The sequence below is a fragment of the Boleophthalmus pectinirostris genome, unplaced genomic scaffold (genome assembly GCF_026225935.1).
Source record: "Boleophthalmus pectinirostris isolate CB_2022bp ecotype Guang Dong unplaced genomic scaffold, ASM2622593v1 HiC_scaffold_19, whole genome shotgun sequence".
Taxonomy (NCBI): domain Eukaryota; kingdom Metazoa; phylum Chordata; class Actinopteri; order Gobiiformes; family Gobiidae; genus Boleophthalmus; species Boleophthalmus pectinirostris.
In genome coordinates, this window is record NW_026571140.1 from 39,111,968 (window position 1) to 39,172,915 (window position 60,948).

At 37.4% G+C, this 60,948-nt stretch overlaps 2 protein-coding genes across 7 annotated transcripts in view; one reads left to right on the forward strand and one right to left on the reverse strand.

Annotated features, from left to right (window-relative positions):
* The window catches only part of LOC110158173 (uncharacterized), a 20,263-nt gene extending 1,113 nt beyond the window's left edge, over positions 1-19,150 (reverse strand). Inside the window, exons 1-13 of the mRNA XM_020922610.2 lie at positions 18,995-19,150; positions 16,125-16,327; positions 11,006-11,143; positions 9,159-9,270; positions 8,445-8,631; positions 7,698-7,839; positions 7,135-7,290; positions 6,327-6,382; positions 5,867-6,042; positions 4,046-4,446; positions 3,844-3,940; positions 1,998-2,295; positions 1-1,055 (exon numbers count right to left, since the gene is read on the reverse strand). The exon at positions 1-1,055 is cut by the window's left edge and continues 1,113 nt beyond it. Of these exons, the coding sequence (XP_020778269.1) occupies positions 796-1,055; positions 1,998-2,295; positions 3,844-3,940; positions 4,046-4,446; positions 5,867-6,042; positions 6,327-6,382; positions 7,135-7,290; positions 7,698-7,839; positions 8,445-8,631; positions 9,159-9,270; positions 11,006-11,143; positions 16,125-16,327; positions 18,995-19,123 (2,355 nt within the window). The 5' untranslated portion in view covers positions 19,124-19,150 and the 3' untranslated portion in view covers positions 1-795. The remainder of the gene's footprint in view (positions 1,056-1,997; positions 2,296-3,843; positions 3,941-4,045; positions 4,447-5,866; positions 6,043-6,326; positions 6,383-7,134; positions 7,291-7,697; positions 7,840-8,444; positions 8,632-9,158; positions 9,271-11,005; positions 11,144-16,124; positions 16,328-18,994) is intronic.
* A 5,098-nt stretch (positions 19,151-24,248) lies between these two features.
* On the forward strand, positions 24,249-59,179 carry arfgap2 (ADP-ribosylation factor GTPase activating protein 2). 6 transcript variants are annotated; one of them, XR_008632302.1, is made up of 18 exons: positions 24,249-24,389; positions 30,874-30,992; positions 31,133-31,205; positions 33,406-33,537; positions 35,324-35,404; positions 36,772-36,877; positions 37,659-37,715; positions 43,240-43,284; positions 46,089-46,141; positions 47,579-47,715; positions 48,032-48,163; positions 48,289-48,417; positions 48,971-49,123; positions 49,837-49,963; positions 50,246-50,327; positions 50,865-50,992; positions 52,591-58,164; positions 58,378-59,179. XR_008632302.1 is itself a non-coding variant. In XM_055154735.1 (17 exons), the coding sequence occupies exons 1-17, from the start codon at positions 24,318-24,320 to the stop codon at positions 52,609-52,611; spliced, it is 1,647 nt and encodes a 548-aa protein (XP_055010710.1). In that variant the 5' UTR covers positions 24,249-24,317; the 3' UTR covers positions 52,612-59,179. The 6 variants fall into 6 exon arrangements, 2 of the variants coding, with proteins under 2 accessions (XP_055010710.1, XP_055010711.1); XR_008632299.1 differs by having other exon boundaries at positions 52,591-57,322; positions 57,620-59,179; XR_008632300.1 differs by having other exon boundaries at positions 52,591-57,253; positions 57,288-59,179.
* Positions 59,180-60,948: the final 1,769 nt, after the last annotated feature.

Genomic DNA, 60,948 nt, shown 5'->3' on the forward strand with positions numbered 1-60,948 from the left:
GAAAAATGCCTTCCTTGGGTGTAGAATGTTCCTGCATTTTGGATGGAATTGATGACAGTTTTTTGTCTACTTTTCTTCACAAACTGCCACTTTACTGATGTAAAATTATGATGAAATATAGTGAATATTTACCAAAGGTACTATCCCACTAACCATAACTAGTCATAATTAGAAAAATATATTTCAAATGCACTCCACCTTTGCACAGACACACTAGCTTAAAGAAAGGTTTCATCATCTAAGATTTCAGTATCTTATCAACAACTTTCTTAAGCTTGCATTATTTCATCTGACAGCACGAATTTTCAATTTAAGACCTTCCCTTATTCAAATTTACTTCAAAGCAGGATTTTACCAAATTGGACATTATCAGTTTACAACACCACACCTGCTCAGGAGTTCATGAAAAAACAACTGTTTATGCAGAAAAAAAGTATTAGGAAGCAATGTTAAAGACTCACTCACACTGCTGTTGTCCTATAAATCATTTGAATTAAAAAAGTGATTAGTTGGCTAAGGCACCATCGACAAAATGCCCCCAGCCCTACTAATTTACTATATGGTGACATGCGTAGTAACTATAGGAGGTGAAAAAATATAAAAAATATCTGTTGTAACTTAGTTTCAATTTAGTATTTTTGAACAGAAAATATCAAAAGAACAACATTTTGCTCAAAATTACAGCAGTTTGGTGGCTCCAGAAAAAAATGGCAAGATAGAATGAAAAATTATGTAATACATGTAAAGCAATAACATATAGTTTTGAGTAAATATATTGTATATATGGATTTTATTTTAATCTGAATCGAGTAGCATCTTCATATCTTCCCCTCTTCTCTTCTTGGTGAAGTACCACACGAGGACCACCATGATGATGATGGAGATGAAGAAGCCCGAGGCGAAGATCACAGTGACGACGGCTGAGCTGAGGAGGGTTCGGATCTTGTGGAACTCGTCTTCATCATCATCATCATGATCATCATAGTCATCATCATCCTGCTCCTCCTTTTCTGAGCCTCTGTTGCGGACAGACCAGCTGGGACGAGGCCTGGGCACTGAAATATCCACAAAACATTTATCTCACATCGAATTTCATGAAGTAGGGTCAAAATAACTCACTGTGTACAATGAATTTGCTCAGGTTTGTGAAGTTGTAGTGTATTGTCAGCGATGGGAAGAATACTTTGAACATGCATTTAGTTACAGAATACTGAATATGTCTAAAAATGCATTCCATAACTCATTTTGATACACGGTCCAATCAGAGTACTGTGTTCAGAATACTTTCGCACAAATATACGATTAAAAATGTCATAATGTTTGTTTCTCCGTTTGTTTCGCATGTCCTATCAGTAACTGGAGAAGGAAAACTCACACATAAGAAGAGCTGCGTTTTTTTATATTTCTCACTGATTTTGTGCAGTTGGAAGCCTAAATTGTGATAAATTACTGGAGTGTATTCTTTTTATTCTTACAAAATGCAACTGTATTCTGAAGTGGCTTAAACCTGAGCGACCAACAACTGAGAACGAGATTGACATTGTGCAAGAGATCTACAGGACGGAAAAGGTTTCATTTTTATTGAAAGTGCAGCTGGACTTATTTTAGAAGGTGTGGTCTAAATGGACAGAGTATGTAAAGCCGGTGGGATCAGACTTCATATAAAACTACTTCATATTTGCAATGTTCTGTTGGTTTCTGAAAGAGGTTCCCTGGCTCCTCAACCTGTTCCGAGTTTGTATATGTTTTAAAATGTAAAAGCAGGAACACGTGATTTTCATTTTACACATTGCAAGGTGTAATCTGCTTTTTCATTAAAAAGTAAATTTGAAAAAAATAAATAAAAAAATGCAACTGTATTCTAAATATCATCAAATGAAATTGGAATACAGTTAAAATTAGCATTCTGAATTCAGTTACTTCCAAACACTGTGTAATGTTTTGTATCATGTTTTTGTGTTTTGAAGGAAAACTGCCATGTGCTGGACAATATTCACCTGGTGCCTGGGTCTTGGGCCTCTTTCTCTCCGGGTCATCGTTCAGCATCGGTGTAGTGGTATTGGGATTTTGTTCAGCCATGAATCCTAAGCCTTCTCCTGAATCATCTTCAATATCGGTGAAAGACTCTCCCACGAAGAGCAAAGGCCCCTGGGTGATCCGGTGGTCCACGGTCTCCTTGGAAACCGCCCGTCTCCTCCTCCGTCTGGCTTGGTTAGCGTTCGACACGCAGCCTTGGGAACACCTGGAGAACGAGTTGCCCTTCTCGCACAGGATGACCGAGCACGTGATGTAGACCTGAAAGAGAGGAGCAGGTCAGTGCTTTGCAGCTGAGGCCGTCAACTTTCTCTGCGGGGGTGAAGCTAACTCGAGGCACTGCTCTGTCTGACGTTCTGTCTCATGTTGGACTTTAATTTGAGCTTTGTTTTACCACAGCACCACCACAATCTGACCGTAAAGAATTGATTTAGAATTACAACAAATGAAAATCAAACACCTAAAACAGGACCATGAACACTTGTATTGATCATAGCCCGAAAATGTGTTCTTCTTTTGTATTTTTTTCTTGTGTTTTCAGTTTCCTAATGTGTGTGTTGCATCTCCATCGTAACTGCTGAACATTCTGCCATAGACATACATGCAGAACAACCATCGTGATGTCACTGCAAAGTATCAATAGCGGTTAAATAGCGACAAGCAGGTGGCGCATCCATCCTCTAGCTGAAACGTTATGCCGAACACCTATAATACATTAAAGGTGCACTTTGTAACTTTTCAGGTGGAGCGTCTGCCGCCTGTTTGTCTCCATGGAGATGTAGTTGCTTAACCTGTAAATTTCCAGAGTATGGCATTAAACTTCATCTATCTCCATTGCAAATAGGGTAATTCGGATCTAGTGTCAGGTTGGGATGGGGCAAAAATTCATCTGTTCACTGTACATTTTATATAATTGTGATAATCCATTTTATCACCAAAATGTACAGAAAGAATCACTTATCCACAAAGTTCTCATCTACATCATTGTTGTTTTCACTCATAACAAAGTACAATACTGTAACGATTGTTTAAATATGGATCTTATTCATAAAAATCCGTGTATCATTCGTTCATTGCGTTTTTCAAAATAAAACCAAAAATAAGAAAATGAAAAAAAAACAAAACTATTTTCTTCATTATTTGCCTCCAAAACCAAAATGAAAAAACGGATAATGATTTGTTTAGTCCTGGTTCAGTTCTGGTTTAGACCTGGTTTAGTCCTGTTTTAGTCCAGGTTCAGTCCTGATTCAGTCCTTATGTGGCACAAAAGGCCAACATGACAGAAATTGTTTTTTTTTTTTTTTTTCCATTATTCATTTAAATACAAAAACTGAAAAAATAAAAAAAAAAAATAGTTTTTTCATTTTAGTTTTGGAGACAAATAATGAAGCAAATAATTGTTTTTTTTGTTTTTTAAAAACAAATGAACGAATGACACATGGATTCATTACATTAAATTCTTCTTATTATTAGTATCCATAACATTTTTAAACCATTTTAAATTTTAATAATTATTGTGAAATAATTGTTAATCACATTTATTTTAGCCCTGATAACTGTATTGTCTCATGCAATTTGAGGAACCTAGCAGAATGCATGTTTTTCCATTTAAATTATTATTTTTTTTATTAATAGTAATGTATAACTTTAAAAACATATTGTGGAACATTCTAAACAAAGCAATAACGTCTGCGTGGAGACATGCAGACGGAGGACCCTCAACCAGAAAAGTTACATTGCGTACCTTTAAGAAATATCGGTGGTGTGACGATGTTAAAAGTGAAGTCAGTAGTTGTAAGTGTTGCTCACCTGGTCATTGCTTCCTGTGAACTTGAACGCCTGCACTTCAAAGTTGAATGTAGTATCTGTAGACTTTTTAATCGATAAAGTCTCATCTTTCTGGCAGCTGTAGAACACATGATCACACAAACACAGTTAACATTTTTACCTCTATATCCACAGTAATTTTTTATCATTATTTATTTAGATTTTATTTTCTCCTCAGACTCACCCGTCCGTGATGATGTCGTAGAACAGGCTGTTGTCCGGGTTGTCATCCGGAGTGGCCTTGCACGACTCCACAAACATCGTCACTTTCTGCAGGTCGGACTTGGCCTGGATGCTCAGGTAAATCATATCAAACAGCTTCACCTGCACTGGGTACTCATTAGCCTCAACTTTCTTGGTGAAGTCTTCGTCTTTGTAGATCTCAAACGTGTATCCGAAGCTGCCGAAGGTGGACTCTGTGAAGATGTAGTCATCTTGGTGCACACTGAAGTAGTTGGAGATACTGAGGAATTTGGGGAACTGGCAGGAGAAGCCGATCTTAACTTTCTTTCTTCTAGTGATGATGGCGTTGGGCAGCTCGAAAGAGTCGATCTCATTGGAGAACACAATAAAGTCACCCTTATCCTGAAATGTAATTCATAAAAATCTTTTAAAAATACAAATTTTTTCAGTAGAAAGTAGGGATGTAACGATATCCAAAACTCTGTGTACGATATTTTTACTATATTTATTGCGATATTTAGTGGAGGTTGACAAAGCTGTCCATACGCTACTTTTTCCTCTAAAAATGCCTTCACAAGACATAGAGAACTAAAGAACTAAGAATTAAAGGTGCTTAAGAACAGTTATTTCTCCGTGTAGTCTGCACTGAAATGGAGCAAAGGATCATGGTCTATGTAGTTCCCTCTGTTTTTTTTAGCTATTGCTGCACCATAACAATGAATGTAAGCAGAGAAACTTGTAATTTGATATATTGTGATGATCCACGATATTATTGTGAGACTTTTGACGATACCGTATCACAGTATTTCGATTATTGTTGCACCCCAAGTAGAAAGTGAAAGTAAAAATTTGAGCAGCGCTGCTTTAAAGAGCCTGTATTACAAAAAAATTTGTAATTAGAATGTTTTGATTTCCTCAAAAACAGACCTGGAGTTGTGTTTTGTTTTAATGATTCATGTTTGAGTAACTCTTGAATGAATGAATGAATGAATGAATGTTTATTTGGACAGTAATGCATAGAACATGCACTGAAAACATAAATACATAGATAAAATACAAAAAGTAAATATTTCTTTTCTATAATAATAAACAAAAATAAATGTTACGCAGACTTTATTTGTGTCTGAAAAAGGAGTGGGAGGAAGTAAATACTTATTTAACCCACACACATATACACTAAGCACTAATTTCTTAAGCACAGTATTTTGAAATAATCCCCTTTTTTGGACAATGTTTTAGTTCTATTTTCATGTTGTTCCATAATTTTACACCACAAACAGAGATACAAATCTCTTCCTTGTCATTCGAGCATGAGGCTCTTAAGCTATTTTATTCAGTTTCTTTCCCTTTCACAGAAAAATATTTTTTGGTAAGAGCTTATTTTTAGCTTTATACATTATTTCCGCAGTTTGGTACATAATCAGATCATTCAGTTTAAGTAATTATTATTATCTGTTTGCATCCCCAAAGCTCAAAATGCTCTGTTCCACCTTCATGTCATAAGGCGGTAGTTTTCAAGTTCACGTCTACCTTTTACTCTTCAGTAAAAGTAGAGTTGAGATTTGCAGTTCCAGGTCTGAAATTATTTAAATGATTTTACTGAAGGTGCATGAAGTTTAAAACACAATGGAGCATTTCCTGTATTACCAAATTACATCACAACGTGGAACAGATTTTTCAGTTTGAGAGAAGAACTCTGCCTTTTGTTGGCCCTTTAAAGTCAGTGCAGAAACCTAAATGTATTTCTAACTTCTCTTTTAATTGTAAATCACTTCAAATTCTGTAGTGTATGAATTATTCTCTATGATAAAGATTGTGTTACCTCGATTTTGGTGCCGCAGGTGCTGAAGCTGATCTTGCCCATGATGTGGGTGTCGTTGGAGGTGAGGGAGCAGGTCTTGTCCAGGAGCATCAGGTAATTCACGTCGATCCCTGGCATCGACGCCTTGTCCAAGAACACCTCCATTTTGTTAGATTCGCACATCACGTTCGCCTTTCCTTTTTATTATATCACAAGATGAAGTGCTTTGTCAGTATATTAATATCAATCAATATTGCTGAAATTTATAGGCCAATATTTGTTGAGTTTTGTTGCACTATATCATGGTCTTGGGTCTAGTCAGTAATACAAATTATTAGGTTCCATATTTTGGGATTTACCTTTCTGATATTTCATGACCAAGTACAGTGTTACCAATAGGAAAAACTTGCTCTTGTCCCCAATCTGGATATATGAACATTCTAGAGTCTGAAAACCACCAATACAAAAACGACGGACTAACCTTGAGCGATAGTGGATTTGGTTACCACTATGACAACACATCTCATCTCTGATTGGCTGGAAGGGGAAAAAAAGGAAGAGTTTAAAGTACACATAACAGTTTAGAGTACTAATTTCTCTAAAACATAGTTAACATCATTGGAAGTTTTTACAACAAATTTGCCTGTTTTCTGGTTTTGTAATTTTACAGACAGATATGACACACCTAGAGGTATGTTGTCTGGCAAGGACTAAAACTTGTCTAAATTACACAAAAGTTATGCTTTGACAAATAAAAACTAGAAAAGCACTCAGAGAGCGCAGACCTCCGCCAAGGACTACCCCCATTTTTTATATAAATTGCGATAAAATCAGTCTTCTGGATCAGATCCGGATCAGCCTTTGGAATATGAAAGAGGATCCCATTGTCCATCCCTGAGTCAAATTTCATGGGGTTTGGTCAATAATTAACCGAGATATTGAGAAAGAAAATTTTTGGCCCCATTTACCACAATGTTAACTAAAATTTCAAAGTGATCCAGAATCCAGGATTTCTTCCGGATCACCCCCAAAATGAAATCAGTTCTTCCTTTTCACATTTCCAACAAATCCTGAAAATTTCATCAAAATCGGTCCATAATTTTTTGAGTTATGTTGCTAACAGACAAACAAACAAACAAACAAACAGACAAACGCCGGCAAAAACATAACCTCCTTGGCGGAGGTAATAAATCATAACATTGACAGTTTGTTAAATGGTGATTAAATGCCTTCCTTGTGCATAAATTGTACTAGCTCCAGATCCCTCTTCCACAGTGTGCTGTACTCACGTTTCGTCCGTTTCCGCAGTGAAGCAGACAGGCACGTGGCTGTACGCGTCCTCTTCCTGTGGAGTCCAGCTCAAAGTCACCTCTGCATGTCCGAGAGTCTTGTCTTTGAATACTTTGGTCATGTTATAAGGGCCGCTAATCTGGAAGTCATGAATACTGTAAAAAAAAAAAAAAAAAAAGGAAAAAGTAAGAGTAAGTAAGAGTAACATGGCTTCAAAATAATAATACTGAAGTACAAGTACAGTATATTAGTGGTCTAAGAAATTACTGAAGTAAGAATAAAAAATAATCTGGGCATCTGGTTTTATGTGATGTCACCAACTGCTTGAAATTGCCATGTCCTCCAAAGTCAGCACGCAGTTTTTCACTGTTTTTGACTAAAAAGCTGCACATTTAACCAGTACACTCAAATGGTAAATAATGCTATTAAAACACCGTAGTATGTGTTTTTAGTGTTTAGTTCCACCTAAATTTGGTAAAAGTTGAAGGAATGAGCAATGCTCACACACAGCCAACATCATCCCAGCTCTGTTATTTTGGTTTAGTGTGAGTAGAGCTTTCACCTGTTGTGGTGAGCCTTGGCCATTGCGTAGATGCTGAAGGGCTGTCCCACTGAGGCGTAGAGCAGAGCCCCCTGTGAAGGCGTCTTAGACAGAAGCATGGGCTGGACATGTCCCACCTTACAGCTGGGCAGAGGAGCCAGCACTGCACAACACCGGACACAGGAAGATTAGGAATAATACACACAAATCGACTCCATCGGGTTGCACACATGGGAGATTTTGCCAGTAATGTAATAATGTATGTTTGTTATTGAATGGAGCTCAAGAGTTCCAAACACATCGGAGTTGACTCTGGTTCCGGAAGTAGATTTTCCATAATTTTTTCCCATAAATGTTTCAAAAAAATTCAAATATTAAGAGTTCAACGGCATCAGGGAGACTAACCAGCTACATGGTAACTGTATCTGTAACACAGTTTTAAGTCCAAAAGCCCAAAAGCATATTTAAAACACACGTTTCCACAAAATGTTTTAATGACTTAGCAATTTGTAAAGTTTCAGAAACAGATTTTTTTGTGTCATAAGTTACCACACAGCTATTTACCCCCAAGTGAGCTTTCAAAACTTTAATATTGTTTTTGAACGGAAAGAGCCCTCCTCCCCCACCTGCTGCAAGTGTGTCCAGATCACATCAGATCTCAGAAGCTAAGCAAGGCCAGACCATTATCATTATTATTATTATTATTATTATTATTAGTAGTAGTAGTAGTAGTAGTAGTAGTAGTAGTAGTAGTAGTAGTAGTATTACCTTCCAGTGAGAAGAGCATTTTGACGCTGCACATTGGCTCCAGGTTTGGGTCGGACACGTTGAGGTACACCTTGGGTCCTTGTGAATATGTCATTTGTATGTCTTTGACCGGGAAGTCCTGCATCATCACTTCAAACACATGCAGCCCCACACTCAGGTTCCCACTGGCAGTCAGCGAGCACTTGTTCTGCACAGACAAGCAAGGAAAAGCATTAGTAACAGCTACAGTAGTTACAATTACCGCCCCTGACTATTGATTCTTTGCAGTAACGTCACACTGGGGGTGTTCTACATGTATCTCTAATGGTGGAATGTTTAGGAATTACCATGGTGACACTATGCACACATAAGAAAACACTGTCAAAAATGTAAATAATACATTTTCAGGAGCCTGTAATCAATATGAGCATGCTTAATTGGCCTGTGACTGTAATTTCAACACAAATCCTCTCACCTGTTGTAGTTCCAGCTAAGTCTGTTCTTTACGTCATATTGTGTTAAAATAAACCACAGATTAAAGTCTAATAAAGCCTCAGACAGAGCAGGGCTTACAGTTAGCATCACAACCCCCGGGGAATGTTGATGACATTGGCTGCAAAGTATCAATTGGAAATATTTTGAGCAAATGATAAAAAAGTCAAGTTTGACCAAAAAAAATAAAATAACAGGAGGTCATTCTTAAATATAGAATGAAAACAAATTAATCTTGCGTACCTCGTCAAACACAACATTTGCTGTAGAGTTGTATATAAGGTGACATTTGACTTCATCTCCGTCTGGATCATGAGCCAAGAGATTCAGTTTGGTGAAGCAGTTCTGAGGCACTCTGCAAAAACACACAAAAACAGTCAGTACATGTTGGCTCACATATATATGCAATAACCAATGAATAAAAACAACACAATAAATAAATATAACCTATAAATATAAATATAACACACGTCTTTCTCTCTTTATCATCTTTCCTTTCATCCATAAATGTTCTCTTTAAAGTGGAACTAAACACTAAATTAACTTTTTTTTGCTACTAAACTGTGTATATGGTGTTTGAATAGTAACTAATAGTAATAGTAATAGTAATAGTTTTCTACTGTTTGTATTTCTTTTTTTTTTTTTTTTTGGCTATTTTAGTGCAGGCTGGGTCAATTTGCTAGCCTGATTCATCAGCAGGTTTCACTTCGTAGAAACCTCGCAGTGTTAGAATTCGTTCACTCGACAGTAGGCGGGCACTTTTTATCATTTAATCAATCGCTGCTCTTTGGTAGTCATGTATGCAATGTGCTGCTAATGGGGCTAACTGGTATATTAAAGGTTGTATGGAGAATTTTTTTTTTTGTTGTTTCAAATTTTCAATGAAAGTTAAAATACCATTACAGAGACGCAGCAGCCTTGTAATTATGATGACTAAAAAAAAAAGAAAATCTATCAACTGTGGACATAGTGAGGCCAGATAAACATCAGCCAATAGATAACAAGGCTACCTCATTTTCTATTGGCTGTTAGGTTGTCAGTCAAACTCCCTACGTTTCTAGTTTAACTGACTCGCCGGCGCGCAGGGATTATGTGGTTTATGCGGTGGTTTTTAGAGGCTTTTTTTAAACTGTAGTTTCCTTGCAGTTCGCACAAAGTTTGGTGGACAAGAATCCACGACCAGTTCACCGCAAAAGAAAGTCCGTTTTTGAGGTCGCTAGAAGAAGAAGAGAAGGGGAAAAGGAGCAAAGCCAAACATGTGATTCTTGGAGATCTCTTCCAGCAATTGCGCGAATGAAGCAGACAAACGGTCTAAAAACTGACGCTAAATTATTTCTAGACAGATCACTTCAGCAGTAATTCTGAACGCACACTGGCTGTAAACAAACGTGATTTCTAGAGTCAGGAGGCGGGAGGAGATGTTTCTACTGAGGGAGCTGTGGAGGAGGAAGGTGGTGTCAGGCATGCACAAAATTTGAAAAAGGACTGTCGCTGTATTTCTTTTCCCTTTAAAAAAATCCTCTATACAACCTTTAAGCTTTTCCTAAATCTTGTAGGAAGAAGGGCGATAAGGTCTTTCCCCTTGATAAAATTCACTAAACATTCTCTTTATTCTGGCTTTAAATCCTCGATCTCGGGAATTGTTGACACACTGAATATATGACTCTTCGCTGATTGGCTGGTGCCCGTACTCGCACTTCCGGGGTTTTTGCGAACCGTCTATTGTATTTTGATTCCTGACCTAGTCGCTGGAGAGAAATGAAATTGAGCGGTCTGGTCAAAAATGCCTAAATCTAAGTTTATACTGCCTTCAGTGGCCTCTACAGTTTCTGATTACAAACAACCTGGCTGCAGGAATTTGAAGTGTGGAGACATCACAAGTTGACCAGAGCATTATGAGCTTAAGACTTGTAGACAGAGTAATAAAATAATAAATGGGTTACTCAAACATGTGTGGATGAAACATAAGTTATGTTTTTGGCTTAAATCTCACAAGTAAATTTCTGCACAATATAGGACCTCTAATAAAGATCAAATAAACATAACAACAGTGTAACAGTAGACCAATGAAAATGTGCTTTCACTCTGACTTTATTTTGGAGACGGTGGCTGTGACGGGGCAGTGGTTGATGGCGAAAGTGTCAGAGCGTTGTCCCAAATCCAGATGAGCTGTGGCTGTCCAGTTCTTTGCATTATCGACATTCGACGCCCAGCAGCAGCCAGAGGCACTGAAGGGCACAACAACACAAACACACACAAGGGTTAGGACTGTAGGCTGACAGTAAAGCTGTTAAATAATTATGTTTTTATTATGTTATTAGACAACAAAAAAACAAAACAAAAACATGTATTTATCTTTAGCTTGTTGTATCTAATGTATAGTTTAGTTTTAAAAGGACTTTCCATTTGAATGCTTGTTAAATAGAAAAAAATATATATTTCAGTATTATAATATTATAAATCATAGCTCTTGGAGGACCATATTTTTCGCACTACAAGTCACACTTTTTTTCATGGTTTGGGTGGTGCTGTGACTTATACTCCGGTGCGACTTATATATTAAAATTTTCAGACTGACAGAGGCTCTAGGTTTTAGGTTTGTGTGTCAGTATCTGCTGCTACTATTACTCCTGTACCACTGTCACTTTGCTCTCTACTACGCATGCCTCCTGTATAAAAAGCCGCTGTCTTGCTGCAAATAGTGAAATATTCAGCTGAAAACGGGAATCGAGCAGCAGAAAGTAAGTTTGGAGTGAGCGAGTAACTTGTGGGTGACTGGCAGAAAACGGGGATGGAGAACACAGCTTCACGGCAGGTGCACCATGGAACTTTCCTGGAAGTCACTGGATGAATCGACAAAGCCTGAACTTCAGTGACACCGAAACCATCCTGTCGGGATTCAGAAAGGCCCAAATAATTCTAACTGGAACTATACTGAGCTGTCAACAGCTACACGGAAGAGGAAGCGGCGCTCTGTTTACCTCATGGATCTATGGTTTATCTCTGGAGGTCACGCAGAAGTGACATCAAGGATGAAGAATTCAATGGATTGAGTGATTTGGAGTGAGATCGTGAGTTTGGTAAATTATGTTGTTTATGCTATAATTATCTGAATAACTGTTCATATATTACGTTAACATATTCAGCCTGCCTATTCAGCCTGTTCTCTGTTCTGCTGTTTTTTCTATAACTTCCCTTTCAAGATGAAATGTCAGTTCTTGGTCTCTGATTTTATAAACATATTTCCCCAAAAAGTGCGACTTATAGTCCAGTGCGACTTATAGTCTGAAAAATACAGTAATATGTACTGAATAATATGTATATGTATGGACAAACAGTTAAGTTTATTTGTACTAAACAATGAAAAACTTGTGCAAGAAGCTTAAAATGCACCATGAAACTATTTAAAACCTAAAAAACATCCACATAAACAAAAATTGGAAAAAATAAATAAATAAATAAATAAATAATAATCAACGGGGCAAGTTTTGTTGTGAGTATCCATCAAGGAGATATACAGAATGCCATTAAACTCAGATCTTCCAGACCTTCCACCAGAAAAGTAACTCACCTTTAATGAAGGTGTTGCACTGTGGCCAAAGGGATCAGATTTAGATCAGAGAGAGGCATTTTAGGTTTAAACTAAGGCCCCTTCTGCTTTCTGATTGGATAATTATCTTGAGAACCAAAACTCACAACATAAAACCAAATTATTATTACTTTTCCATCATGTCCCACGTATTTGTAATTAAAAATACATCAGCGTTAAAATCGTTTTCAGTAAAATATATGTTTGGTTTGAGCATGTTTACCTCATAAACATGTCAGCCTCATCAAAATCTCACATACAGTTTCTTTAAAGGCCCAAATAATACCAAAGTCCAGACCACTGTGGCAGGAGGACAAACACTATTTTTCTTTCTCTCCATCCGTTTTTTTATGAAATGTCAAATAGTCAAATAAAGACAGGATAGTTGTCCCTGGGTTAACTTTAACATAAGAGGTACAGCGTGTACTCGTCGTGACAAAGAGCCGTCTGTATGGACCATGTGGGATCAGTGAAGCGAAGACTTGTTTTGTTTCTTTGACACTACAGTAATAACTTAGGCATTTTTACTTTGAAACTGCATAAAACTATTTTGTGAATCTTCTCACGTCAAATCATCAATGCCATTATTTGTCTTGACAGGTTCATTCAGCGACAAGACAACTGAAACAATCCCCACACCCAAACGTAGTCATTAAACAGTAGTATTTATACAGTTAACTTCTACCATTGTGTTATGGTAGTTGTACTTTACTTCTACTTAAACTGCATGCCAGATTATTATGTTTCTAATTCTGACCTGTGGTAAATATTGTCATAACTTTACATCAGCTAAGTGCAAGTTTGTGAAGAAAAGTAAAAAGCAAAAAGTAGTAAAATACAGAAAGTAGCTGTGAGTTTGAAAACATAACCCTCTATCTATTTCATCGTCAATCGTTATCATTTCCATCCAAAATACAGAGATAATTTATGCCCAAAGAAGGCATTTTTTTGACATTTTAAACATTTATTTAACAAAATAAAGGTGGTGTGATTTATTTTTAATTGTCAAATAATAACTATTGTGTAATTTTGTTTAGTTTTGGCCCTTGTTATTGTGGTTGCAAGTTAACATATCTCTACGAATGTCATGTCTGCTGCCCGTGTCACGTAAAATTATAAACTTCACCAAAATTACACAACTAAAATAGGCAAGATTCTAAGTAAAATCTTAAATATAATTATGTTAACTATGTTTTAGTAATAAAAAAAAAGTAATATTTTGAAGTAAGAATACTCCACATACAGTGTTTGAGTTTTTACAGTTTACTCTTTGAAAATTATGTAAACAACAATCGCTTGTCAAAATCATTACAGAACATGTTCAAAATCTGAAATAGCCAAAATGAGCTCAGAAGTACGGCCATGTTTATCAAAAAGAAAATCAGAACAAATATTATGAAATTTTGTAAATCTGTAAAAGTGGTGGGACTCTAGAACAACTGTACAGAAAACCTAAAATTGTGCACCAGTCTCCTCCAGTTCATAAAGAAATTTAACTCTGAGCAGATACATGAATGATGAGACTTAGTTTGTGCTGTAGTACTTTGTTGTTCTGTTACTGATTAGTTTGTTTCCTCTTGCTATATTTATGAAGATGAACTGGGGTCAAGATGACGCTCTGATAACGGAATAAAGGGTAAAGGCAGAATAAGTTCAAGCTTCAGCCGACACTTTTTCAGTCTGTGTATGTTAAATATGATGTCAGAATATACCTGTGAGTACACTCTTTGTCACTGCCGCTTCATTTTACCCATTCATTAATGTGTGTGGAGCAACCTGTCTGGAGCAGCAGACCCACCTCTAGATCTCAGCCAGGAATTACTTTAGCCAGAATATTTCCAGAGGCATCACTGAGGCTCACCAGCTCTGCATTAACTATCATCGCAAGGTCTTAAAAGTCTCAAAAAGGTCTTAAATTTCATGTTCCTAAATTAAGGCCTTAAAAAGTCTTAAATTATGTTGTCTAAGTCTTTTTTTTTTTCACAAAGGTCTTAAATTTCATTGGCCTATTTATTTGTTTACTCAATCGGGCTGCAGTGCGATGTTAAATGGAGGGAGGGGAAAAAAAACAACAACAACGTGAAATAACGTAACATGAATGAACGTCTAATTTGGAGTACGCGCAAACAATACGTTGTTTTTTGGCTTCGGCGGCAATGAGTGCGTATACATGCACATCAGTAACCCGGTTATGATCGGGTTTTTTGAGTATCCCGGTTTCTCAGTGCGCATGTATACGCAGTAACCCGAATACTGACATAACCGGGATATGGCTAATAACCGGGTTACTGATGTGCATGTATACACACTCAATGAGTAAACAATCAGTTTCGTCTACACTGTCCAAGACGCAAAACTCTGGTCAGATCTGCTCACATCACATACACGTTTACGTCACATACATCATCACAGAGTGTCACCACCTACCTAGATTTCCTCAACCCAAAACGCTCGTCTAAATACGGAATAAAAAGTGAAGACGCTGTGCCACTTTTGTGTCTTCTGTTAGGACCGTCACCATGTAAAAGTAGCCTTAGATTCTAGATATAGAAGCGTGGGTGCGACGTTGGTCTTAATTTTCATTTAAGTGGTCTTAAAACACCTTAAAAAAGTCTTAAATTTGGGGTGGGCAAACCTGGGGATACCCTGATAAAGCTTTTGTTTAAAGACCAAAAAGCAAATTTTTCTGTGAAATGCTTTAATCACTTTGCAGATAATAAAGTTTCAGAAACACATAAAATCACATAAAATTGTAGGTCTTGTCATTAAAGAGAGAGAGAGATACTTTATTGGTCGAGAGGGAAACTCAATTTTGATGCAGCAAACTGTTGCAGTTTTCCAGCAACATTTCCACTGCACTTCTCAGTCCCTTTGTGTCTCATTTAAAGGTCTGGACTGGTCAGGTAGGGTCAGCAGTAGAGGTGTGCAAAAATATTGAAATATCGATATATCGTATCATTTAATGTAATAATACAGTATTGATATCTTGGGCTGCTGTATCGATATATTGCCAAGAGTATTTTTTGGTATATTTTACTAAATTTTTGTTACAGCGCTATGGTTTTGTTGCTTGTTCAGAGGAAGGAAACTTGTTTATTTGACATTTGACACTGTTTTGATGATTAAAATGTTTGTGTTTTATATTCACTTTGCACAAGAAGTGGTTTAACAAACACTTTTAGTATCACAGCCATGATTTAGCCATTGTTTTTTACTGAACTGTATCGAATCAATTTGAGATATATCGTATCGAATCGAAAGTTCACTGTATCAAGATATCGAGATAGCTATCGTATCGTGGCCTATGTATCGAGGTATGTATCGTATCGTGGCCTATGTATCGAGGTATGTATCCGTATCGGCAACTTTTTAATGACACCCAGCTCTAGTCAGCAGAAAGTTACTACATATTTGATTAGCTCTGAGCAAGTCTGTAAACTTTATTCATTCATTTTTTTCGGAAAGTCTATACAATAAAGTAAATGAATAACAAATTAATTCTGGAACCAGGGAGTGGGTGGTCATTGGGTCATTGTTGAGGAGGTATTTCAGAACATAGGGGCACCATAGTCTCCTCCGATTCACTAATATCGCCACAGTTCCCGGTGCAGAGTTCATACCTGAGAGCCACGTTTTTGGCGTGAGCCGATAGCTTGGTGGTGGATTTCTGCTCCGTTTGGCACCAGCGCTTCTCTCCGGTTATGTCATTGGTTGTTTCCTCGGCGGTGCCTGTGGTAAAGTTCCCACACGCGTTACCGTCGCACGAGTACGACACCTGAGCAGAGCAGGATGAGTGGCCATTTTCTCTGCTCACCAAAGTCAGCTGAAACATAAAAATAAAGTCAAGTGAAGGGACGTTCTGCTATGATTGGTCATTCAAAGGGCTGAAGTCTTTGAACAGAATTATGTTTTTTGTTGTTGTTTTTTATGTTTAATGTCATACCATGGAACATTCAAAGCAGATAGCGGACCCTTCACCAGAAAAGTTACACAGTGCATCTTTAAAGTTAGGAAACAGGTTGTAGTTAAATTGGGGTTAGGAAAATGTTTAAAGTTAAGGATTGGTTAAGTTTAGAAACAGGATTATGTTAAGGCGAGGAAAGGTTAAGGTTAGGGAAATGTTTTGGGTAAGTTGGCACAGGTAAGTCAAAAAAAACAAAAAAAACATGACTAGACTGGGGACAGAACTAAACTAAACTGGACTAAGATGAAGAGAAAGAGGTAGAGAGCTTCACTGGGTCATAAAAAAGATAAAAATAGCAGTACAGGTGATCTACAGGGGTTAAAACGGTAGTCTTTAAATATATCTTTACATATATTGTCAAACTCGAGGCACTCTGACTGAATATATTAAATCCTTTATTGCATGAAGGGACGCCAACGTGTTTCGACCAGCAAGATGGTCTTCGTCAGGTCTTTGATTCAGTCGGAGTGCCTTGGGTTTGTACCTTGCCCACTTTTACATTTTCCAGTAAGGGTAACTTTCTGTTTAAAGACTAAATTGGACTAAGCCAGGACTAAACTGGTACTAGACCAGGATTCCACTAAAACAGGTCTAGACCAGGACTGGACCGGACTAAAACCAGGACTAAACTGGGACTAAACCTTGTGTCATTGTCTGAAAAAACAGCATTCCTATTTAAAATGTAAAAATAACAACAACAACAAATGAGTAGATATAAGCAGCGAGCAATTGTCTACTCAAAACATTTAAGTTGCTTTGGTTATGTCATTTAAATGTATATTTTTTTTGTCTTACTTATCCAAACCAAATATTGTTATGACTCTGTTTAATTTATAGCCCTTTTCTGCTAAATTCTGCATTATTTCTTTAACCCTTGGCCTTAAATATATCGCTCTGCAGTGGAGCAATGCCAGGACGCCTTCAGTAAATCCTGTTCATCTGGATTTCTAAGACACTTTTCTCAGAACAAACTACCAGCTTCATCATAACTACCGACCAACGTGCAACTGTTCTGTGCTACGTTAACCTAAATATGAAACTTGAACTGAATTAGTGAAAATAAAAGTTCATTGTTAGATATATACACAGTAAATATTTACGTAGAGTCGTTTCTGGCTTTGTTGGGGCCCTTAGAATTTGTCAAAATTGTGGCAGCTATTCATGGGTTTCAAGATATGGAACCATCCATATATTCTATTTATTTTATTATTTATTATATTCCACGGACGTCAGATTAGGGAAAAACCTGTAATGTGCATTTTTCATTAGACAACATGTATGGGCCCACCAAAATAATTTGTACCCAGGACTCAGAATTTGGCGCTACACTCCTGATGGTTCCTCAAAAAGTCCTACAAATCATGAAGAAATTATTTGTCTGAAGATTCAAGATTTAACATTGTAGAAAACAAGAAAATTACGTTTACAGCATCAAAAACTGCAGGAATAAGGACCAGAGTCTATAATCCCAAACCCTATTCATAACATCGCACTTTGCCATAAAATATCCAAATTACATATTCACAAATGTTGAACCTGATCATTTTTATTATTCTCTAGACCCAAGAACTTTTTTTAACAGCATTAACTTTCGCTGTTTTCCGTCTGTATTAAATATTATTGTCCTATTGAATCTGGTAATGCCGTCTTAAACCCAGTAATTACAGCAGTATTGTTTTGTAATTGTCTGTGAAAGTTATTTGGACACCTCTATTGTTGTTAATGGACTGTATATTTTAGGGCAACAAAATACTGTTCACATTACTTTATCTTATTTATTACTTTAACATACTAAATAAATAAATAAAGTATTGTTTATTTGTTACAGACAAAAGAAAGAAAAACATGTCACACGTTTATCCTTTTGTTTCCTTTCGTTTCCATTCTATTTCTGTCGCCCTGTAGTGACCATTGGGGGTCTGTTTTTTTGTGATAAATACATCCTGGTTTGGTCCTGGTTTAGTCCTGCTTTAGTCCTGATTTAGTCCTAGTTTGGTCCAGGTTTAGTCCTGGTTTGGTCCTGGTTTAGGCCTGCTTTAGTCCTGGTTTAGTTCTAGTTTGGTCCAGGTTTACTCCTGGTTTAGTCCTGCATTAGTCCTGGTTTACTCTTGGTTTAGTCCTGGTTTAGTCCTGGTTTGGTCCTGGTTTAGTCCTGCTTTAGTTCTGGTTTAGTCCTAGTTTAGTCCAGGTTTAGTCCTGCTTTATTCCTGTTTTAGTCCTGCTTTAGTCCTGATTTAGTCCTGGTTTAGTCCTGATTTAGTCCTGGTTTAGTCCTGGTTTAGTCCTGGTTTAGTCCTGATTTAGTTCTGCTTTAGTCCTGCTTTAGTCCTGCTTTAGTCCTGGTTTAGTCCTGGTTTAGTTCTGATGTAGGCTTAGTTTAGTCCTCATGTAGTCCTGGTTTAGTCCTAAATTAATCCAACTTTAGTCCCAATGTGCAAGTGTGGATGCCCCATTGTGAACGAGCTCAAAGCCCAGACCAAAACCCAAATTCCAATTTAAACATCAGTAAATAAAGATTCTGCGTACCGGTATCGTCCCGTCTGATTTCTTCTGCAGCTGCAAAAACCTTACGCTGTGTCCGTAGAAGTCCGCCGCGTGACTTGTTTGTATGAAAACGCTCGAAATTATCAAAAATATGAACACACCAGACTCCATTTTTACCTCCTGAAATCTGTCCAAACTCTGAAACGTATCTTGTGAGTCTGAGATTTTTAGATGCGGGAGGCGTTTCGCATTGTTCCAACAGGTTTGTCCGGCTTTACCTACACTGTCGCAGCTTTGTTTTCAGAAATGACAACTATGACAGCCGCGTAATCTTTATTTAGCAGCGAGGACTGATGTATGTGACAGAGAGATAATGCTTTTAATATTTCTTATCATGGAATGTACGAGCGCTGCGAGATTCATCACAATCGTAATTTGAACAGACGTAATTAGCAAAATCGAGAAGATGCAGTTTTTGAAGTACCACAATTTCCTTATTCTGCTTAAAAAGTGCCAACCCTTCAATTAACAAAACCACGATTATAAAATTTAGGACAGTGGCCATAGCAGTTTACAATTTAGAACAAAGTATTTAATTTTTTGAGGATTATCTGTAGATCTCTGAGATGACTGAATGAACATTGGGTACTTTGCAGTGACATCATGCTGGGGGTGCTCTACATGTACACTACGGGTCAAAAGTTTTAGAACATCCTAATTTTTTCAGTTGTTTATTGTAGTTAAAGTCGTGTAAGTCCATTGAAGAGTTTGAAATGGTACAAAGGTAAAAACTGAACAGACAGAGGATAAAAAATAAATAAAAGATACAAAACACAAGTCCAAGCTCTGCCAAAACTAAGATTAAACCAGATCTAAACTAAGACTAAACCAGGACTACATCAGATCTAAACTAGGACTAAACCAGGACTAAAACTGGACTAAATTAACTAAACCAGGACTAATGCTGGACTAAACTAAGACTAAACCAGGACTAAACTAAGACTAAACCAGGACTAAAACTAAACTAAGACTAAACCAGGACTACATCAGGTCTAAACCAGGACTAAAACGACTAAATTAACTAAACCAGGACCAATGCTGGACTAAACTAAGACTAAACCAGGACTACATCAGGTCTAAAACAGGACTAAACTAAGACTCAACCAGGACTACATCAGATCTAAACTAGGACTAAACCAGGACTAAAACTGGACTAAATTAACTAAACCAGGACTAATGCTGGACTAAACTAAGACTAAACCAGGACTAAACTAAGACTAAACCAGGACTAAAACTAAACTAAGACTAAACCAGGACTAAACTAAGACTAAACCAGGACTAAACTAAGACTAAACCAGGACTAAAACTAAACTAAGACTAAACCAGGACTACATCAGGTCTAAACCAGGACTAAAACGACTAAATTAACTAAACCAGGACCAATGCTGGACTAAACTAAGACTAATACCAGGATTACATTAGGCCTAAACCAGGACTAAACTAAGACTAAACTAGGACAACATCAAGTCTAAACCAGGACTAAAACTAAACTAAGACTAAACCAGGATTACATCAGGCCTAAACCAGGACTACATCAAGTCTAAAACTGGACTAAACCAGGACTAAACTAAAACTAAACCAGGACAACATCAAGTCTAAAACAGGCCTAAACCAGGACTAAACTAAGACTAAACCAGGACTACATCAGGTCTAAACCAGGACTGAAACTGGACAAAATTAACTAAACCAGGACTAATGCTGGACTAAACTAAGACTAAATCAATACTACATTAGGCCTAAACCAGGATTAAACTAAGACTAAACCAGGACTACATCAGGTCTAAACCAGGACTACATCAAGTCTAAACCAGGACTAAACTAGGACTACATCAAGGCTAAATCAGGACTAAACTAAGACTAAACCAGGACTATATCAGGTCTAAATCAGGACTACATCAAATCTAAACCAGGACTAAACTAAGACTCAACCAGGACTACATCAGACCTAAACCAGGACTAAAACTGGACTAAACTAAGACTAAACCAGGACTACATTAGGCCTAAACCAGGACTAAACTAAGACTGTGCAAACACAGCAACAACAAACAGCCAAAAAAAACTTAGTAACATGGTGTGAAAACTCAAGAAAAATGCAAAATAGATTCATGGTCTTGTTTAAGTGTTTATATGATTTTCAGCAAAAAAAAGGATCGATTGTGACTGTAATTTTATGTGTGAGAGATTTGTTTAAGAGCGCAAATCTTACCTACTGTAGTTCCAACTAAGTCAACTCTTTCTGGTCAAACTGTGTCAAAATAAAGCTCAAATTCTAACTTCCAAAATCTTTCTTGAGTCTAACTTGAGTAATAGAGAGAGAAGAGCCTTCGGTTAGCTTCACACCCCGAGGGAATGTTGATGGCTTCAGCTGCAAGTATCAATCATTTTCCTATTTCAATTATGCACTATTCTTGGATTTCAGAATGATGAAAGATTATTATTACTTTTGAATGAGGAAAGAGTTCTCAGAATTTTGCATATAGTTAAGAGAAAGCTGAAACCCACGAAAAGGTGTTGTACAGAATGTTGCGAGGTCATTTGAAACCAGCAATTTCCCTGTTCAAATTTGTGAATCGTGCTATAATTGTTTTACAGGATTTGCGCTCTGGGGTTTTTACATGAGTTCTGCGAATGTGGAAAAGGACTAAACCATACACAATGAGAAGAGGGGGGTGGAGTAGCCAAAAATGGAACTCAAGTAAGAGTAACGTTACTTTATATATTACTAAAAGGGCCCATGTTATACTTTTTTTTGTTCTTCATCAAAAAACATACCTGGAGTTTTGTTTAGTTTCATTCACACGCAAATCCTTCACTACATTGGCAGTCTAATACTCAAACCCTTTCGTGTACTATAGGATCTTTAAGTACAAAATAATGATCTCAACTCAGAAAAGGCCCAACCGTACAAGAGGGATCAAACCTGTTACTGTGGTGTTGTCTGTCAGTGGTAATTATCATCTATGTTTGCTTTAAAATGTACACAATGTTTGCAACTTTTCTCGACCTGGTTTCAACTGTGAGGTGGCCTATTTGTTTTTGTTTTGAAATATTTCGGTGTTGTTTTCAGTAGTTATCTTGAACAATAGAAGGGTTCTTGAACGTGCTATTTTGAATTCTCAAAACATGTTTTGTTAAGTCATTCTGACAAACATTTAAAGGTTACAAAAGGTTCCTATGTTAAAGGACCTTTGTTAAGCTATTTTCTGATCTGTTATAATGATGTTTCTTCATTAAAAACATTAAAAGCCGTTTTGCCCACTTCACTCACAGTGATGGAAATCTACCAAAATCACCATGCAACTGGTTCACTGACAATTAAAGTTGTATTTTGTTTCATCCACACATTTAACACACAAACCCTGCATATTTAGGCTGAGTTTTTCTCTCAAACAGAAAACTCTCTGTCTCTGTTCCACCTTTTGTGATGTCATGTGGTAGAACAACAAGTGTTCCACTGTGTTTTTAAACTCTGCACCTTCGCTAGAATAATTTGGATAATTTTATCCCTGGGTAGCTCTTAACTTGAAAACTGCTTTATGTTATCTCAAGGTAAAACAGAGGAGCATTTTGAGCTTTGGAGATGTAAACAGACTAATAATAAAGAATTACTCAAATGTGTGAATGAAACAAAAATTTCTGTAATTACTGGGCTTATCCAGGTGTCACAAAAACTGTTAAAATGTTCAACATCTTCTGTCAGCACAAACTAACACACAATTATTTGCTTTATTTATTCATTCCCACAGGCAAGATTATTCTACTGTCTAAATAAAGATTGTTTTTATTATCATCGTGGTATCGAAAATGGTATTTACTCTTCTCAAAATAACACTTTATATCGAGGCTATTCCTTAGTATCGAAATAGAGTACAATGTAATATGCAATTGTAACAAGTCAAAATAATAACATGCAGAATTATATATATATATATAAAATGTGTTTCTCACCTTCCACGGTGGTAGGTCTCTCACCCTCATTCAGCTCGGGTCCTCTACCAGAGGCCTGGGAGCTTGAGAGTTCTGCGCAGTATCTTTGCTGTTCCCAGTACTGCACTTTTCTGGACTGAGATGTCCGTTGTTTTTCCCGGTATCTGTTGTAGCCACTCTTCCAGTTTGGGGGTTACAGCCCCGAGTGTCCGATCACCACAGGCACCACTGATGCCTTTACTTTCCAGGCTCTCTCCAGCTCTTCCTTGAGCCCCTGGTATTTCTCTAGCTTCTCGTGTTCCTTTTTCCTGATATTACCATCGCTTGGTATTGCGATGTCAACCACCACGGCTCTGCTCTGTTTCTTATCCACCACCACTATGTCTGGTTGGTTCGCCATCACCATTCTGTCCGTCTGTATCTGGAAGTCCCACAGGATCTTGGCTCGGTCATTCTCCACAACCTTTGGAGGTGTTTCCCACCTTGATCCTGGGGTCTCCAGCCCGTACTCTGCACAGATGTTTCTGTACACTATGCCCGCAACTTGGTTATGTCGCTCCATGTATGCTTTCCCTGCCAGCATCTTACACCCCGCAGTTATGTGCTGGACTGTCTCAGGAGCCTCTTTGCACAGTCTACACCGTGGGTCTTGTCTGGTGTGGTAGATCTGGGCCTCTATTGCTCGAGTGCCCAGGGCCTGCTCCTGAGCAGCCAGGATCAGTGCCTCTGTGCTGTCCTTCAGACCAGCCCTCTCAAGCCATTGGTAGGATTTCTTGATATCAGCCACTTCAGTTATGTTCCGGTGGTACGCCCCATGTAGGGGTTTGTCCTGCCATGATGGTCCCTCCAATTATGTCTTATCTTGTCTCTTATCTCTTTTGGTACTTATTTAGAATTTATTAGTACCATTTATATTTTTCTCTTTGTTATTATATTATTTTGTGATGTGTGAGCTGCTGTGTCCAGATAATTTCCCTTGTGGATCAATAAAGTTTATCTAAGTTTAAGACTAAACACAGTCCCAATTTATATTTCAAGTTCCATACAAAGTGCTTTCGTTTTTATGACTTTGGAATTTGTGCAATAATGTCGAGAATTTATATAAGAGGACAAGAGGGACTGAAATACAACAAATGCATGAGTGTCTTTCTCAGAGTTACCAAAAAGTACATGTTTTATTTTAAATTGTAGGTTTGCATGAAGCTTTCTGTTCACAAACAAAAAATGTGTCATTGTTGGCGTGTTACTCACCAGTGAGCACAGTGCAGAATGACGTGTCCGAAATAAAACCAAGGTTCACTTTTTTTTTTTCACGCTGATCTGGACTTTCCGGGAACCCGTAGTTACGTCACCTTATGGAAATTGTCCGAGTGGCAAGATGGCTACCGAACCAAATAAGACCGAAATCCTTACCATTTTCAAGCGATTAAGATCGATCCCGACTAATAAGGTAACGCGGATTCACTTTGTCTTGGGCTTTTTAATGTTTCTGAGTGTGTTAATTGCATTGGCACTTTAAAACAGCCTCGTCATGACGGTGAGAAAAGCAAAGCTAACCCGGTGTCGGCTAATGAAGCTAATGTTAAAGGCAAAGGCCACGTAAACGCTTTATGCTGGATATAATGCGGCTATAATTTACGATAATGTTCCTCTAAAACCACAAATACACTCGTAGATCATTCCCCATGAAACCCCCTACTGTCTTAAACCAAACTATAAGTATTAAATGATGTTACGTGTTTAAATCGCGTTAAAATAGCGACAATCCTGAACCATATGGTGATCGCGTTCGCCGAGTTTCATTGATAAAAACGTATCGCAATAAAAGATCGATTGTCGTTTTATCCACATTGACGCTGTCTAAATCAATAATAATTACATTTACCAGTGATGAATTTATGTAATATGTTTTGCCTTGTCGATACAAAGTGTTCATAATCCAAAAATATCGAAATATCTATATATCCAAATCTCTCGGCACGATATTATCACGATATGCATCTCACGGTACGATATTTATTGCGATATTTCTAAATGTACATGGGACATCTTTTTTTGCTTTTAAAATACTTTGACAAGATTTTGATGTGAATTATTACCGTCATAATCCCAAAAATTTAACTAAAAACATATTTCTTCACTGTTAAACTTTTTTTTAATAAAAAATAAATGTTTAATAATACTTTTACTTAAACATTGAATCCAGAACAAGTATAATATAAAATAATAACAACATTTTAAATAAATGATGTCTCTATAGTCTATCTGTAACAATATGATATGATCTCGTGGGCCAAATACAATTATATCACAGACCAAATTTGGCCCCCGGGCCTGAGTCTGACATGTCTGCTCTATATCATGTCCATTTAATCCAATTTACAGACAGATAAATATCCTAATATTTGGCCCCGCATCAATACTTATCTGCAGAGTAATGTGTTGTGTGTGTTATGCCGTACTGCTCCTGAAAGCACCTCCAGAGTCACGTCACTCGAGCGCTTGTTTACATCCGTGCACAACCATAGATCCGTGTGCCCAACTCTGAAATACTGTTTTAAACACTCTTGTGTGTGATCCACGATACTAACTACGATACTGAAATAAAAATGAACTTCTGGGCAGTTTAGGCCAGCAACAAAACTACTGTTGTTTTCATCAAAGTGAAAGTGCGGACAAGAGAGGACTGTTTCAAAGACTGAGGACACACAGCTGCTGTCCACATGCTGGATTATATAATTTTTACAGACGATCATTTTGAGTCAGGATTAAAAGGACACTTATTTATGAAGAGTTGTGATCTGAGAGGAGCCTGTGTGAGCAGTGAGTGTTGCAAATGTGTCGGTTTTGAAGCTACTTTTAGTTCTTTCTCATTGGTTAGTGTTTAGCTGCTGTAGCTCCCACATATAAACAGCCTCTTACATTGACCTAAAGTCACTATAATGGCTGTACACACATTACTGGACACACATTGATATGTAAATGTGCTGTGAATAGAGGTGTCCGGTATCTAGGATACCAATGGTGGAATAACAAGCCAGACAAAAGTAAACAATGTGGTCAAATTGAATCATTACAAAAGGATCTTCAGAGCAAAGCAACTCACAGAGACACACTGACGGCTAACTACAAAACCCAAGTCCAAGAGATGTGCTACCACGTCCACCCAAAAGAAGAGCTCCAGAGCCTCAAGAGAGTCTACAAGAACTTGCTTCAGCAAAGAACTCGCCTGAGGACTGTCCTTAAGGAGATGAAGAACATGATGCAAGAATTGGAGGACGTAATCAAGAAGCTTCAGATCGGCCATCGAGACCTGCTGGAGAAATATAAAGAGAACACTGAGCCTCATCAGAAGACGAGGAAGGTTCAACGAGAGCACGAGTGTGAGGATGTGACTGTAGAGCAGAGTCTAGAGGAAATCATCTCAGACCTTGAGGCCAAAAGAGAAGAGTGGCTAGCCAATCAGCAGGAGGTGGAGAGGGCCATATCGGAAAGTGGGACAAAAACGCTAAGACTCCAGGATAGAATTGCCTTTCTTCAAGTTTATTTAGAGCAATAAAAAACATGTTGTTAAATGAATAAGTGCTTTTGAACTTTTCTGTAGACCACAGGATTGTGATGTTTCACTTCACAGAGTTTTCAGTAAGCCTAATGTTAAACCAGTGGAGATTTTAAAGGTGCCTGGAATTTTTCACAGTGAGTGTGTTTACATGCACATCAGTATCCCGGGTATGTCAGTATTCAGGATACTGTGTTTACATGCGCGCTGAGAAACCGGGACACTCATATCTTTGTGTACATGATCTGATATAATCTTACAAATGTGCAAATGCAAAAATTAATTTAAATCAATTTAATAAACCAGAAAAAATACAAACCATGAGCTCCTTTAGCAGAGGAAGCTCAGGAGGTTTAACCAACGATACGGGGCTATGAGGTATCCCACAATCCACTGCACAGATCAAACCAAACAGATTCTTCATTAAAATCTTCTGCATAAATAAACTCAACTTTACAACATATAAACCATAGCCACTATAGAGCATTTATTTACATTTTACAGAAACAAAACTTAAAACCGCATGGCTAATATAATTATATATATTTGCCAAATTTGAAAAGTTTGACATGTCTGTGATAGAGGCTGGACGTGATTCTTGTTTTAGCAATATTTAAAATTAGAATACCAGTTGTATATTGTCGTTAAAAGTATTCAGAGTGTCAGAAAGAGACAGAAACTTCTAGTGTTACGTTTTATGATCCATTCAAGTTTTGTGCAAAACTTGTGCCTGTAAATCTCTTGTTCGAGGTTCATTTTGACACGATAATTACAATATTGAGTTCATATATGTTTTATTATTTTATTTATTAATTAATTTATTTCATTCATAATGTATAAAAAGGCATCAGCAGTGTCACAACATCAAACATACAAGAAATGAATGAAACTTTTCAAGACAAAACATCAACACCAATTGTTACTAAACATTTCAAATCATTACATTTAATTTCAGGCGCAATTATTAATCAATTGCAAAAAGAAATCTTCACTTTTATGCACAACAACTTAATTTTCTCTTTCATACATACACATTGTCATCATTGTACTTGATTCTTTTATTTCTTTGTCAAGACTTTTCCATAAGTTTACTCCTTTCACCGCGATGCTTTTCTCCATAACTTTGGTTCTGAATCTGATTTTTTTTTTTTACCATGTAGGTTCCTTTTAAATTGTAGCGGCTTGTTCTTATCTCAAACAGTCTTTGAATATTTACGGTAACACACTGCACTTTGCTTTATACATGACTTTGAGGAGACTTAAGTCAACAATGTCATGCATTTTCAACACTTTAAGTTGAACAAATAATGTTAGATGGAACAATAATTTTTAGAGGTGAATTTTTATCATGGGTTCTAGTGGGGAACCTTTTGCTATTTTTCTATTTGTATGATAAGATTTGAGCTCTAAAGGATTAAATGAATAACTTCTGTGACCCATTATAGAATCAAACCAACTACTAAAGTGTTTTATTCTTCTGTTTATTTATTTATTGCAGTTTGTGTGGGAACATTTTGTTATTTTTCCATTTGTACGATAAAATTTGAGCTCTAAAGGATTAAACGAATAACTTCTGTGGCCCATTATAGATTCAAATCAACTATCGATGTGTTTGATTCTTCTGTTTATTTATTTATTGCAGTTCGTGTTGTACATTTAGAATAGTTTTTTGGGGAATAATCCTGCTTTAGAGTTACGGTGTCAGAGGCATGACACCAGGGAAGTTCAATATTATAATTTATTGTTTATATTTTCTTCATTAGTATATCACACTTCAAAATATGTTATCATGGCAGGCCTAATTCAATTCTTAAAATATCTGAATATTGTTAAAGCGAATGTAAAAAAAAAAAAAAAAAAAAAAGTAAAGATATACATTTTTGTCAGTGTCATCCACCCTTATCTTCTGAGTTAACTTTATATAAAACATATTGTTGTAACAAGATGACATATTTGTTGAATTGTTGTCAGTTTAATCACGCTCGGGGCAGATCTTGTGCTGTTCAGGACAGTTCACATGATGTGGACGCACTTCCGAACCACAAAATAAACAGTTGTTCTTATCGCTGGGCAGTATGACACTTGTAATTACATTTTCTGCTCTTGAATCACTTAAAAAAACAAAACACCTTCAATATTAATTTCCTGAATGCAAACAATACTCTTATAACTAAGCCTGTCAACATTAATAACTGAACGAGTTATCTTTCAATATATGAACGGTGAAGCAATATTTTGGGGGGCAATATTTTTATTCTTTGCAAAATTTGAAAGATTTTTGCTATTTTAGTTGTAATATGATAAGATTTGAGCTGTAAAAGGTTGAATATGTGACTTATTTGGTGAATTATTGGTTCATTTTTCCATTTATTTGTTGCAGCTCATGTCTTTTATTGATACTGTATTTAAAAAGGGTTCACTGGGATTGTTTTACTTCATTTTAATCTCAATCAGGGGCATAATATTATTGTTTAGCTCAGTATTTCTCTGTAGTGATATATTGTGCGACAAAATTTGTTATTGTGGCCGACCTACTTAAAACCATTTCTTTTTAACTCAAAAAATAGTCTAATTTCTTCCTCCTAAATCTGAACTCTGGTCTGTACCGCATGTTCTTACAGAGGACTGACTGTTGACATCCATAATTATGACTTAGCTGATGATTGTCTGCTTGTACATCATAATTCCACCGTGTTTGTCACCACATGAACAGGTTTTTCCTGTGCTTCAGGATGCATTTTTCCAACAAAAACTGGTCATATTTTCTGGTTTCAACATCAGTCCGTTGTGTCATAAGACTTTCCTTTGTCTCGATATCTCACTGTGATTCAAGATCTGTAATAATTAGTGTTTTATATTAGGACTGTAATGTTTACTACTATTAATTAACCTTGAACCTAGTGCGCTATAAAAAATTAATGGATGTTGTGTTTTGATCATCATAGTGATTATCTGGACTATACAGACTCTGAAACACATATGAAAAACCCTTTTATAACAAAAACTGCAACATTATTCAATTAAAATGTAAAAAAAAAAGGATTTTTGTCAATATTGCATTTCACTTATGAATATATATTAAAAACGGTTCACCATACAGAGCTCAACAGTGACTGCGCTCCTGGTTCTGGAAGTAAAATTCTCGTTTTTACCATTGACTTTCCATAGAGAAAAATCCCGCACATTGTCTTACTTAGAAAATATATTTGTCCTAATAAATCTCACATTTTGCAAGTAAGACGATGTCTGGATTTTTCTCTATGTTCTTGGGCTGCTCACTGTCCTCCAACGCACCCATCTCAAGTAATGGATGTGCAAAGTTCTCTTTCTTTTATACTATAGACTTTCTGAGAAAAAAAAAGTGTATATTAAAAGTTTGAAAGCTCAGAGCTCATTAGTCATGTGGTAATTGATGACTACAAGACCTATAATTTTGTTTTATAAATTTATTAAAGCATTTTGCTGATTCTTGCGTTTTAAAATGTGATTTTTGGACTTAAAAAAAACGCATTATAAATATTAGTTTTGCACGCAGCTGGTTATGATGTTTTTGAACTCTTAATATTTTAAATTTTTGAAAAGTTTGAATGGAAAATTTACTTTGGATTTCGAAGTGGGCGGGACAGCTGAACACCATTTCAACCTTTGTTTTGTTGAATGTATTTAAAAAGTCTTAGCCTACAATAGAAATACTCGTTTAATTGATCAAATACTAAAATAATAATTAGTTGCAGCTCTTATTTATTTTCACACGTTGTCTCTTAGGGGAATTGTGAGAAGTGGATAAAACGTTATTGGCTGAAATAGCAGTGTTTCTTCATATTGTACGTGTGACTTGTGATGAGTAATGCTCAGAGAATGCTGCATTCTTCTTGTCATGCTGTTAATATTTTGTCCACTTGCTGCTGCTTTGCTTCAGTAGTGTTTTCTTGAGCCGAGCCTCTGCTCTGACGATGTTTAAATCCAGGCTCAAATGGTTCTGTTTAACTCCATTTTGTTCTGCACTCTTTTCATTTAAACTAACATTTTGTTATAATTGTTTTTATGTATTAATTATTCTGTGAAGCAATTTGAATTAGGGCTGCAAGATTAATCACAATTGAATCAGGATCCCAGTTTGACTGAACAGTCAATATTCTGCGTAAAAACGGATAACCCTGTAGTTTAGAGCTTCATACAAACATGTTCTGTTAGTTTGTCAGTTCTTATTTCAGTCCTTCGTTTTGTCAGTCCTTCTGTACAAGTTTAAAATGTGAACTTTGGGCAGGATCCTTGTCATAATGCTTGTCCTTTTCTCAAATCGTTTAGCCTTACTTTGAATGTCTTTGTGGTTGAACTGTGCTCTTTAAATAAACCTATTTTGCCTTTTTTTCAGGCATGTTTCGACTGCGCGGCCAAGAACCCGTCCTGGGCCAGTATCCCGTACGGAGTGTTCCTCTGCATCGACTGCTCCGGGATCCACCGCTCTCTGGGCGTTCACCTCAGCTTCATCAGGTGAAAGCACTTTTTTATGTTTAACTGTCAAACAAGCATCTCATTTATTGAAACATGTTGAGAAGAAATGTACAAGCCCCAAGCTAAATGTCACGTGTTGTATTAACTAAGAACATTTGTGTGTTTTTTTATTAACTTAGATCAACGGAGTTAGATTCCAACTGGAACTGGTTTCAGCTCAGGTGTATGCAGGTGGGAGGCAACGCCAATGCAGTAAGTACAAGAGAACACTTATACAATGATCATAAAATAGTTTTCTTTTACAGTAGGGGTAAACAGATTTTAAACAGAAAAGTGTAAAGTGTGTACAGTATCACGCACACCAGATTACCGTATTTTCCGCACTATAAGGCTCTTTTCAAACTTTTTCCACATATAAACTGCACCGGACTTTAAATGAAACACAACAGTTGGATGGGTGAGTGGTTTTGTTTATTTGTGGCGTTCACGGTGACTCTGGGCCCGCTGGATTGTCGGCGTGTTCGCAGTGACTCAGTTGTTCAGTTGTATCTAGAAGTGGCACATTGCACTCACTTTTTTGGTTCGTTCCTCCGTTCCGTTCCTCGTTGGCGTGGAGTGATGAGTGTGGCTGCGGGTTTTTTTCGCTGTGCGGTCACTGTCTGCTCTGTGTGTGTTTGCATGCGTGCTGCGGCTTTGTAGTTTACTGAAGTCGTGCTGGGACTCCTGAGTGGATTCGTGTATTGGGCGCTCTGGATTGTGGGGCGCAGTCGTTTTTTTGATGTGGTTGGAGACTTATGAGCACGCCCTATGGTGCGGAAAATACGATAATCTGAATCGAGTCATGCGTTAAAATGGAACATTTCTCTCTGAAAGTGAACACCAGAACATCAAGACTAATATTTGAAATTTGAATTTGTCTGGTCGAAGCATCAAAACAGGGGAAAATCTAACTTTTTGTTACATCCAGTTGAGAGAAAAACAACTGCAAGTTTTTCACAAACTGAATAGTCTGTATTGACGCTAAAATAAGCTGAAGTAAGTCTAAATAAGTAAGTCTGCTTTGGTTCACTTGGGTGTATAGAGTCTACTCTTTAGTATCGAAATAGTTTGAAATTTTAGTAACAACACTACTCATGAGAAATATTGCCCCTAAAAATAATAGTTCCTTATGTCGTGTGTTGAACGAAAAGTCAAGACATGTGAATACTTAATAACATTGTGTCAAAGTGTTTGTGAAGGCCAAGTACACATGACAGCCTCGGATTTATTTAATCTGATCCTTTTCCTGTTGCATCTAGGCACATTATTGTAACTAGTTTAGGCATTTGGGGTTAAGTGCTTTGCTCAAGGGCACAACAACAATAAACAACAAAAATGTTTCTTTTGTAACTTCAACAATTTGCAGGCCATTATGCAATGTCCTCACTTTGAGCTGTCAAAGTACTAAGTTTGTTTTGTGTCTCTGGGCAAGACACTTCCACCCTATTGCCTTAACAATATCATTAAATCAAAATCTGTTAAAAGTTATTATCGATTTTATTATCATTTTTTTGTACTAAATTGAGAGAAATCTTAATTTTCTGCATATTTAACACCTTTGATTTTACTGATATAATTAGGCATGGCACAATAATTACTACATTAACACTTACTAAGTATAAATCTGTAATAACCAGCTGTTTTATTGTAATTCAGCTCATCTGTTGAAGATGCAAAAATAATTATATATCGAATCGTTTAATGTGATGATACAGTATCGATATCGTGGGCTGCTGTATCGATATATCACCATTGTTGTTTTGTATATTTTACTAAATTATTTTGTTACAGCGCTACAGTTTTGTTGCTTGTTTAGTGGAAGGAAACTCGTTAATGCGACACATTTGACATTTTCACTGTTAAAATGTTTGAGTTTCATATGAACTTTGCACAAGAAGTGGGTTAACAAAGACTTTTAGGATCACAGCCATGACTTAGCCTTTATTTTCGTTGAATCGATTTGAAATATTTTGTATCGTATCGGCAACTTGTTAATGATACCCAACCCTATTTAGAAAAGATCTTTGAAATATCATAGGGCTGTGTCAGTGTAATAAAATGGTATCCAGTATTATAGTTTCTTTAATAATAATAATAATTAATATTTTATACATATTTATATATTACACACTTCAAAATTATTAGTAGCTGGTGGATTATTGAATTTTGTAATAGTGTTCCTCGGACTGTGGGACCTGAGCTTCTTCAATTTAGAGTTAATTTTACAGTTTTTATCCTCCTTCTGGATAATTTCTCATTTTGAAGTACATTGGATATGATGTACTTCACTTTTAGACCAAGATTAGACCCGGAATAGTCCTGATCTGCGTACACCCCTAAAGCCAAATCTTGTCTTTGTTGGATGTAAAAGTTTAAGAGCCACTGTTCTAATGTTTCGTTTCCCCGGTGGCAGACGGCGTTTTTCCGTCAACACGGCTGCACCACGAACGACACCAACGCGAAGTACAACAGCCGAGCGGCGCAGATGTACCGTGAGAAGATCCGGCAGCTCGCCAACGCCGCCCTGTCCAAGTACGGGACAGACGTGAGTACAGCCGAGCACCTGCACCTCACAGCAACAGGGGCCTTTGAGTCTCTTATTGTGTGGAGCTTACACAATATAGATCGCCATATTGTTTATTTGAACTGGGTAAATCAACTGTTTTCCCTTTGAAATTATTGATTTTTTTTCCTCTACAAAATTAAATGAGAAGTTTATTTCAGGAATCTCAGTGTCCAAAAAGCACTTTGTAAATCTAATGCTCTATTTTTATTTTATTCCGAATTGAGCACAGTTTGAATTGTGGAGTTAATATCCAAAATGTACGTACTTTGTAACATTGCAATTTGTATGATTTATGAATTATACATTTTTATTGCAGTGGTTTCTTTTATTTTTTTCGCTAATCGATTTTGAAGCAGTACAAAGCAATATTTTCTCAATTGATTTGTGCAAAAACGCAACCTGATTATGAAGAGAAGGGCAATTTATTTTAAAAATTGAACCTTGGATAAAATTTAAGGCGATCGTGCTGCTCACATTTTCTCTGCTCAGCTCTAACTGCAACAAAATGCTGCTCTACTTTTCATCTTGAGCAGGCATGTTGGCCATTTCCTGTCAGCTTCCTGAGCTGCAACACAAACTCACAAACACAGGCTCCGAGTCCATTGTTTTCAACAACTGTTTTCATTCACTGCAATAGATTAATCTTGAACTGTAGTGTCAAATGGGAGCTGACGTCCCTGTAAACACACAAAAAAATCACAACAAAGAGCCGTACGTCTCGTTAGTGAGTAGTGGATTTTTTTCTTTTTCATTTGTGCAGAAATTACTACGCAATGCTGCCAAATCCTACATGTATCACTGATTAAGAAATACAAATAAATTAAAAAATTAACAAAGTACAGAGTATTGGTGGGGGGAAACGGGCTGATCAGAGCAATGACGTCTTGAATACATGAGAATAAAGATTACCATATTTTTCGGACTATAAGTCACTCTGGAGTACAAGTCGCACCGGCCAAAAAATGTGTAATGAAGAAGAAAAAAACATAAGTCGCACCGGACTATAAGTTGCACTTTTTGGGGAAAATTTATTTTATAATTTCAGGGACCGGAAACCAAGATTTCATGGTGAAAGTCAAGTTCTAGTAACAACAGAACAGAGAACAACAGGCTGTTAATGTCACATATGAACAGTTCTTCAGATAAACTATAACATAAACAACAGAACAAGTTTACCAAATTCTCCATCTCACTCCAAATCACTAAATCCATTGAATTCTTCATCCTCTGTGTCACTTTTGAGCAACTTTGCGCAACTTCGGTTTTCACTGAATTCCAAACTTTGTGACTTATAGAGACTTCCAGGAAAGTTGCATGGCGCACCCTCCCAGTTCCCGTGAAGCTGTGTTCTCCATCCCCGCTTTCCGCAAGTCCCTCATAAGTTTCTCGCTCACTCTAAGCTTACTTTCTGCTGCTCAATTACCGTTTTCTGCTGCCTATTTCACTACTTGCAGCAGGACAGAGGCTTTTTCTGCAGGAAACATGCATAGAAAACTGACGCACAAGCCTACAGCGCCCCCTCCCAGCTGTCAGTCTGAAAATTTTAATATATTAGTCGCACCAGAGTATACGTCGCATGAAATACCCAAACCTTGAAAAAAAGTGCGACTTATAGTCCTAAAAATATGGTACTCAAACATGCACCAATCATTCTAAATAAAACTTCAGAGTGTAAATGAGGAGTGTGAAACAACTATGGCGTGGTTAAAAACTCTGAAAAATCTTGCAGCATAAGTCCGCTTTAAGATCTTTTTCTTTTTTACAGCTGTGGATCGACTCTTCGTCTGGAGCCAACACTCCCGCTGGCGAGAAGAAAGAGACAGACTTCTTCGCAGAACATACACAGGTTTGTTAACTGCCTTTAAATCAGTGCAAGAAAGTAATTTCAGTGTTTCCCGTACATAGACTAATCTGTGGCGCAGCACCACAGAATGAAAACCAATGACCACAAATTGATTCTGCCTGTTTCCCTTTAGTAGTTTCTTATATCTAATTATAGTATTTTATTTATTTTATTTGTATTTTATAATTGTTAGATTATACTACTTAATTTTGTTTTACCAGAAAAAGTTAAATACAAGAACAGTTTATACTATTGGTTGAGCTATAGGTCTTGAGTTAAGTATTTGAAATAAAAACCTCAACATTTTGTTGTTGGTTTTTTACCTCCGCCAAGGAGGTTATGTTTTTGCCGGTGTTTGTCTGTTTGTTTGTTTGTTTGTTTGTCTGTTAGCAACATAACGTTATAGACCGATTTTGATGAAATTTTCAGGATTTGTTGGAAATGTGAAAAGGAAGAACTGATTTCATTTTGGGGGTGATCCGGAAGAAATCCTGGATTCTGGATCACTTTGAAATTTTAGTTAACATTGTGGTAAATGGGGCCAAAAATTTTGTTTCTCAATATCTCGGTTAATTATTGACCAAATCCCATGAAATTTGACTGAGGGATGGACAATGGGATCCTCTTTCATATTCCAAAGGCTGATCCGGATCTGATCCAGAAGACTGATTTTATCGCAATTTATATAAAAAATGGGGGTAGTCCTTCCTCTCTGAGTGCTTTTCTAGTTTTGTAATTAATTCCTTGAATGTCAAAGAATCTAAAGTTCAGGTAAAAGCTAAACTTTAACATCAATTGTGATAAGTAATTCTCAACTTGAAACTTAAAATACAGGTCTTCAACTAACATAATTTCTATGTGCAAAGTGTACTGGTGCGCCTTACAGTCGCTCTCTGATCAGGGGAGAGGGCACCACAGAATACTGCTTGGTCTGTGGAAAGCACTGAATGTCCTGAAACAAATATAAGAAACACAAATCTCTGTTAAGTGTGAAAAATGCTCTGTGATGTATTGACCATTATGAGCACGAGTGTCTGGTTGGATTGAACGATATGTGTTAAATGTCTGTGTCTGTGTTCAGGAAACCAATACTGAAAGTTATTTGAATTTGTTTTTGAAAAGTAAAAATGTAATTGAATTGAAAATTGAGATTATAGAAATTAAATGAATTGTATGTGGCCTGCACTCTTACAGTTTAAAAAAAAAAGGTTTAACAATCACACCTGAACCTGGGTTGTCAGTGCCTTAACCTACAGATATAGAGTCATACACGTTTTCCACCATCCTATCAAGATGAGTTATATTTTTAACTTACTAACATTGCTGCGTTCTTAAAGAATCTCATGCAAGTTTTCTTTTGTTGTTTTCAGGTTTCTAACGACTGGAACATGCTGTCTCCCACTGAACCAGAGCAGAACGGTTCCTCTGTCACTTCACCACAGACCGACTCCAACCCAAAACTCCAGGAAGATGCTCGTACGTTAAACTTCTACCAAAATATTAATATAATGTGTTAGTCTTATATCGCGCTTTTCCAGACGCTCAAAGTCGCTTTATATTGTCGTACATTATTAATTCACTCTACACTATTGGTGGTAAACTGCTATTGTAGCGCAGCTGCCCAACACCACCAACATTCACACACACTCAACACTTTCATATCTGGCAGTGTAGGTGAAGTGTCTTGCCTAAAGACACAATGACACTGGCGCCCCAAAATGCTAGCTTGATTCATCAGCCCCTTTCACTTCGTGGAAACCATCTGACCTCGCAGCATTAGGATTCGTTCGCTTGACAGTAGGCGTTTTTTTAAAAAAAATTTATTTAACCAATCGCTGCTATTTGGTCGTGACGTATGTAATATACCAAATCCCGTAGGAAGAAGAGCAATAACGTGATAAAATTCACCAAACATTCTCTTTGTTCCGACTTTAAATCCTCGATCTCGGGAATCGTTGCCAACACAGAATGTCTGTCTTCGTCTATATCCATCTCGACAGCTTTGTTTACTGTTGTGCTGAACCACAAAAGGGACCCAGACAGGTGCTTGAGTTTGACGTCATGGCTTCACAGCTCTTCTCTGATTGGCCGGTGTGCTGTCTACAACTTTTGGGGTTCTCGCAAACTGTCTAGTGTATTTTTATTCCTGACCTCGTCACTGAAGAGAAATGAAATTGCGCGGAGGTACTAGGTGGCGCCAGCCTGGATACCAAAATGCATGAACAAATTTTTAAAAAGTTATTTTTGTTTTCTATAGAGCCAGAGGAGGGGCCAAGCATTGATGGGCTGAGCACGTCTCCTAAAGCTGCTATTGGTGAGTAAAAATAAGAATGCTAATTTTCAATATTAAACCGGTGCCAATATCTGGGAAAAACTTCGATATCACGAATGCCAATATTGGAGCCGACCTATCGCCCATTCCTAGTTTTCAGAGAACACTTTTATTTTGATTTATAGTTCATACAGTTTACTTTTATGTTTTGTAAAAAGGAAACACTCTAAATTCTACCTGGGGTGGGTCCAGAGCAGGGTTGTCAGAAGTATTGAAAATCAGATACTAATCAATAATAAAACGAGTATCTAAACTAGATACTAATTTGAGCAGGTATCGATACTAAAAATACTAAAAGTCATATTCACAAGACAGAAATGAACCTTTCCTGAATAGTTTTAGAATGATTTTGAGCTGTATCAGAACAAGTATAAGAGCACATAGACTAGTATACGCACATGGACACTATGGAACCTCCCAATGGGGTATTGGAGTCGGTATTGAGTATTTTCCTTAGTAACAAAATCGAGTTTGAACTTTTAGTATTGTGACAACCCTAATTTTGCACCTTTATATGGAACCATAAACATTTCTGAGAACATCTATAGAGGCCTTCCCTCACCTACCTTCAAAATACCACTTTTTACATTTTTGTACAACCTAATTTCTCATCTGTCAATCATCGGAGCATTTTCTGTAGGAGTTTGTCAGATGCCATTTGTTCTGCTTTAGAGAGGTAGTCAGGTTGAATGTGCTATCATAAAAAGACACATGTTTTGGAGATTATTTTGACTGTAAATCATGCGACTCTGACATTGAAATATTCTTGGGACTCCATTGATGCTTTGCAGCTGATGTCATCACTGTTCTCTGGGGGTGTGACGTGAACTCAGTGCTTCTCAATTATTTTCTGTCACGCCCCCCCGGAAAGACGAAAACATTTCATGCCTCCTCACTCCACAGAATCACTACCAAACATGGACAAATCTCACACTCACCTTCAGTCGCCTACGAACGAGAGCAAACGTTTCAGTCATGTCTCCAAAGCGATGTGTCCGTTCAGATTCCGCGCTCACCTGCGTCATGAGGCGGCCGCTCCTGTGTCCTCCTCGTCTTTAACGATCATGACGTTGTTATATTTCGGCAGTATCGGCTCCTCTGCTCGCTGGTTTACTGAAGTAGCATTCACAAAGTGGGTTGATTGTTGGAAATATCTGGCACGTTTTCACTGAAAAAACTCAAGTGGCTTATCAGCATGATTGGGGTACAATGTCTTTTAGCAATGCCGTAATTTATTTGGCTTCATGCTGCTCGCTGCCAACATTTTTAGACACAGTAAACACAGCGGTCTTTCCTTGTTACCCACCATAGTCACAGTGAAGCCAAGCGCAACTTGGTGCAAAAAACCCGACACTATATGACACGTATGATTTTGATATCGTTACATCCCTATTTAACATAATTCTTACAGTTAAGGTGTTTAAAGTTGGTTATTGTACATCCCACTGCATCCTATAGTTCAATATTAATACACATGGGGGCAGCTAAAGTTAAGTCAGGTCTTGGGTTTGGACTAATAGAAAAAATCAGGTTCAACATTTGTGAATTTACCTTTTGGCTGTAATGGCATAGATGCTACATTGATGACACATTAACAAAGGTAATAATATTTTACTTATTATCCACTAGAGATGTAGCAATAACCAAAATATCATGATATCATATAGTCAGAGACTCACAATAATATCGTGGGCTGTCAGAGTATATTGAATTAAAAGTTTGTTTGCTTAAATGCATTTTTTTTATAGTAGCAATGGCTAATAAACATCAGGAACTACATATCCCATGATTCATTTCAGCGCAGACAACATGATATAATGTGTTTTTTACTGGAATTCTTGGGTTTATGACAGTAAGAATTCACACAAAAATCTTGTCAGGGTAAAAGCCAAAAAGTGTCCTATCTACAATTATATCAGCCTCTCCAAAATATGCCAATAAATATCGAGAGATTTGGATATTGTTACATCTCTATTATCTACAATACATAGAATTCAGAAATCTCTTGGATGGGGGTCGAGAGCTACAGGTAGTTCCCGAGCTACAGGTTGAAGGCCCCTGGTCTAGTCTGTTCATGGACTGCTTTAGTTGAAGGTATAATTAAGTGTTCTAAGAAGACAAAAGGCTATGACGCAGTCGTGTCACTGTCTGAAAACTGAAAAAGATGTGATGGGAATTTGGTTTTGGAAATAGATTGCTACTGATTGCTGCTATTATTTAATCTATATCATATCTTCTGCATTGGGGTTGTCAAAAGTATTAAAAATCAGATACTAAAACAATATAGAAACTAGGAATGGGCATGATTAGTCGACTAATCGATAATTGATCATTAAGAATTTCGTCGATTATGTTCATTTCTAATTGACAAACCGAATGTGGGTTTCTGTGCGTAGAGACAAGGCTGCGTCTGACAGCGCAAACACTGGAATTGCGGCCTCAGTCCAACATTTGGGCTCTGGCACCTCTTTGGAGACACTGTACCTCTCAGTGAGTGTGTTTACATGCACATTAGTGTCCCGGTTTGTCATGGTGCATGTTTACGCAGTATCCCGGTTACTGCAACATAAAGAGCTGCGCTAAACCTGCACACGTACGATCTTTGAAAACATCGTGACAAACACACAGAACAGACTCACCTTCAGCATCAACATCCCTCTGTCACAGAAAGAACACCTATATTCCACTGAGTCGTGTCCTTTAGTCCGACAGAAGCTGAACCACATCAGCGCACAAGAGCGTGTTGTTTTTTTTCTCCACTTAGTGTATACAGATTAGCCATGCAGTTTTAAGCTTAGTTTCTGTGAGACTTGCGCAAAGTTGCATTAAACACATTCTAATCTCAAACGGGCTGATGTGGTTCTAGAGTGTGTATGGTTTATATGTTGTAAAGTTGAGTTTATTTATGCAGATTAGTAATATTAATAATAATGAGGATACTTATTACCGTATTTTCCTGGCTATTAGATGCACTCTTAAGCCTCCAACCCCATCAAAAAACGACCGCGCGCCCCACAATCCAGAGCGCCCTATACGCGAATTCACTCGGGTGTCCCAGCACGACTTCAGTAAACTACAAAGCCGCAGCACACGCAAACACACACGGAGCAGACAGCGACCGCACAGCGAAAAACACCCACAGACACACTCATCACTCCACGCCGATGAGGAACGAAACGGAGGAACGAACCGAAAAAGCGAGTGCAATGTGCCACTTCTAGACACAACTGAACAACAACAACAAAGCCCAGAGTCACCGTGAACGCCAAAAAGTCCGACTGACCCATCCAACTGTTGTGTTTCGTTTAAAGTCCGGTGCGGTTTATTTGTGAAAAAAGTTCAAAAATAGACCATTTAATGACAGTGCGCCTTATAATCCAGAGCGTCTAACAGCCTGGAAAATACGGTATATAAAAATGTTAATGATTAATAAAAAATTGATTGTTAATTTTCCCGACGATCGATTAATAAAATTTCATCAAATGCCCATCCCTAATAGAAACTAGATACTCATTTGAGCCAGTACCGACACAAAAAAAAAAATCACATTCACGGGACAGAAATGAACCTTTCCTGAAGCTTTAGAATGATCTTGAGCTGTATCAGAACAAGTGTAATCGCACATAGACAAGTTTAGTTTAGTTTAGTTTATTTATTTATTTATTTAATGAGACAGGGACGGTGCACAATCTATATTAACCTTAACAGGAGAGATGCTTGTACCAGGTTACAGCGCCAGTGCCAATTCCCACCTGTAGTCCCTCGGCAGGTTGATGTTATAGTTCATAAAATCAAACATACAAAGAGAATGTCTTTATAATGTCCAGAGCATCATAATAGTTCTGTATCATGATTCACTCCCGGTTCTCTCAGCATCTTAAAAACATTTTTATCAAAGGCATCATTTATTTCATTCACTCCAGAGTAGGGACGGGCATTTGATGAAATTTTCTTAATCGATCGTCGGAAGAATTAACAATCGATTATCAATTAATCATTAACGTTTTTATATTAAAATGATTATCATTATTATTACTATCTGCACTACTAATCTGCATAAATAAATTCAACTTTGACATATAAACCGTAACCACTCTAGAGCCACATCAATCCGTTTGACATTATAATGTGTTTAATTCAGTTTTGCGCAACTCTCACAGAAACTAAACTTAAAACCACATGGCTAATTTGCATAAACTAAGTGAAGATAAAACTACAGCTCTTGTGTCGCTGATGCGATCAATTTCTGTCGGATTAAAAGACATGACTCAGTGGAATACAGGTTAGTGTGACTATATTTGCGTTTGTCAAAACCAGGACACCGTACGGGAGGAGGGAGGTGGGGACTCGTCATCGACATTGCGCGACTCTCACCTGGCAAAACTTTTTCCCACTGGACACTGAAACATATGTGCTGCTTTGTGCACTGTGCACATGGACTCACACTTGTCCTGAACGCAACGGAAAGCCTGGAATTTCTCTTACAAGTCATCGTTAAATACGCATTTGTGCTTCGGTACATTGCAGGCTGACCGAATGTTTCTGTTTGCTCTCTCCTTCTGAGTGCAGAGAGACACATGTACGGACCCCCGTTTGGTCACGCTACACACAGCAACCTACATTCGGTTTGTCGATTAAAATTAACGCACTCGATGAAATTCTTAATGATCAATTATCAATTAATCGATTAATCATGCCCATCCCTACTCCAGAGCATCACTTTCTCTTCAACTCATCAGACACTCATCAGTCCACATTATGGGCGCAGGTTTGGTTTGAGAGGAGCCGCTGTTTCGCCAGGCGTGAAAATGTGCCATAGTTTGTACTTGTGATCAGCTCAGTTGGTAACATGTTCCACTGACGGACGGCTGCGCATGAAAAGGCTCAGTTTCCAAATGCCGTCCTGCGTTTGGGGATCCTGCACTCGCCGCGCACAGTAGATCGAGTGGCTCGGGAGGTGGTTTCAGAGCTCAGAGAAACATCTTAAACAGCAGACAAACATTTGCGTACATTATCAGATTTTCAAAACTTAAAATACTGTTTCACAAGAATATGACAATGATGGAAGAGACGACTTTTCTTGTCATGTGTCTTGAGAGCGCTTTTATATGATGATTCTAGAGGCCTCAGAGCTGATTTACAAACCTGCGACCAACTCGTTATGTAGTAAAGAAACAGTGGTCAGGGAGTTTCTAATATATCTGAAATTGGCCATGTTAAATTTTATCGTATTTGTTAATTTGTTAACTCAAGTATACGCCCCTGGACCACTGAGGAATTACACAGATATGAGACCACATGGGAATATTTTAAAAAGTGCTATGATTTCATGTTTAAAATCTCAAAATTGATTGAAGATCGTGACAAAACTATGCTTTACTGCCCCAAAAACTGCAATTACATTTTCCCGCAAACTTGTAAATCCCCAGTTCCAAGATGGCGGCGGATCAGGTTGGGTTGGTTGTAGAAAGTGATATTTATTGCTGGTTTGGTTTTCGTCCTATAGACTCGTCCATGCGTTTGTCATCAGGCCTTACCCCAGCGCCTCCGGGTAACTGCTCAGTCTTAAACCTCTGCATGCCCCTGACGCTTTGAGTGACGGCTCTCTGCACCGCGCTGCTGTTTGTTGCAAAAGAAAAACTCAACTAACCCGCAACACAATGAAAGCTATGTGTGAGAGCGACGTGAGCTGACAGACGCAGAGAAAACTTCCATATAGATAAATCCTTCTATATGCATTGTTCAGATTATTTCAGTAAGACGTGTACACAGAAACACGCAAGGATAAAAGGTTCGTGACACTGATTATAAAGCATATACTAGACATAATAATAAAGGTCCTAAATTACACAAAATGTACCTTTTTGTGAGCTTTGAGCCAAGTTAGAAGATCATTAGTGCATCAAAAACACACCCAGAGTTGTGTTTTGTCTCATTCACACATGTTTTAGTGATCCTGGATTATTAAACTGTATCTACATTTTAACTTTAGTTCAGTAGAGATCATCCAAAAGACTCTAGAAAAGGTGTATGGAGTTTAAAAACACAGTGGAGTACTTAGTATTATGTAGTTGTGTACTGACAGTAAAACCATCTGCTTATTTGCGAGTTCATACTTCAGTTCTAACAGGATTTGTGGGTGAAGTGTCTTCAGGGTTCCCACGGTCATGGAGATCCTGGAAAAGTCATGGAGATTGAAAATGTCATTCTCCCCCGGCCTGGAAAAGTCATGGAATTTTAGTATCTCTTTCACACAACTACAACGTTTTGTTAAGTTTTTGTTAAGTTATCAGTAGAATATAATGATTATTTCTGTTCATTCGTTTTTCAATATTAAACCAAAAATAAGAAAACGAAAAAAACAACTGTCTTCTTCAATATTTGTCTCCAAAACCAAAATGAAAAAAAAAACAGATAACGATTTGTTTTTTTCAGTTTTTGATTTTGTATTTAAAACGTGACTTAAACTGCGATGCTGGACTGAACCAGGTCCAGGATCAGACCAGAAACAGACCAACACTGAGACCAGGATTTAGACCGAGACCAGACCAAGACTAAGCCTGGGACTGAGGCCTGGGACTGAGGCCTGGGACTGAGGCCTGGGACTGAGGGCCGGGACTGAGACTGTTTAGTCCAAGTTTAGTCCTGGTTCAGTCTTGGTTCAGTCCGCATGCAGTGCAAAAGTCCCACATCACAGTTTAAGTCACGGAAACGGGAAACAGTCTTTATCCGTTTTTTTCCATTATTAATTTAAACACAAAATCAAAAGATAAAAAAAACAAATCATGACCTGTTTTTTTCATTTTGGGTTTAGAGACAAATAAGTTGGATAAGAAACCAGTTTTTTCGTTTTCTTATTTTTGGTTTTATATTGAAAAACGAATGAACAAATGATACATGGATTATTTTCGAAAGTATGCGCCTTTTTTTTTTTTTTTCTTAAGAGACGACAATAAATGCACTGACAGTATTTTGAATGTTAAAAATACTATAATCCCAAACCATAAGGTGAGTGAAAAGGGTTAACATTCCATATTTAGCCCTAAAAGTCTGATCGATTCTACACATGTAGGTGCCAAAATTCAGTTTAGATCATGAAAAAAATCACAAAAAGTTTTGAAATTTTGTCAGTGAAAGAGTGGGAACCCTGTGTCTTGCTTTTGGTTGTAGACGGTTGCTTTATTTGGGTCTAGATTGCCCCAGTGGTTTTGCTTGTTGTGGCGTTTATTTAATTTCAGTTAAATTCTTTGAGGGACTTTCTTCTTCCTTGTTAGAAAAGTGTTAAACATTTTTCTTGAAAATATTAGCGGCAAAGTTATTTTTGTCCTTGGGCTTCGGCAGGTGCGGCGGGTGTTTAAAGGCAGTATTTAAAGCACTTAAACAAATTCACATGGTACACGCCTCATTTCTGTCTGTTTTTGGCTTAAAGCAGTGCTCTTGGATGATTTAACATTTAACCTTTGGCTGAAGCTGGTCTCTCAAACTCGCTGCTCTGAAATGCTTCATATTAACTATTTATGCATCAGCCGTTTCATTACGACCACTGAAAAGGGAACTGAATTACGGACTAATTATCTTTGTGTGGGGAATGTACTGAGAGCAAGAGGAATTAAAAAATTTGACCAGTGTCTAGAGACGATTTGTCAAACTTGTAACTTCGTCCTGGTTTGGTCTCTGCTTAGAACTGGTTTAGACCTGGTTACTCCCTGTTCAGTGCAGATCTTGGTGAATTCGTGCAGTCTGGTCATAATCAGAGCTGGTTCAGTCCTGGTTCAGTCCTGGTTCAGTCCTGTCAGTCCTGTCTTAGACCTGTCTTAGACCTGTCTTAGACCTGTCTTAGACCTGGTTTAGTCCTGGGTTAATCCTGTGTTAGACCTGTGTTAGACCTGGTTTAGTCCTGGGTTAATCCTGTGTTAGATCTGGGGTAGGCCAGGTTTAGACCTGGTTTAGATCTGGTTTAGTCCTGGGTTAGATCTGGGTTAGATCTGGGGTAGGCCAGGTTTAGACCTGGTTCAGTCCTTCTGGGTTAGTCCTGGATTAGTCCTGTTTTAGCCCTGTCTTAGCCCTGGGTTAGTTCTAGTTTAATCCTGTCTTAATCCTGGTTTAGACCTGGTTTAATCCTGTTTAATCCTGGTTTAGACCTGGTTTAATCATATCTTAATCCTGGTTTAGACCTGGTTTAATCCTGTTTAATCCTGGTTTAGTCTTGGTTTAGGCCTGTCTTAATCCTGGTTTAGTCCTGCCTTAGTCCTGCCTTAATCCTGTCTTAGTGTGCCTGTGTGTAGCAGTGGTCATAATGTTCTGGCTGATTTTGACTGAACTGAAGTTAATTTTACGTCCTTTTGTTTTTTACAGACGTCAAACCTTCAATCATCGGAAAGAAGAAGCCCATGGCGGCCAAGAAAGGGGTACGTAACTTCATTACAATATCATGAAAAAGTTCAATAATTTTTGTCATACTCCTATAATATCGACTCATGACAGACAAAGCTTCACTCTGTGCCGTGAGTTTGATATTTTGTTTAGCGTGGGACTAAAATAATTAAGTAAAAAGTACCTGTCTGTCAGAATGTAATTGGTCTCGGTGAAAGAACAAGGAAGTATTTAATGAGGTCACAATAAACCATTACAAACCATTATGATTTTAAACCATTAAGCACTTTAGTTAATTAAAGGGATTCTCCAAGTTTTCGTTTATTTTACTTTAAGGTTTGGCAGCGTTTTTGGCAGCCAGACTGATTCTGGCTGATTCAGATTCTGTTTTGTTGTTCTTTTTAATTACCCATATTTGCCGATGTAATTATGGGTATTAAAAAAACAGAACATGATTGAGGTGTGATAATAATAAGTTGTAATGATTTGTATTTTATTGATGACTGTGTAAACATTTAACTTCACTGCTCTTCTGATTCTGTTTGAAATTTTAAACTAAACCACAACAATAGTCAAGAGAAAGATTTGATTAAAAAACAGAAAGAAAACAAATGAAATGAAAAAAAAAAAAAAGAGAATGTCCAATGTCCAATTGTATTTATCCATTATTTTTTGTTCACCCTGTAGTTTTTGATTGACGTGCTTGTGACATTTACATTTGCACAAAAGTTGGGTTTTATTTTTGTTGCGTGAAAAATAATTTGTATCCTTAACTAAAAAACATGAATAAATCTCAATTGGAGAAAATCAGGTATGCAACGAAAGGCTCAAAGGTTAAAAAATGTTTATAAAATCTGGAATTATCTGTCTTATTTCCAAACCATGGCAGCAAGTGAAATTGCATAAATGTAGTTTAATTTATCATTTATTATTTTTATTTTATTATATGCTTTATTATAATTTTATTTGTTTCATTTCATATTATATTTATTTTATTTTATATTTATTTTATATTATCTTATTTTTTATTTTATTGTTGTTTCTTTTAATAATTTTTCTTTTATAATTTTTCTTTTTATTTTCTCTCTCTTTTTTTTTTTTTTTTTTTTTTTTTCTTCTTCAGTGTTTATTTCTCGTACCTGTCTGGCTCATGTTCTCATGTTTACAATTTCAGGGTTTGGTTTTAGGGAGAAAAACTTAAAAATGATGAAGACCTGTTGTGTAATGTTGTTACAGAATATTTTGGTGAATAAATAAACCTTGGAGAATAAAAAGAAAAACAGAATAAATATATAAATTACACAAAAAGTTTAATTAAAATTCCTGTCTGTTGCTGAATACATTTTTCTTTTTTCCTGCTGTGACGTTTCCTTCCAGATTAATAAAGTTTAATATCTACAAATACAACAATTACAACTGTTGTAACACATTTAATACATTTTTTTTAATATATATTTTTTGTCGCGTTGCAGCTGGGAGCAAAGAAGGGCCTGGGCGCTCAGAAGGTGAGCAGTAAGAGCTTCTCTGAGGTGGAGAAACAGGCTCAAGTCGCGGAGAAACTGAGAGAAGAGCAGGTGGCAGAGGCCAAGAAACAGGCCGAGGAATCCATGTGAGTAAAGAGAAACTACACAAGTACACAAGATTATGCACCACTAATTATTAAATGAGATAATAAACACTAATTCTAAATGGGTTTTCAGTTGTAAATGACAAATATTAAACCTTAAACCTCCATTAGTTACAAGTTTTTAAGTAGACAAAGTATTAAGCAAAGGGGATCATTCTGTACTTTCAGCACTGCCCCCTGGTGGTGAAATAGAACTCAGCACACTGACTTGGGGAAACAGAAAATGTTGTGATAGATGCATTTAACCTGCTCTTCACATCTGTGTTTGTTTATTAAAATGTTGTTCTGTGTGTCCCAGTGTGGCCTCAATGCGGTTGGCCTATAAAGAGCTGGAGATCGACAGAAAAGTGGAAGAAAAGAAATTTCAGAATTTGGAGGGAAAGAAGAGGGAGCAGGCGGAGAGACTCGGGATGGGCTTCGGAAACAGGAGGTAATTATCTGTTTATAAATGTGCTTCTTGTTCATATTATTTATGTATTGTGTCAGATTATTTACTAGAAAAGTTACAGGCTCAGATTACTGTGAATCCTGATTTCTCTTCTGAATCTCTTCCAGTGCCGTGTCCCACTCGGTGATGTCGGAGATGCAGATGATTGAACAGGAGAGTCCCATCGGAGCAAAGACCTCATCCAGATCTAAGCTGGACCTGTTTGATGAGCCCGGGTTCACCTCTGGACCTCCAAAGTGCGAATCACAACAGCCTACAGCATCACATCATAATTACACTACAACTGACACTGGTGTGAAAAGGAGGAGACAGATCTATGCTTATGTTTTCATGAAGAAAATCTTAATAATTTTACTTTTCTAACTGTAAATTGGTTGCAATACTTTTGACTAGTTTACAACATATTTATTTTTTGTTTTTTGGACTATACAAACTATAATACACACACCTAAAGATGTTTTATAACAAAGATGTATTATTACTAAAATTCTCGATCTTTTTTTTTTTTTTTTTGCCGGTATCTTGTTAAAAAAAAAAAGAAGAAAAAAAGTACTTTAAATGCGTAGATGAACAGTCAACTAATTTAAAAAAAAAAAGGCCGACTAGTAGACTTCTAAAATAATAGTTTAGTTGCAGTTTTTGTTGAGTTTTTAGTCTTGAATTAAAGACTGTTTGATCTTCAAGTGTAATTTTCCCCCATTGAAACCTGTAGGAAACACTGAATAGTATGTTGAGTGTAATTCTAACTATCTATTCTTATCATGTTCAAATGTGTGTGTGTGTGTGTAGGTATAAGGATAACCCATTCACGATGGGCGAGAGTTTTGGCTCCAGGTGGGAAAGTGACACAGGAAGTGGATCTTTCACTGCTTCCTGGGCCTTAGACAAAGAGGAGCCCAAAGAGGAAATCACCATCTCCAGTATCCAGCCAATCGGGGAGAGGTATGCCTGATCCATCTGACCCTTTGCTCTGTTCCTCTGACCCTCTCCTCTGCTCCTTCTGCTCCTCTCCTCTGCTCCTTCTGACCCTCTCCTTTTCTCCTCTTTTCCTCTGCTCCTTCTGACCCTTTCCTCTGTTCCTCTGACCCTCTAACCCTCTCTTCTTTTGCTCTGCTCCTCTGACCCTCTCCTCTGTTTCTCTGACCTTCTCCTGCTCCTTCTGACCCTCTCCTCTTTTCTCTCTCCTGACCTCTCTCTCCTCTGCTCCTTCTGACCCTCTCCTCTTTTCCTGCTCCTCTGACCCTCTCCTCTGTTCCTCTGACCTTCTCTGCTCCTTCTGACCCTCTCCTCTGACCCTCTAACCCTCTCCTCTTTTCCTCTGCTCCTTCTGACCCTCTCCTCTGCTCCTTCTGACCATCTCCTCTTTTCCTGCTCCTCTGACCCTCTCCTCTGTTCCTCTGACCCTCTCCTCTGCTCCTTCTGACCCTCTCCTCTTTTCCTGCTCCTCTGACCCTCTCCTCTGTTCCTCTGTTCCTCTGACCCTCTCCTCTGCTCCTTCTGACCCTTTCCTCTGCTCCTTCTGACCATCTCTTTTCCTCTGCTCCTCTGACCCTCTCCTCTTTTCCTCTGCTCCTTCTTACCCTCTCCTCTGACCCTCTGCTTCGTCTGACCCTTTCCTCTGCTCCTTTAACATGTATGTGTGTTGTAATTCCCAGATTGCCCAGCAGGAGGAAAGCTGAAGCTCCAGCTCCCGTCTCCGAGTCGAACGAGGCTCGACAGAAGTTTGCCAACGCCAAGGCCATTTCCTCCGACATGTTCTTCGGACGAGAGAGCAGCGCCGAGGTGAGAATCCAGGTCTCCCATCTGTGCTGATGCAACAACTATTTTGTGCAAACCTTGATTTTTGGTTAATCAGATAACCCAGATTTTAGTCAAGGTAAATCTGATTATCAAGAACACCTGATGACGTGTCCGCAGCTTTTGTATTTGGAAGAAACGTAGAATGGATTTTAAAATATCTTTCAATCTTTAACATGTATTTATGCTTTACTTAAAAATAAGTTTGGATGGTTAATATTCTTCTTGAGTTGACTGTATTTATATACATTTGTATTTTCCCGTCAGTACGATGCAAAGACGAGGCTGGAGACGATGTCTGGGAGCTCGGCCATCAGTTCTGCAGATTTGTTTGGAGACGGCAGCAAAGGTTCAAACTCACCTCTCTCTAGGATATTATCATTACGGTTTGATCTGAGTTTATTTGCACAGGGACAGTGTAGTTGCATTGACCAAAAAGAGGAAGATTTCTTGTTCCAGGTTATAGAGAAGCCTTTTCCATTTCCACCATCACTTCCACATCTAGACCCTGGACAGGATGATGTTACAATCTCCAAAAATGACTCTTAATGTAGATGAAAACTTGACCTGAACATTCTAAATAATAATTATACATCGGTTTCATTTAGAGGATTTCTCAGTAACTCAAAGAAATGATGAAAACAAAACAAGTACTAAGTAAATACTGGCATATTCCATTTAATAAAAACAAACAAATTTCCACCCTTGGATCAAACACGACTAAAACAACTGCATCCAAACACATCTCCTCTTCTCAGGCACACACTAAACTTGTCTTTCCTGTAGCCATTTTCTTGTCAGGTGTGTTTTTTGATTGTAAATTTACTACATGTGATCATCTCTGTTTTTATAAAAGTCTAATCACGGTTTGTCCCTGTTGTCCCAGCGCGGTCCTCGGCCGGTCTGGACAGTGTTCTGCCCTCGGGTCCTGACATCACTCAGTTCAAACAGGGAGTGAAGAGCGTCGCAGGAAAGATGGCTGTCCTCGCCAACGGAGTCATGAACACCATCCAGGTCCGTGCACATTTGTACAGTGATCCATACACGTCTGAAAACACATCTGATGCTGCAACACTGTATACGTCAATAATATTTCATACAGATGGCGGCAGCTAAAATAAATATCGTTAACCTCCTAGGCTGGCTTTATTGATTTCTATTTGTTATTTGGGCTGATTGGGACCTGATGAGTGCAAAAACAAAGAATTATATTTTTGTATTTATATGTCCACATACAATATATAAAACGTTCATTTATGTTTTAAAAATTTTGATTGAACACAATATCAGGGTAGCCGTGGGGTCTTAAAAGTCTTAAAACGGTCTTAAATTTCATGTTCCTAAATTAAGGCTTTAAAAAGTCTTAAATTATGTTGTCCAAGTCTTATTTTTTTCACAAAGGTCTTAAATTTCATTAGCTTGTTTTTTTGTTTACTCAACTGGACTGTTCAGTGGAGGGAGGAAAAACAACAACAATGTTAATGACGTCTAATTTGGAGTCTGCACAAACAATACTTTGGTTTGTGGCACCAGCGGCAATGAGTAAACAATCAGTAGAGTGGACAGTGGAGGAAGATGCTCGATGGATCATGGAAAAGTGTCGGTTTAATCCACAGTGGCTCTTAGATTTTAGATATAAAACCGGTAGTTGGTTGGTCATTATTAGATTTGGGTCTGGACTTTTTCGCCAACATAATGAGTGCGATATTGGTCTTAATTTTCATTTAAATGGACTTAAAAAGGTCTTTAAAAAGTCTTAAATTTGGAGTAGTCAAACCTGAGGATACCCTGAATAAAGTCACAACTGAATAATGATTTATAAAAACTATTAAGTCTGTGAACAACCCAAAATATGTGGACGCCAGGTCCAAGAGGCTACAGATGTTACAGATTGTTGCTGTACTTTCCTTTGTCCTGTAGATGATTTTACATCAACTTGCCGAGGGACTGAAGATGGAAATTAGCCACGTTGGCTATAATCTTTACATGTTTACATTTTTAATGTTCATTAATATATGTTGTCCCTTTAGAAATAAAGAAAATAAGAAATGCAGATTTCCATTTCTATACAGTGAGTTCTAGGGTTTAGTAGTTGAAGTTGAAGTCAGTTTGTAATAAAAAATATATACTATGCTACGTTGTACACAAGTTATTACATCTTGAGATAAATAATTACAAAATGAATGAAGATTTTCACTAAAAACACTGATGACTCACCCAAATAGAGAATGTAGATTTGTTGACCTGGTTTATGGTTCAGATCTTTGTAAATACTGGACCTATCCACATGAAACAAATAAATAAACAATAAATGTCAGGATAATAACAAACAAAAGTGAAGTCAACAGCTTGTCAACCCCCACGAAATGATTGTCAGTTGAAATGATTTTAAGTGATAAAATGAGTAAGACAAATTTGTGGAGCCAATCTCTGAGCGTTTGGATATTTCTTTCTAAAATCTCCTGTAGAGTTTGTGCAGGCCTCTTTCCATCTGAAATTCTGAGGTTGCGTGATTGTTTAGGATTATCATTTGTTCGTAATATGTTAATTGTAAAAACTAAAACTATCGGTGGCATGTTGGTCCTAAATCCTTCTGTATTTTGTCTCTGTAGGATCGTTACGGCTCATATTGATTTTCCGCTCCCATTGGATAAACCCGAGCGTGTGGACCTGCCCAGCCTCTTCACCTGGATCCAGTCGCACGAGACCAGATCCGGACCCAAACAGTTTTCAAGGATTTTGCATGAAGAAAGCTCCGTCTTTCTAAAAACTACCATGACTTTTGGAGACATTTTGACACGAACCAGTATTCTCATTATTACTGCTTTTACTTTTTATTATTTTCGTACCAGCGACTTCAGAGGCTGTGTAGATTTTTTTGGTAATTTACATTGAGAATATTTTGGTCTTAGAGTTTCAATAATAGCTTCTTTATTTTATTCTAAATCAACGTGTTGTTTTTGGTATATTATGTTTTGATCATGTCAGAGCACGTGCATCTAAAAATGTCAATATTGTGAAACGTATTTATTATCAGATATTTAGGATTTGGTGCATATTTTCGTGCGAAACTCAAATTTATTAAACCATTTAGTGTTTTAATAAGCTATAAGATCAAATAAAACCCAAATTAACTCAGAATATTGACAAAAAACGCTAAATTTAAAGAGGGGGTATTATGCAAAAGTGTTTCCTCATTGAAAACATGTCTGAAGAGATCCATGTTTGCGTAATCTAGCGATCTCTCTCGGGCCCTGTTCAAACCCTTTTTAAGCGGTAAGATTTTGTACGAGGCTCCGCCCACAAGCCTACGTCACTCATGCTTCCACACAACAATTCTCCAGAAATAAACAAAAACATGGTTCAAAACTGTACACTACACAGGGTTCCCACGGTCATGGAAATCCTGGAAAAGTCATGGAAATTGAAAACGTAGTTTCCATGCCCGGAAAAGTTTAGTATCTCTTTTACACAACTGCAGCGTTCAGTTAAGTTCATCATTAGACTCATTAGAATATTATGATTATGGTAACACTTTATTTTAGGGTGCACTTATTAACATCCAACTATGCACTAATTAACTTACCGTATTTTCCGCACTATAGGGCTCTCTGGATTATAAGACGCACTGTCATTGAATGGTCCATTTTCAAACTTTTTTCACATATAAACCGCACCGGACTATAAGGCGCATTAAACGAAACACAACAGTTCAATAAGTCAGTCAAACTTTATTTAACGTGTTCACAATAACTTTCAACTTTGTTCAGTTGTAACATGTAAAAAAAAAAAATACTGTCTGAGACGCTAAATTGTTACAGTATTCACAATAACTCATAATTGTTCAAACAGTTGGGCGATTACGGCGTCCAGCACGCCCACATCCCTCTCGTCATTATCCGAGTCAGTGTGGTTACTGTTCCCTGGAGTTCAGTTCAGTGATGATTCTGGTCTTGGTGAAAGCTCAGACCACAGTTGATACCTGATCTTTAGCCCGGGCGTCCATGATCCTTTGACAGATCGTGGCGTAAGTCGCTCTGCGCTGTCTCTCTGTCTTGGTGAATGTGTGTTCGTCTTCTCTCATCCACTGCTCCCACGCAGCTCGCACTTTCACTTTATTATAGTCTTGAGTTTAAAGTGGGCGTTGTCAGCATGTCTCTTGACAGGTGCATTTTGATATTAAAAGGAATCACAGTCTGTATTACTCCTGATGCTCCTGACTACGGGAGTTGTAATACTGCAAGTGGTGTGGCTTTGTAGTTTACTAAAGTCATACTAAAACACCCCAATAAATTCATATATAAGGCGCTCTGGATTATAAGGCGCGCAGTCCTTTTTTGATTAAATTAAAGGCTTTTAAGTGCGCTCTATAGTGCAGAAAATACAGTAGTGTTAAATGGTTAATTTGTCATTAATTAGTATTTATTCAGTCCTTATTAATGTCCAATTCCCCACAAGATTATTTTGTTATTAGTTAGACATTTACAGACACTTTCCTATTAATATACTCCTTAGTACTTCTTAATAATATGAATAGGCCATTTTTGTCCATGAATTATGATTCTGATTTTTGCTTTTGGCACAAACAAGTAAAAACTAAATTTCTTGTGCTACTAGTGCATAACAACACGCTTATTACCAAATTAGAGTCATAATTCATGGACATAAATTACCTAGTATTATGTTAATAAGCAGAAATAAGGAGTGTATTAATAGGAAAATGTTTGTAAACATCTAACTAATAACAGAATAAGTTTATGGGGAATTGGCCATTAATAAGGACTGAATAAATACTAATGAATGACAATAAACCATTGACAGCTGTGCTAAATAGCAGGTAGTTAGATAAAATAAAGTGTTACCATGATTATTTCTGAATGTCTGCACCTTTTGTTTAAAAAGAGACGACAATAAATGCACTGACAGGATTTTGAATGTTAAAAAAATATAATCCCAAACCATAAGGTGAGTGGAAAGGGTTAACATTTCATATTTAGCCCTAAAAGTCTGAGCAATTCTACACACAATTCTTAGAAAATTCACTTTACATCATGAAAAAGTCATGGAGAAGTTTTGAGATTTTGTCAGTGAATAAAAGTGGGATCCCTGACTACAACTTCACAAACCTGAGGCGATGTGCAGTAGTTTCATTAACGGGACGCGCCCTGATTGTGTTGTGATAGCGCTCTGAAGGGGTAGAGATTTAGCGCAGAGAGCAAAGGCAGTGGGGAGTCAAAAAGCGTCAAAAACAAAAGCAAAATTTACTGTATTAAACATATTTTTGTCAAATACTGTACAGCGTTTTCTAAACAATAAAAGGAAACGCGGTGATCTAAAAATGTTACCCCCTCTTTAACTATTCTCCACTTTATTATTATTGGATCTAGAGAATTAAAACTTTCGGAAATTTTAACATTGCCAAACGTATTTAATCACAATATTCATGTTTTTGAGATGTGCATTTTATTCATTGTTCTGTTAAAATTTTAAGTATATTTTAATATCATTTGAACAGTTTAATTTGCAGTCAGTGTTCGGAGCACTAGTCTCGCTCCAGTGGTTTGTTTTCATGTTTTTATTCAGAAAAGCACTGAGATCATTTCAAATAAAACTCATAAATATACTGGCCACTTTATTAGGTACACCTCAACTCATTCTTTTTGTTTTAGGTAAATGGTTCAACTTTCTGAGACTCACTACAAGGAAAATATTTAATGAGTTTTTTGTAAATTTTTCTTTCAAATACAAGGATTCTTTAAGTTTTAACCAACTAGAGAACGTAAGAACTATCCCAGATCTGAAACAAGCCTAAACCACGGCTAAACCAGGACTTAACCTGGACTAAATTAGGAATAGTTATAAGGAAATGACCAAATCAAGTCTAATCCAGGACTAAATCAGGTCCAAACCAAGGACAGAACCAAAACAAGTTTAAACCAAGGACTAAACCAAGGAATAAACCAGGAATAAACTAGGAATAAACTAGGAATAAACCTGGAATAATACAAGAAAATAAGCTAATCAAGTTTAAACCAGGACTAAATCCAATCCAAAACAAGTCTAAACCCAGGACTAAACCCAGGACTAAACCAGGAATAGTTATAAGGAAATACCCAAATCAAGCGTAAACCAGGACTAAACTAGGACTAAATCATATCCAAACTAGGAACAATTTTAAGAAAAGAACCAAAACAAGTCTAAACCAGGACTAAATCAGATCCAAACCAAGAAAAGAACCGAAACAGGTCTAAACCAGGGACAAAACCAGGACTAAATCAGATCCAAACTAGGAACAATTATTAGAAAAGAACTGAAACAAGTCTAAACCAAGAACTAAACTTTTTGAGTCTCTCCAACAAAGACTGTTTCAGAACAACTGGTACAAGGAAACAAATACTTCTGACAGTGTTGAAAATCAGACACTAATCGATTCTAAAACCAGTATCCAAATTAGATCCTCATGTGAGCAGGTATCGATAATAAAAAAAAAGTCCCAGAATAGCTTTAGAATGATCTTGAGCTGTATTAGAATATGTATAAGAGCACAGAAACTATCCTTCTAATGTTGAAAATCACATTCTACTGTTTAAATAAAGTGTGTTTTTTATTATTATCATGGTATCGGAATCAGTATCGAGTCTGGTCCTTAGTATCGAAATCTAGTTTGACATTTTAAAACATTAACGTTTATATGGATAAGAACTGACCATGCTTCTCTCTGATTGGCTCATCCACCTGTCAATCACGCCCATATGTAATCTTGAGTGGCCAGGAAAAGCAAATTTAACCTTTTATAACACTTAAAAAAAAAAATCTAAAACTACAAAATTGGTTTAATCGTGATTTTAAGACATTGTTTTCTGTTATTGGGTACATCGTGGCATTTCAGAAAGTCGAATCAAATCATTTTTACGTTATTATTTAAGTCTTTTAATACAGAATAAATGATCCAAAAGGAAGTGAGACAATAGGAACTTGTCTGTACCTAATATTGTGGCCATTTTATTTGAGTCCTGTAGCTCATAAATGTCATAAACGTCATAAATCACTCTGCGTCTGTTTTAACAGGGTTGAGTTTCAGTTTGCCTCAGTGTCGTCTCTCTCTCTCTCTCTCGTGCCGCACTGCGTTTTTATTTAGTTTAGAAACATTTTTAAATTAGTTTTTTGTAAAGTTGGTCTTTCAAATAGAGGGATTTTTTCACTTTAACCAACTAGAAAATCTAAACTAGGTCTAATCCAGGACTAAGACAGGACTATACCCAGATCTAAACCAAGGTCTAAACCAGGACTAAACCAGGTCTAAACCGAGGTCTAAACCGAGGTCTAAACCGAGGTCTAAACCAGGTCTAAAACCAGGTCTAAACCAAGGTCTAAACCAGGTCTAAACCAGGACTAAACTGGGTCCAAACCGGGTCCAAACCAAGGTCTAAACCAGGTCCAAACCAAGGTCTAAACTAGGTCTAAACCAGGTCTAAACCAAGGTCTAAACCAAGGTCTAAACCAGGGTCTAAACCAGGTCTAAACCAAGGTCTAAACCAAGGTCTAAACCAGGTCTAAACCAGGAATAAACCAGGAATAAACCAGGTCTACACCAGGTCTAAACTAGGTCTAAACCAGGACTAAACCGAGGTCTAAACCGAGGTCTAAACCAGGACTAAACCAAGGTCTAAACCAGGACTAAATTAGAACCAAATCAGATCCAAACCAGGAATGGACCAGGACTAAACCAGGTCTATTGCAATTTTTTGGACTTTAACCCAGACATGAAATCTGGATTAAAAGGACTAAAGCAGGACTAAAAAACAGTTTAAAACTAGATCTCAACCAGGACTAAACTATGTCTAAACCAGGACTAACCCAAGTTTCAAACTAGACCTTAAACTGAACCAGGACTAAACCAGGTTTATTACAACTTTAATCAAATTTGGACTTGCTTAACAGCCATAGATTAGAAAATAAATATGGCTCTAAAAGGACTAAACCAGGACTAAAACCCATTTAAAACCAGATCTGGACTTGGACTAACCCAGTTCTCAACCAGAATTAGACCAGGACTAAACCAGTTTCACCACAGTCAAAATACCAGACTTGGTCTTATGAGATTTAAGGTCTAAATAAGGACTAAGCAAGATCTAAAACTAGTTGAAAACCAGATCTGGACCAGGACTGAGCCAGATCTCAACCAGGTTTTATGAAAGACTAAATTTGAACCTTGGACTTTTCTTAGTCTCACTGAAACCAGAACTAAACCAGGTCTTTTGGAAGTTTAATCAAATTTGGACAAACACAAATCTGCCATCGATAGTCCAAACTTCGTCTTGCAAGATTTAAGCTCTAAATGAAAACTAAACAAGGTGTAAAACTAGTTGAAAACCAGAACTGGACCAGAACTCAACCAGGTTTTATGAAAGGCTAAATTTGGACCCATACACTACTGTAGAATATGTTGAAAATCAGTCTAGCCCTGGTCTTAAATCGTTTTTAAACTTTGGTTAGTCTTGCTGAAACCAGATCTCAGCCAGGATTAGACCAGGACTAAACCAGAACTCAACCAGGTTTTAAGAAAGGCTAAATTTGGACCTTAGACTTTTCTTAGTCTCACTGAAACCAGAACTAAACCCGGTCTATTCCAGGTTTGACCAACTTCTTGCCAAAAGTACAAAGCTTGGACCTTATCTGGATCTGTAGTCTTGTATTTAAAAAGTACTAAACAAGAACTAAACCAGGACTAAACCAGGACTTTTGGAAGTTTTATCAAATTTGGACAAACACAAATCTGCCAGCGATAGTCCAAGTATCAAGTATGGACTTAAAAGGACTAAACCAGGACTAAAACCCATTTAAAACCAGATCTGGATTTGGACTAACCCAGTTCTCAACCAGAATTAGACCAGGACTAAACCAGGACTAAACGCGGTCCTAACATTTATCAAAAAACACATGCACCACTGTTGAGTCCGTGTACCAGAGTTTGAGAACCACTTTCTTAACAAACAAACCTCCTTTTTTGTTTCTGTCGAGGCAGATTTTACATTTACATCTCATCACGTTTATATTTTTAAGTTTTAATTTTGTATCTGTTTTTATTTTTAATCAAACTATGAGAAAACCAACTCAAACTGTCGATGGAAAAGTTATTTATTTGTAGGATAAAATGCTACTTATTCATATGTTAATAAAGGATAAAGGTTGAAAGGTAAATTGTTTGTGATTTTCAAGACTCGTGTTAAAAATATTAAGATAGTTTTGCTCTGGGGCAGATGGATGGAAACGTGTCTTGCTCAAGGACACGTCAGCAGTTTATCAAAGTTATATAATAAAGCCAGTATATGGATTATTTCAATCGGGTATTTGTACGGCTCGTGTGGTCAGTATTATTCAGGTATAAGTAAGTTTTTGTCACTTGTAGATTTACTCACACCAAAACTTTTACTCATTCTTTACGTTTTAACCAACTAGAAAAAGTAACAACGACACCAGATCTGAAACAGGTCTAAACCAGGTCTAAACCAGGTCTAAACCAGGTCTAAACCAGGTCTAAACCAGGTCTAAACAAGGATGAAATCAGAACTAAATTAGATTCAACCCAGGAATAGTTATTCCTCCAGAACCAGAGCCCTGACCACCCCCACATAAGAAAATAACCAAAACAAGACTAAACCAGGACTAAACCAGGTCTAAACTAGGTCTAAATCAGGTCTAAATCAGGACTAAACGAGGATAAAATCAGAACTAAATTAGATTCAAACCAGGAATAGTTATAAGAAAAGAACCAAAACAAATCTAAACCAGGACTAAACCACAATTAAATCAGGACTACATCAGGTCTAAACCAGGAATAGTTATTAGAAAATAACCAAAACCAGGACTAAACCAAGGACTAAACCAGGTCCAAATCAGGTTTAAACCAGGAATAGTTTTAAGAAAAGAACCGACTCAAGTCTAAACTAAAGTCTAAACCGGGTCTAAACCAGAACTAAATCAGGACTATATCAAGACAAAATCAGGTTTAAACCAAGGACTAAACCAGATCTAAACCAGGATTAAATCAGGACTATATCAGGACTAAATCAGGTCTAAACCAGGAATAGTTATAAGAACTGAGCTGAAGCCTAAAACTTTTTTTGATCGAATCGTATCGAATCGTGATGACCTTGCTAATTAGACCCCACACCCTGTACAGATCAGTAGGTCAAACTAACAAACAGAAACTGTAAACAAGTGTGTGTGTTAGTTTCAGTGTAGTTTCAGTGTAGTTATCTCCTCCCTGCAGACAGATATAAGGAAGTGTCCACCAGCGTCTGACCAGAACTGAAGAAGTAGCTTGGATGAGCTGAGAAACGTCTTCGACCAAACTAACTTTTGTCCATTCGACAAACTGAATTTTCTCCTCGACACATCAGTACAGTATTTTAGCCTCACTGATCTTTTCTATTCTATTTTATAACTTGTTTTCTAACTGGGAAATCACACTTTTAAATTTAATCATTGCATTTATATAGTGCCTTTCAAGATACCCAAAGCACTTTACAGTTCATTGTTCGTTCACTCTTCACTTGGTAGTGGTGAGCCACTACTGTAGCCACAGCTGCCCTGGGGCAGACTGATAGAAGTGAGGCTGCCAGTCTGCACCATCGGCCCCTCTGACCACCATCACTCATGCACACACCACGTTCATAATAGGCAATGTGGGTGAAGTGTCTCACCTAAGGACACAATGACAGTTTTTGTGACTGGCGCCCCCCTGTGGCACCAGATTTTCCCAGGTCTCCCATCCAAGTCCTGACCAGGCCCGGCCTTGTTTAGCTTCTGAGATCTGACTGGATCAGGCTTTGACAATCCGGTATGGCAACAATTTATTTGTTTGCATATTTTTGTTGCCGATTTAATAATTGGTGATAACGGTTGTTTATGTAGAAATTCTCAACAATTTTTTTTGAAGAAATTCCGCAACACGACACAAGAGACGC

Coding starts and splice junctions, on each gene's coding strand:
- arfgap2 (XM_055154735.1), top strand. CDS start 24,318: ATGGCTACCGAACCAAATAAGACCGAAATCCTTACCATTTTCAAGCGA. Junction 36,878..37,658: donor AAAACTCCAGGAAGATGCTC/GTACGTTAAACT, acceptor TGTTTTCTATAG/AGCCAGAGGAGGGGCCAAGC. Junction 50,993..52,590: donor GAGTCATGAACACCATCCAG/GTCCGTGCACAT, acceptor TTGTCTCTGTAG/GATCGTTACGGCTCATATTG.